The sequence below is a fragment of the Phyllobates terribilis genome, unplaced genomic scaffold (genome assembly GCF_046119375.1).
Source record: "Phyllobates terribilis strain yellow unplaced genomic scaffold, ASM4611937v1 Scaffold_1__5_contigs__length_1240528914, whole genome shotgun sequence".
Taxonomy (NCBI): domain Eukaryota; kingdom Metazoa; phylum Chordata; class Amphibia; order Anura; family Dendrobatidae; genus Phyllobates; species Phyllobates terribilis.
The window spans coordinates 26,909,885-26,981,973 of NW_027362761.1; positions in this window are offsets into that span (position 1 = coordinate 26,909,885).

Below are 72,089 nucleotides of genomic sequence, written 5' to 3' on the forward strand. Positions count from 1 at the left end.
TGAAAAAATATTGGGCTTCTAGCTGTGTGTGGGACTTGTTCTATTAATCCATCTATACAGACCTCCATCAGGTTGCAAACTGAATATATTTTTTTATGCATCTACCTCTGAAAAAATATTGGGCTTCTAGCTGTGTGTGGGACTTGTTGTATTAGTCCATCTATACTGACCTCCATCAGGTTGCAAACTGAATATATTTTTTTCTGCATCTACCTCTGAAAAAATATTGGGCTTCTAGCTGTGTGTGGGACTTGTTCTATTAATCCATCTATACAGACCTCCATCACGTTGCAAACTGAATATATTTTTTTCTGCATCTACCTCTGAAAAAATATTTGGCCTTCTAGCAGTGTGTGGGACTTTCTCTATTAGTCCATCTATACTGACCTCCATCAGGTTGCAAATTGAATATAATTTTTTTCTGCATCTAACCCAGCCAATAGTTTTGGCCTAATACCACAGTTTGGCCACTCAGCTCTGCTCGGTTCCCATCCATTGTTTTTTTGTGCAAACAACTCCAGAGTTGTTAATTAGTTAACCACCAAAATGAGTGGAAAAAGGCCTGCTGCTGGTGGAAAGGGGAATAGGTGTGTTGGGAAGGGGAAAAAAAGGTTGTGTCCGTGGGGTAGGTGTTAAAGCAACAGTAACATCTGCAGAAGAAAGACCATCTTCCAGCCAAACTAAAATGTCTACTTCTTTTAGCGGACAATGTGATAAGATCCCTTTCTTACGGCCACGCCAATCGCTACAAATTCCAGATGAGGCACAAAAACAGCAGGTGCTTCAAAGGATATCAAGTGCTCCTTTAAGTGGGCTCTCCTCCACATCAACTTCAACATCACAAATACTCCAGTCCTCAAAGGTGTCACCCCAATCGCACTTGCTTCCTCACAGCTCCCAAATCTCCAGCTGCCCGTCTGAGTATGAGGTAGAACAGATGGTTGAGTCTGCAGAGCTGTTTACTCATACTATAGCCTGGGAATCAGAGGTCGACTCCAGCGCTTCTGTGAATCCAGACGAGGAAATGATCTGCACTGATGCCCAGAATCTTTATGAGTCGGATCCAGGACCAGACGCAGAAGGTTCTGACCATAATGTAGACCCTCATTCCCAAACTGTAACTCCTGTTGGTGGAGACAATGAGGAAGACGATGATAAGACTCAAATACCTGATTGGAGCGACAACTTTAGTTTTTTGTCAGGGCAGGAACAGGTTGGCTCTGAGGACGACGGGTGTGATAACGCACAGGGTGATGATGATGAGGTTGGAGATCCCACTTACTGTCAACCCACAGTCAGCCAAGAGATGAGGTCAGCAGAGGAGGTGGAGGAAGATGCTAGTGACGACGAGGTCAGGTTGCGCCTTCCTGGACAGAGACGTAGTACTGGAAGCACGTCAACAACTGCATCCTCAAACACAACTCTGCCTCTCACCACAAGTCGTGGTGGCTCTTCAGGTCGCATGGGTGCTAAGCCTTGCATAGCCTGGGCATTTTTTCAGATCGATAAAGATGACCCAACTCGTGTTATCTGTAACATTTGTCAGCAAAAGCTAAGTAGAGGCCAAAAAATACATAGTTTGAGTACTTCATGCATGAACCGGCACATGGACATGAAGCATAAGTTGCAGTGGGAAGCTCAGTGTGCTACAATGCGGCCTAGCCGGCCGGGCCAACCACCGTCTGCCATATCTTGTGCATCCGCGGCCTCTTCATCCTCTGTGACTGGGGGGACAGCAGTCACACCTGTTTTGGGGCGCAGACCTGCCACCTCTTTACCCGCAACAGCCAGCGTGATTGGCAGGTCATCATTTTCTTTGGAGGTGGTAACACCAGCTGGTGTTGAGCGCTGTCCGACATCGAGAGCACCACCTTTGGATCAAGGCAACCTAACATGTCCGCCTGCATCTTCCTCACAGACCGGCAGTTTGCTGGGGACACCCTTATCAACCCCGTCTAAGCACAATAGCCAACCCTCGGTCCCTCAGATGTGGACAAGTAAAAGACCATTTCCTCCTAGCCATGAGAAAGCTAAGAGGTTGAATTTCACCATCTGCAAGTTCTTGGCTACAGAAATGCTGCCTTTCCGCCTGGTGGACACAGAGGATTTTCGAGACCTTATGTCCATCGCAGTGCCCCAGTACCAGATGCCCAGTCGGCACTACTTCTCAAAGAAAGGTGTGCCTGCGCTCCACCAGCATGTCGCACACAACATCACCGCTTCTTTGAGAAACTCTGTGTGTGACAGGGTGCATTTCACCACAGACACTTGGACGAGTAGGCATGGACAGGGGCGTTACATGTCGCTGACTGGGCACTGGGTAACTATGGTGACAGCAGGACAAGGGGCTGCTGTCCAAGTCTTGCCGTCCCCACGAGTTGTGCGTCAATCCTCTTTATGTCAAAGTTCCTCCACTGCTTCTGCCTCCTCAACCTCCTCTCGGTCTTCCACCTGCACCCAAAGCCTGTCTGGTCATGCCACAAGCTTTCTAACTGCGCAGAAGGGATCCTGCACACCTCCTTACTATGCTGGCAGTAGGGCTCAACGTCATCAGGCGGTTTTTACATTGAAATGTCTGGGAAATGTGAGTCACACAGCTGAGGAGTTGTGGTCAGCTCTGGAGAACCAATTTCATGAATGGTTGTCTCCACTGGACCTGAAACCAGGGAAGGCCATGTGCGACAATGCTGCAAACCTGGGTGCGGCCCTTCGCCGGGGCAATGTCACACACGTGCCTTGTATGGCTCACGTGTTGAACCTGGTTGTCCAGCAATTTTTAGCCCACTATCCCAGACTAGATGGCCTTCTGCAGAGGGCACGGTCGCTGTGTGCTCACTTTCGCCGTTCGCATCCCGCAGCTCAGCGACTTACATCTCTACAGAAGTCGTTGGGCCTGCCACTTCACCGGCTAAAATGCGATGTGCCTACCCGGTGGAATTCCACTCTGCACATGTTGCAGCGACTGTGGCAGCACCGACAAGCCCTGGTGCAATACGTTCTGACGTATAGCCTGGGCCAACGAGATCCAGAGGTGGGGCAAATCACGCTGGAGGAGTGGTCTCAGATCAGGGACCTATGCACCCTTCTGCACAGTTTTGAAATGGCGACGAAGATGTTTAGTGCTGACGATGCCATTATCAGCATGACTATTCCGGTGATTTACATGCTGGAGCACATGTTAAACAGAATTCGGAGTCAGGTGGTGGCACAAGAGGAGGTGGAGGAAGTAGAGGAGGAGGAGTTGTATGTGGAAGGGCTAACATCTGCAAGGTCCAGACGGTCGGCAGCACCAAGGCGGCAGGCATGTGAGGGTGGGGGAGATGGTTTTACCAGGGCGCATGGTAGCAGCCAAACTAGTGAGGAAGGTGCAGGAGCCCAGGAAGAAGTGGAGGACGAACTGATGGAAGACTCATCAGATGAGGGAGACCTTGATCACATTTCTGTTGTGCGAGGTTGGGGGGAGAGGACAGAGGAAGGAAGCATGATTGTTACCTCGCCACCAACACAACAATGACTTGGTGCTCCTGGATGCGCAACACACATGAGTGCCTTCTTGCTGCACTACCTGCAACATGACCCTCGAATTGTGAGAATTAGAAATAATCCTGACTACTGGGTTGCCACACTGTTAGATCCCCGGTACAAAAGTAAATTTGCAGAAATTATTCCTGCCATAGAAAGGGATGCACGCATGCAGGAGTATCAGCAGAGACTGTTGCAGAATCTTACATGTGCTTTTCCACAAAATACCAGTGGTGCACGTAGTGAATCTCACAGTTCCAACTTGCCAACCGTGGGACCGTCAAGTGTTCAGCACTCAAACCGTAACAGAACCACAGTATCTGCTGGTAACATCAATTTTGCGGAATCATTTCACCACTTTTTTAGCCCATCCTTTGCAAGGCCACAGGAGACAAGAAGTCTGACACATAGTCAACGCCTAGAGACGATGGTACAGGAGTATCTCCAAGTAAACATTGAAGCCACGACTGTGTCACTGGACCCTTGCTCTTTTTGGGCTTCCAATCTGGATAAATGGCCGGAGCTAGCCACTTACGCCTTGGAGATCTTGTCATGCCCCGCAGCCAGCGTTCTGTCTGAACGTGTGTTCAGCGCTGCTGGTGGTGTGCTGACAGATAAGCGCACGCGGCTCTCCACTGATAATGTAGACAGACTCACGTTCATAAAGATGAACAAATCATGGATCTGAAACGACTTTTCTACCCCTGTGTCATCCTGGGGAGAGTAAAAGCTTGATGATTGGTTAAAATCACCCTACCAACCGTTTTAAGCTTTCAAATTACTAATCATGTTTATCTGTATCTTGGCTGGAAAATAATTTGGGCTTTGTAGCAGTGTGCAGCACTGATTCTATTAGGCCATCTATAATAAGCTCCACCAGATTTAAAATTACGAATCATGTTTATCTGTATCTTGACTGGAAAATAATTTGGGCTTTGTAGCAGTGTGCAGCACTGATCCTATTAGGCCATCTATACTAAAGCTTCACCAGATTTAAAATTAATAATAATTTTTAGCTGCATCTAGCCCGGAAAATAATTTTGGGGCTCCGAGATGCGCAAGACACATAAGTGCCTTCTTGCTGCACTACCTGCAGCATGACCCTCATATTGTCAGAATTCGAAGTAATCATGACTACTGGGTTGCCACACTCTTAGATCCCCCAAACTTTTCGATCAACCTTTTCATTTTAATAAAGACCAAAAAAATGGTCATTTTTGAAATTATAAGCATTAGCAGGTTGTTAGAAACTGAAATCAAACAGTTTTCAACTCAAAACTTTATTCTAGGTGATGTTACATTTTCACATAGGACCCCTTGTTCGAAAGGAGCTTCTGAACTCTCTCGTCCATTGAATTTGTCAGTGTTATGTTCTGCTACCAAAGCTAAGGAAAGAGAGGAGATCTGTCCCTACTATAGGACTCAGCTGAATCCCTACGATGTAACAGGGAACCTGATCCTGCGATCAGACCTGCTAAAGTCCTAATCTAGTCTGTACGGAGACCTATAGATGTGGGGAGGGAATCCCTACAGGTACTAAGGACTGGGAGGAATATGGGACACCTCCTAACAGAAATAGTAGCAGACAGACGAACAAACAAAATAGATAGAACATAGAGGTCCGTAGACCAAGCAAACTAACAGAGTTAGATACAGAGCACAGGCTAGCTAGAAAGTAGATATACAATGAAGTCCAGCAAAGCCAGAAGGGCGGAGCAGGATTAAATAGGCCAACAAGGTCATGTGACCAGCAAAGGAAAAAAAAACCTAACAGCAAGGTTCTAACAGTACCCCCCCTTCTAAGAGGATCCTCCGGATCCCCTAGGACCAGGCTTATCAGGAAATCTCCTGTGAAACGCTCTGATAAGTCTGGACGCGGAAACATCATCTGACCTCACCCAAGAGTTATCCTCGGGTCCGAAACCTTTCCAGGCCACAAGATACTGCAAACTACCTCTATACCGTCTAGAGTCAAGGATGCGAGAAATTTCATATTCCCCGTCCTCCACCACCGGAGGAACAGAGGCAGAGGCGTCACCATCCGACACAACAGCTTTTTTTAACAGAGAGACATGGAAGACCGGATTAATTCTCCAGGAGGTAGGAACCTCCAACCTAACAGCAGATTGGTTGACAACCTGAAGCACCTTAAAGGGCCCTACAAACTTGGGACCCAATTTCTTAGAAGGAATCCTCAACCGCAGATTCCTAGAGGACAACCAAACCATGTCACCAACAGCGAACAAAACCTCCTGTCGTTTCCTATCAAAGTAGTCTTTAGATTTTCTGTTGGCCTCCTGAAGATTACCACGCACATCCGTCCAAACTCTTTCCAAATCACCGGAAAAATTCTCCTCCTCAGGCACGGCAGATCCCAACTTGGAGAACGACCCAAACGACGGATGTCTCCCAGAACAACAAAAAAAAGGCGAACAACCAGCAGAAGAAGATGTATGATTGTTCAGAGCAAATTCGGCAAGTGGCAGAAACTCAGACCACCCCTCTTGATTGTCTGCCACAAAACAACGCAAGAACTGCTCAACATCCTGGTTTTTCCTTTCTGTCTGGCCATTAGATTCAGGATGATATCCGGACGAAAACGACAAATGAATTCCCAACCTGTCACAAAAGGCACGCCAAAAACGAGCCACGAACTGAGGACCCCTATCAGAAACAATGTCAGTAGGAACGCCATGAAGTCTGACAATTTCCTTGACAAAGGCCTTAGCGAGAGTTTTAGCGCAGGGCAGTTTGACGAAGGGAACCAAGTGACACATCTTGCTAAAACGGTCCACGACCACCCAGATGACAGTAAAACCCTCAGAGGGGGGAAGGTCAGTTATAAAGTCCATAGCCAAATGTGTCCAAGGAGCACTGGGGACCTCCAAAGGACAAAGTAACCCCGCAGCAGGAGTATGTGAGGACTTAGATCTAGCACATATAGTACATTGGCGCACCCACTTAATGACTTCCTTCTGCCATCCAGGCCACCAAAAACTGCGACCCACCAGTCTCTTGGTCTCAGAGATTCCGGGATGACCTGCCAACCGAGATTCGTGACACTCAACAAACAAATCTCTCCTAAAGGTCCCAGGCACAAACAACCTCCCATGAGGAGTGTTAGATAGGGCATTCTCCTGAGCTTTAAGAATCTCATCTTCCAAAACGGAGTCTAAAGCAGCTATCACAACACCTTCTTGTAAAATGTTTTCCTCTTTCTCAGCACCGACTATGGGAGAAAAACTGCGAGACAAGGCATCCGCCTTAACATTCTTAGTACCAGGGATGTAAGTAACGGAGAAATTAAACCGCGAGAAAAACAGTGCCCACCTAGCCTGACGGGCATTCAGGCGCTTGGCAGCATCAAGATATATCAGATTTTTATGATCCGTAAGAACCTGAACGGGAAATTCCGCACCTTCCAAGAAGTGGCGCCAGTGTTCAAATGCGAGTTTAATAGCCAATAATTCCCGATTACCAATATCGTAATTCAGTTCAGTCTCCGAAAATTTTTTGAAAAAAAGGCACAGGGATGTAATCCATCCCCGTTATCCTGAGACAATACTGCGCCAACCCGCACAGAGGAAGCATCAACCTCAACCAAAAACGGCCTAGTAACATCAGGCTGCATAAGGATGGGAGCAGAGGTGAACCTCTCCTTGAGATACACAAAAGCTTCAATGGCCTCAGAAGACCACTGAACCGCATCAGCACCTTTCCTGGTGAGATCAGTCAGAGGTTTGACAATACTAGAAAAATTTTTTATGAATTTTCTGTAGTAATTGGCGAAACCCAAAAACCTCTGTATCGATTTCAAACCAATAGGCCTAGGCCATTCCTGCACAGCCTGAACCTTAACCGGATCCATCTCAAAACCTTTGCTGGAGATAATGTAGCCCAAAAAACTAATTCTCTGTACAGCGAACTCACATTTCTCCAGCTTAGCAAAAAGCAAATTGTCCATTAATAACTGTAATACCTCACGCACGCTCTGCCAATGAGACTCCAGATCTGGCGAATAAATCAAAATGTCATCCAAATACACAACCACATTTTTACCGATCAAAGGTCTAAGGATGTCATTAATCAGGTTCTGAAAAAATGCAGGAGCATTAGTAAGACCAAAAGGCATAACCAGATTCTCAAAATGACCCACAGGAGTGTTAAAAGCAGTCTTCCATTCATCACCCTCCTTCATGCGCAACAGATTGTATGCCCCCTTAAGGTCAATTTTAGAGAACCACTTGGCCCCCAATAACTGGTTAAACAGATCAGGAATCAATGGCAGTGGGTAAGGATTGCGTACCGTAATTTTGTTAATCTCACGAAAATCCAGACAAGGACGTAAACCGCCGTCCTTTTTTTTTACAAAAAAAAATCCAACCGCCACAGGAGACTTAGAGGGCCTAATGTGACCGGCGGCCAAGCTTGTCTGTATGTATTCCTCCAAAGCCTTCCTCTCAGGAATAGTAAGGTTAAATAAACGACTTTTAGGAAGAGTCGCTCCAGGGACAAATTCAATAGAACAATCATAGTCTCTATGGGGAGGCAAAACCTGCGATTCCTTCTCAGAAAAAACTCTCCAAAAATCCTGAATAGGAACAGGCAATTCTCCCCTATCCAAAGCTGCAATACGCCCGTTACAACACTTGTCATAACATTTATGGCTCCAGGATTTAATTTCATTGGTAGACCAATCCAGTACAGGATTGTGAAATTTTAACCAGGGCAATCCCAATATTACTGGAGAAGGCAAGTTATTCAACACTACCAAATCCAGTTTCTCATGGTGAACACCATTAATAGTGAGAGGAAATTCACTGACCTTGAGAGTAATATTCTTCAAAGGGGAGCCATCCACAGAAACCACAGCAATGGGGGATGATAAAGGTTCAGGTTTTAAATTGAGTTTTTCCACCAATCCCCCATCAATTACATTCAGTGTAGACCCGCAATCAACAAACACCCGAAATTCCATTAATTTTTCCTGAGCAATCGTGGAAGCAGCTAAAAATATACCCTTGGAATTTAAACAGGCAATACGGGCATGACTGACCATTTTTTTTTCTTTCTTCATACGAAGCTCACAGCCTTTAATCAAATGACCAGATTTTCCGCAATAGAAACACAAGCCTTCCGAAAAACGACGGTCTTTTTCTTGAGAGCGAGGTGCCACCGATCCAATCTCCATCGGTTCACCACTGTTAGTACACACATTATCATAACCAGAAACTGACATAGCAGAGGATTTGCTCTCATTAACCCTAGCACGCAGTCTTCTATCCACCCGTATAGCTAATTGCATAGCCTGTTGCAAATCCTCAGGTGTAGGATAAGCAATTAGCAGGTCTTTAACCCTTTCACTGAGCCCAGCAAGAAATAGACTTTTCAGAGCAGAATCGTTCCACCCTGTTTGAGTGGACCAACGACGAAAATGAGTACAATATTTTTCGACATTACCTGATCCTTGTTTTAAACGTCTCAACTCAGTCTCAGCTGATGCCACACGGTCAGGATCATCATATAATAATCCTAAAGCAGAAAAAAAACTATCCACTGATCTGAAGCATGTATCACTAGGTTGCAAAGAAAAGGCCCACTCCTGAGGCTCTTTGCGCAAAAGTGACATTATGAACCCTACGCGCTGGGATTCATCCCCAGAGGACTTGGGTCTCAAACGAAAATACAATAAGCAAGCATTTTTAAATGAAAAAAATTCTCGATGTTCACCAAAAAATAAATCCGGCAAACATACCTTAGGCTCCAAGAAATATGCTCCAGGACAGTTAGTCACGTGCTGACGGAGCTCGGCCACTTCCAGAGAGAGTCCCTGCAGGTGTTTAGCCAAATCCTGAACCGACACCATGATGGAACAAAAAAAAAAAAAATCTTTCCTTAGAGAATTTGCAGGCTGGACTTACTGTTATGTTCTGCTACCAAAGCTAAGGAAAGAGAGGAGATCTGTCCCTACTATAGGACTCAGCTGAATCCCTACGATGTAACAGGGAACCTGATCCTGCGATCAGACCTGCTAAAGTCCTAATCTAGTCTGTACGGAGACCTATAGATGTGGGGAGGGAATCCCTACAAGTACTAAGGACTGGGAGGAATATGGGACACCTCCTAACAGAAATAGTAGCAGACAGACGAACAAACAAAATAGATAGAACATAGAGGTCCGTAGACCAAGCAAACTAACAGAGTTAGATACAGAGCACAGGCTAGCTAGAAAGTAGATATACAATGAAGTCCAGCAAAGCCAGAAGGGCGGAGCAGGATTAAATAGGCCAACAAGGTCATGTGACCAGCAAAGGAAAAAAAAAACTAACAGCAAGGTTCTAACAGTCAGGTTTTGGATGGCTTCTGCTTCAATTGTTTTGCATGAGGACAGAATACCCTCCCAGAGCTGTTGCTTAGATGTGAACTGCCTCCCGCCATCATAGACACTCCTTTTAAAGATGCTCCAAAGGTTCTGAATGGGGTAGAGGTCAGGGGAGCATGGGGGTCACACCATAAGTTTGTCCCCTTTTATGCCCATATCAGCCACAGATGCAGATGTTTTATGTGCAGCATGAGATGGTGCATTATCATGCAGAAAAATGATCTTGCTGTGAAATACACGGTTCTTCTTCTTGAACCATGGCAGGAAGTGCTGTTTGAGAAAATCCACATACATTATGGAGTTCATCTTTAGCGCCTTCAGGGATCCTAAAGGGGCCGACAATCTCTCTCCCCATGATTCCAGCCCAAAACATTACTCCACCTCCTCCTTGTTGGCGCTGTAGCCGTGTTTGCGTGGGGTGTCCATCAACCAGCCATCCTCCACTCCATCCATCTGGACCATCGAGCGCTGCACGGCACTCATCCGTGAACAAAACAGTTTTGAAATCAGTCTTCATGTAATGTTTGGCCCACTGGAGCCGTTTCTGCTTGTGTGAAGTGGATAGAGGAGGTCGACAGGATGGCGTATGCACAGCTGCAAACCTCTGAAGGACCCTGCATCTTGTTGTTCGGGGGACGTTGGAGGCACAAGCAGCTTCAAAAACTTGTCTGCTGCTATGACAAGGCTTTTTTGCCGCTGCTCTTTCAACCTGACGTAATTGCCTGTAGGAAAGAGTCCTCAATTTGCCCTTATCAGCACGCACACGTGTGTACTGTGAATCAGCTACATACTTCTTGATTGCCAAGACACTTCATCCTGATCATCGCACAATGTTGATTGTAGTCATGCCTTGACCTAAACACTCCACAATTTGTTGCTTCTCAGCAGCCGACACATCCTTTTTCTTTCCCATTTTGGCAGAAAATGTAGGCTGCTTAATAATGTGAGACAGCCTTCTTAAGTAGTCTTGCCTTTCATTGGACACACCTGCCAAACTAATTAGCACAGGTGTCTGCAATTGCTTACAGTGATATAAAGAGCCCTGACACACATCACCATCAATGAGTTTAACTGACAAACAAACAAATTCTTCCCTTATCACTCCTAAACACTTTTTGCATAATAATTTGGAACACAGTGTACATGTGCTTTTCCACAAAACACCAGTGGTTCACGTAGTGAATCTTACAGTTCTAACTTGCCAACCGTGGTCTGTATGGAGTTGTTCAATAAAGGGCCCAAAATTAAGATAACATAGATGGGAGAGGTCTCTATGAATAGGAATTCCTAAGTATTTGATACCCTGTGAGGGCCAGGCAAAGGGAAAGTTGGACTGGATGGAATCCTATATGGATTTGGGGAGGGAGACATCGAGGGCCTCAGACTTCGCTGCATTGATTTTAAAATTTGACCATGTAACAAAGTGATCTATTTCAGCCATAACAGCATGGATGGATATATGTGATTGAGTGATATATACTAGGACATCATCAGCAAATAGAGAGCACTTGTACTCGGTGCCTCCCACCTCAATCCACCTAATATTGGGGTTATGGCGAATTGATGAGAGCAGGTGCTCCGTCACTAGGATGTATAAGAGAGGGGACAGAGAACATCCCTGCCTTGTCCCATTGGTGATTGTGAAAGGTGATGAAAATGTTCTGACGCGCCCCCTGGGCCTTGGGACACCCGGAGCCGGACCCTTTTTGGTGGATGCTGGTGGTTGTAGTCTCCGTGGCGGCAACCCGGTTCTGTGGCTCAGGGCGGTCAAACCAGTGGCGGAACTATTTATGTGGTTTTGATGTTTAAATGTCCGACTACGCCACCCGTGGATTGCGGTCAGAGTGAACCGCCGCTCCAGGGCAGACCGCTGAGGCTGGTGTTGTGGGTGCAGCAGAGCGTAGCATAACTCCCCACGGGAGGAGTATAGCCTCAGGGCAGTGTATGCGGAGGATGGGGGTGATGGTGCAGGGCAGCAGCAGTAATGACACGGAGTCAGTGATGCAGTCCAGGGCCTTTACTCACAGTTCTTATTATCCAGACCACGTCTGCAGGTAACGGCTGCCCACGTCGTACTGTGCTCACCAGGTGAGGGGCTCAGACAACTCCCAGATAACTTTGGAGTGCTTCACAGGACCCCCTTTGTGTGTCCTTTGTCTGGCCTTTCTTACCAACCCTTCTGTCCGGCTGCCTCGGGCCTCCTCTTGGTAAACTTGGCGCCAGTTTCCCTGACCCTATGTGGTGCCTTCCTAGCGGGTGTAGCGAGGGGCTGCGCCACATAAAATGTCACAGCCTCCTGTTTCTAGCTGAGGGTCGTTTCCTGCCTCCACTAGTTTCGGGGACCGGTCTCCCCCTTTGGCCTGACCCCTCCACGCAGGTGGATTCGGGCGTGCGGTGGCGACTCGCCCGTCCGCACCCCTGAGATCCCTTCGTTCCTCGTTCCTGGAGCCTTCTCCGCTCCTCTTCCTTCCTTCTCCCTCTTCCAGGCCTGGGCCTCTGTTACTAGGCCCGCCTCCGGAGCAGAGCTCATGTAGAGCCCCTGCTCCCTGCCACTTCTGCTCAGACTTCTCTGCACTGAACTAAGATGGTGCCCACCTTTTATACTCCCTTCTCAATGCACCCAGGAACTGCTTCCTCCCTGCTCCTGCACTACAGGGTTCCCCTTCCTCAGTGTTCCCTCCCCCCACTCCAGCCAGGGACAGGGACTGTCGTGCCCATCTCAGGGGCATATTGGTCGCCCTGCCCCATGGCAATGTGGTGTAATGCATGCAGGTGTCGGGTCCTGATCCACACTACATCCTTACCTGAGAGTGAGATATCACACCTCTGGGTGAGGTGCAATACCTCTGTAGCAACCGAGCCCTCAGGGTGCTACAGTTCCATTTATCTTCAGCCTAGGTGACGTATTGCGATACAGGGCCGTGATTTTGGCTATAAAAGGGTCCCCTAGACCCCTACCCCAAGCTTTTTAAGAGAATCATATATGGCGTGCCAGGAGACTCTATGGAATGCTTTTTCAGCATCCAACGAGAGTATCTAATTACAAATTTTTAACTGCATCTAGCCCAGGAAATACTTTGTGCCTAGTAGCAGGGTCTGCTAGTCAGCGGATTATCCCGGCTGTTAAGCAAGCTACACCACCTGTAGTTTGGACACTTCATTTTTTCAAAGGAAATGCTTCGGGACCACGGGATACTCAGTGAAGAGCATCAGGAGGCACCCCAAGGCATAGGGGCTCGGACTGGCAGTAGGATGCCTTGCGGTGGACATCCGAGCTCGATCCTTATAAAAGCTTTTTAACTGCAGCAGCTTTAGTGGACGCTACTGGAGCTGGAATTACGCGGCTGCTGGCATGAGACTTGCCCTCCAATAGATCCTTGTAAATGGATTTAAAGTGTATTTATTCAAATTAGAGAGACAATTTAAATTAAAAAGCTTAGAGCTGCCTCCACCACAGGGGGGCTCGCTCGACCCACCAGCGGACAGGCACCAGTATTGGGAGAGGGGGGCTGGCCGTCAGGGTTCACCGCGGCTCTGGCACAAACCCGGCGACACGGAGGTGGCACGAGCAGGAGCGGACTGAGCGTGTCGGCTTCTCACTTTTTGGATTTTAGAAGGGCATGACATGCCTATATCTGTGTCTCCCCCTCCTTTTACTCCTCCACCTCTTTTTTTTTCGCATGACTATATGTACTTGTCACTTTTCCATGTGTTAGTTGTGTCTTCTGAGCAGTTTGTCAGCTTTTGGACACCTTTGAAGGTGTTTTCTATGTGTTTCTATGTGTTTTTGTTTGCCTGCCATTGGTTTTAACGGTGTTCGAAGGTGTTCGACGAACAGTTCGACGAACAGTTCGGCGAACACACGGGTGTTCGACGAACCGAACCCGAACTCGAACACTACGGGGGTGGCTCAACACTACAAAACACACCAGCAATGTCCTTCCGGTATTTCACAATGCTGCAGTTTATTATTATCATAAACCGCAGTTCACACAGTCCATCTTAGTCCGCCACCGGCATGTTTACACACTTAACATCCGGGAGTCTCTCAAGTAGCAGACAGGCCCAAGTGGCCCAAGTAACAGCCTTCAGCAAGGCAATAAAATAGCAATGTCCATATTAGTGTCCATATAACCCAGGGTATTACCTTTGCCGGGTTTAGCTGTCTCAGTCCATTACTCCGCCACCACTGTGGCTTTGTGGCTTCCCAGGTAGGGGTCTCCAGCCGTCGTTCCCTCAAAGGCCACTGACATCCACACAGGATCCAGGCTCTGCCTTTCAGGACTCTTCCTGAAGCCTCTGCCTTCCAAGGCCACTAGCATCCACACAGGATCCAGTCTTTGCCTTTCAGGCTGCAAGGCTTCACTCGGCCTCACTAGGCCTCTCACAAACGGTGTCCCACACACACGGAGCACAGGCCTCACGCCTCACACCGAACACTCCTGTCTCCCATCAAGCAGGGTTTATATATGCATCCCGTGCACACACACACATACTGACAGGACCTTGCTGATGTCACAGTCATGTGATCAGACAGACATTCTGTCGTGCAGGACCTGTGCTATGTCACAGTCATGTGACCAGTCACCTGAGGGGGAAGGTACATGGTCAGGTAAAACACATCCTGGACCATTACCGTAATGCCAGCAAGTCGCTGCATTACAATAGTTTAGCATATAGTAAATTAGTTAGAGCTGGAGAGTGAACTATCTTAATTAACATGTAAAAGCTCCTTTTAGAACAAAAGACCCTGGCAGTACTAACGAGGATGTCTATTGAGCATAGACAAAGAGTTATAGATTGGACAGATAATTAAGGCAGGAATCCTTTTGTCCCCGAAAGAAAATGTAGAATATGGAAGTTTTTATCCATTCGATACTTATGGGACATAATTTTTCAACTTCGGGGCTAATAGGGGAAGAAGATGCATATTTTTTCCTAACTGTAAGCCCTGCCTATAGGCCACAAGTCAATAATGGGCAAATCGCTGACAGCAGCAATGTCATGTTTGGTCTCTGGGTAATGGTAAAATCCCAATAAAAAATATGGTGGGACTGCTAACTTCTTTGATTATCGGGAGGGGAGTTATCACATAAGTTGAGAATTCCATAAAATCCTGAAGGACTGAGAACAAAACACAACCCGGCCCACGTGAGGTCATAACTGGGGGGTGTGTGGGTGTAACTCAGGTGCTAATAAAAGATTAAGCTGAATTATGATGTGGGTTCCTGTAAAAAAGTTACACACATTGTGTATTCATGAAGCCTGTTTCCTAAATGTCCCCAAGCGAAACGCTCTCCTTCGGCTAAGTTGACTCAACTCTGTGAGTGGCGAATGGAATAGTAAGTTCTTTTGTTTATACCTTTTATTTCATGTAACTGTATATGCTGTATTGTTTTGTCTCCTTTGTTAAATATGTTATATATTTTTCATAAACACTCCCTCATTTTCGATTAAATATAAAATGTTATAATTCTGTTCCTTTTGCTCTGTAAACGACGCCTCAAAGTCATACGCTACCAGAAACCAGGCCTCCAGTCAGCCTTTCTAAAACACGACTGGTGGTGGCGAGGGAGTAGTACTGAGGTTATCGTGAAGATAGCAGTGACGGTACGGAGGTATATACATATATTCTGTACATTGGTATTGGAGATGTATATACCATATGCTCACTGTTAGTTTCCGGATAACTGACCTATTAGTGCAATCAGCCTGCGGCCTCCTCCATTAATCATCGGACAGTCATGTAATTGCCCAGATGATAGGGGACAGCAGAGAGCTGTTCGACCAAAGATCACAGCGAGTGGTTCTGCGTGACCTTCTCAGGGTCTGATCTTTGACACCGCATCTAAGTGGTTAAATAGAGGCAGTTCAAGTCAGGTTGTTAGAAGCAGGTGCCAGCTGTATAAAGCAGCTAGCACCTACTATATATGAATTGGGCTATGCTTCATAACTCTTTCCATAGAACCGCATTAGACATGTGACATACATGTAGATTGCATGTTGAGAAGGGGATATATTGTTCTTAAGCACAGCACCACTTGTACCCTAGTTAACGTGTGCAAGAAAGCGGGTTTATAATCACCCATGTGTGATGGTAATGACTATACAAAGTAGTCCAGTGCTATGTATATTTTGCTGTATTGTAAAGTTCCATAAGGAGACTCAGATACACATGATATATGCTGACTTCTTTACTAACTTTATTCAAGTTGGATAGTGTGGAAGTTTCCATTAGAAGTCAGGACAATAGTTTTAAATGTGGCCTTCATGATGATGATGTTGATTGGCCACATTGTGAGTTGATGGACTCACGAAAAGTCACCCTTTAGCACTCAGGAGAGGAAAAACCCCCAATGGAGGAAACCTCTAGGGAACCATGGTTAAAGGACTGCCCTTCCCTTGGGCTGTGGATTGGTGAGAGCAGAGTCCGAGCCCAGAATCTGCCTCTTCTTACAGAAGGTACCTCACTTGTGTCATGAGTACACTTGGCTGCTAAAAGTCTGGCAAATGTCATATTAAAGGGTGAGAGCAGAGACCGAGCCCGGAATCTGTCTCTTCATGCAGCAGGTAAGTCACATGTCCGTGAACACGTCTGACTGCGGAAAGTCCAGTAAGTGTCATATCCATGGGTGAGAGCAGAGACCGAGCCCGGAATCTGCCTCTTCATGCAGCAGGTAAGTCACTTATCCGTGAACACGTCTGACTGCGGAAAGTCCGGTAAGTGTCATAATCTTGGGTGAGAGCAGAGACCGAGCCCGGAATCTGTCTTTTTGCTTAATCACAAGTTGTTTGATCCTTACATGGCAGCCACCATGTAGTGGAGTCGTTGCCTCCTGCTGGATTCCTTATCCATTGTTGGAACTCAGCGAGCTTTCTTTCTCGATTTTTCTGCAGAAACAATAAAGGATTATGACTAAACATGGAGCAACAAAATATTACATATAAGAAACAAATAATATACATTTTTTTTAACTCAACATCCCCTTAGCAGAATCTAGTTAATATTACAACACTCGGGGCCTATTGCAGAATCCAGTCTTCTATAAATGACAGTTTGTATCCTATAGATCAGATCTCGGGGCTATTCTATAGAAAATATAGACTTTTATACAAAACTAATTCCTAGCTTTAAATTCCCATCTCATCCATTTATGGCATATCCACCCAATAGTTTGTAAGAAAAAAATCACCATTGAATAGAAAAAAAATAGGATGAAGTTGATAATGCACTTAATATTCACAGTAATCATCCAAATAATGAGACAGGGCAGCAATAGTTAAATCCTGTGGTCTGCTGGAATACAGCGATGTAACATTGCACATTGCACATCAACCATTTAGCAACAGACAGTATTTGCAGAACATCTATACTGCACCTTAAATACCCTGAAATCTCTCGCATTAGTGGCTGTAATATTTCCTCACCCAAGACTTCAGTCATTTAATGAATGAGCCTATTCCCACCACAATGGAGTACATGGAAGGTGGAAAAAAAGACTTGAGAATTTTAGGAAGTGAATGAAATACTGGAGTCATTGGGTTACCCACCAATAATTATTCCACATTTTTTTCAGACAATACTCTCAAAATAATTTCTTCGTGCCGGTCTTGATGAGGAGGCGCACTGAAATCAGACGCTCCTGATTCTTGAAGATGTATACGCCGATTCATGAATCAGGAGTGTCGGACTACTGGTGTGCACTTCTGGTGAGCGTGTTTCGTGGCTCAACAAACACCGCCGGTTAACATGAATTTGACAAGTGGTGGTTGCCACACCACCTATCCTGCCCAAGCTCCGGCACATTATCGGAACTGGGCAAAAATGGAGTGAGAATGCCAGAAGTCACAATATTTTAGCGCAGCCTGGAGTTTCGGCAAAATTTTGTGACGGTTCAAATTTTTTTACATCAGAATACTGGTGTAAAAGATTTGATAAATTGGGCCCCTAAGTCCTTTTGAAAGAAATGAAAGATGATCTTCTGCTAATATTTGAGCTGAGATATGAAAAACACTCACTTTTTTTCCAGCCTTGTTCGTTTCGGAAATATCTTATTTGACATCCAGGTTGTGAGGACTCGGAATCATATGAGTAAACATATCGATTATCCGATTCTTCAAAATAAACTGTTTTCCCTTTGTTTTTATTTTTCATTTGACTTCCTTTAAGAATAGATGGAGGTGTCTGTTTGTAATCATTTAAGTCCGGCTTAATCTCGGACTCTTTCATCTCCACTATACCGGCCTTATGCGGCATTATAATGTCTCTAGAAGTACAGAAGATGTAAAATTCTCCTGAAACATAAAGTATTGAAAATAGATTTAATAAAATGCCAGCTTCTATATGATTAAACTGATTAACATTTACAGATTATTATAACTTCTATATAGTACATTAGACTGAGAAAAGAGGGACCCAATCTTCAGAGCAATGTTCCAGCGTTTCAGAGAAAGCATAGTTTGAAGAGCCACCCGGGGACTAAAGTGAGAGTCCTTACTGGTCCGACGCTGCTCCCAGCCGGCTTCTCCTTGCGCCGCTGCACTTCATTGACAGGTCTACCCTAATTAAGATATGGGAGAGACCTGTCAGTCAACTACAGCGATATGGGGAAATGCCAGCGATATGGGAGAGACCTGTCAGTCAACTACAGCGATATGGGGAAATGCCAGCTGGGGGCAGCACCAAGGTTTGTCAAGTCTCTCCTTGTATTCACTGGCCTGCTCTGCAAAGTATGTTTTCTACAGACGTGCAGACTCTCAGACTATATATTAGTAGATTTATTATCTTGGACTTTACTGTTATATTATTTAAAAAAATAGTTTCATTACTCTTTAAATATATTTCTTATAATAGTTCTGAAACTTACCGTCAGAAGGGATGACCACATTCCCATCAAGGCTGCTGGTGGGGTGAGCCATGGTGATTTTGGTGTCTTTGTGGACGTCTCCCTTTTCAGCCACAGGTCCATGAGGAACATCCTCATTTGTAATAGTTGTTTTGATCTCCTGATCTGTAATGGAAAAAAATTATTGGAGATTATCAGTATATATGTTATTAAAACCTCTAGAATGGTACATTGAGCTATGATAATAGAGGGGCTGAGCCTCTTTGGCTACCAGTATATTAACGTTTCATTCACTGACAAGTTCCTATAGGAGACCATTTTTTTATTTATATGTTAGTTTGTTTTTCTGTTAAATATATTTCGTAAAAACCCTGAGAACTTACTGTTAGAGGAGGTCACCTCATCCTCATCTGGGCTGATATTGGTTATTACATCAGGGGGTCCTGAGAGGACGTCTATCTGTTCATTCCTGGATCCATGAGGAAAATCATCAATTGTGATTGCTATGTAGTCCTCATGTTTTTCTAGAACACAGAACATTGAAATCAACATTTCTAAAATAACAGCTTCCATTATGTTTCTACTCTGTCTAGGGATCATTTTCTAACAAGATAATTTTTTTCTATAATGTTGTTTTTCTATTAAATACAGTTCAAACATTGAAGAAGACAAATCGGAAGGTCCTCAGTGTAAGTTACAGACTTCACAATGCAGACTGCTTCCATGTAATATAAAAGCCGACAATAACTGCCAATATCAAAGAAGCACTCTGAGCTAAATTATTATTGCTAATCACTTCTGCACAAATCAGTAGTGTAGTGTATATGGTAAAACACTGATCGCTGTCTTCTCCGGTTTGCAGCACAGCTCCAGTCCTCTGCTGAATCATGTGACTGTAAATCGGACTGGCGATCACAATGTCTTTCTTATGTGTGGACTGGAAGTTGCTATCTCAATGTAAGCATATGGAACCTCGCTCTGAGTCTCATAGGCTTACATTGGGAAAATCGCTACCAAGCCACACATAAGACGCTGTGTGACTGACAAAGCTGAATAGCGGTCGTATGGTTCAGAAGACAACCAGAATTGCGCTGGAAACCAGAAAAGATGGCAAATGGTATTTTATCACTTGTGCCCTACACCACTGATATATCTAGAAGGGATTACACAATACATATTTAGCTGGATTACACAATACATATTTAGCTGGAGTGCTTCGTTAATGTCAGATTTGTCAAGCTATAGTTACCATTTAGTTTGGTGTTGCTCTCTTTAAAATCATCGGCACAATATTGGCTTTCATCATCTTTCATTGGCTTCTTTTTCAGATAGCTATAAAATTGCAAAAACAAAAGTCACATTGTAAATCACAAATTAAGGACAGGGTTAGCCTAGTATCTTTTACTAAAACCATGGCCTGTGTTCACTAGGTGTGTCAGTCTGCTGGATGAAGCAGCGTTGAGTGTGTGGGAGCTGAGTCAGCCAAAATGTGACCTATAGCTGAGAGAGAGACGAGCTGGGATCTCTCTCTGAATGAAGACTGCATGGGTCAGTTTGGAAAGCTGAGCAGTCTGTGTGCTGGAGTTGCAGAGAACCGTGTTGAAGCTACAGCCTTTTCAGTGTGAACTGTGACCAGAGTTGGGGTTGAAGGGGATATCAAGATTGGTGCGATCGTGCCTCTTCTGTGTATGAACTTTTCTCTGGGAGAAAGGATAATCTGTTTGGGTTTGGGTGAGCCTGCTCTAAAATATGTACCCTGCTAAATGAGCTGTTTATTTGCTATGATACCTTTATGCCCAGAAGAGGCTGTTTTTGGTTTTGAATCATTTGGAGTTTTATGAAACAATAAAACTGCACTGATTTGGACCAAACCACATTGACTGTGTTAACAATACCTAATGCCTACCTGAGACCCTAAAAAGTATAAATTATAACCATCAGTTACCCACAGGGCACAAACCTTTGGGTGACATGTGTGAGCCACAAGAAGTCTACATTAAAATATTCCCATTACTGGAGTAACCTGAAGATGTGACATTTCCTCTACAAACTCCTGTGTAGCCCATAAATCATCTTACTATACTTACCAATAGATGACACCAATGGCAACAATGATTATTACAAGGACAAAGAGAATGGCAGCAGCTATAACAATCTTAATAACTGTATCCTCAGAAGTTTTTGGAGGGACGGTGCCATGCACTAAAAAGAGAGAGAACATAAGTGATCACGTAACCAGAGCTGGAATGTGTTCAGAAGTAGAAACTAAATACATGGAATGGGCGCAATGAGGAACCAAATATGACTATTAAAAAAAAGGGGTATTTAGTCTGGAAAAATGATGCATGACGTCATATCACTATATAATGGACAATACAGAAATCTGTTCTTTTATATTCCTGGAATAGGGAACAAACACGATGGGAGATGACACCTTAAATTACAAGCAAGACAGGAACAATTCTCCAATCCATGAACCATGTGACCTCATATAAATCTCCTGTCACATAAGAAAAGTTATAGAACCCCTAATGACGCAGAGTCTGACTCTCATAACCTTGGCCTTATTAATGGATCCCAATGGTTTCTGGGGCCGGATGTGAAATGTTACATGTGAAGAACATATTTGAATTCTGATTTGCTTACCGCATGCTGCTGAGCAAGGACCATGGTGCAGGTCTCCTTTGTCACCTAGAAAGTAAAAATAGACATTAAAGAAGAACTCCACTGGCTAATGAGAAGTCACCATTATCCCCTGTATCTCTTGTGGGCACCTTCTGCTACATGTAGTAGTGAGTGTATCCAGTAAGGAGAAAACAGTATTAATGCTCTATGTCTCATCTATGTTAAAAATGAAAACGACAGTTACTTTTTATGCCGTAAAAATAAAATAACAAAAGAACATGGCGGAGCTGCATTTTTTCCCCAATTCAACACTGAATGGTAAAATGAATGGTGTCATTCAAAACTACAACTCGTCCCGCAAAAAAATAAACAAGCCATCATACAGCTATGCGAATACAAAATAAAAGTTATAGCTCTTGGAAGAAGTGTAGGAGAAAAAAAGTGCAAAAACGAAAATTGGCTGCGGAGGCAAGGAGTTAAGAGTCAGAGTATATCTGGTAATGCACTTACCTGCAGGGATCCTGATCTGCGCTCTTGACGGATGGTTGCGGATAAAGATGGGAGCACTTTCCGCAGATGCTAATAGCACGCTGAGAATTAGAAGTAGTCTAAACAGCATTTTAGCCTGGAGGAATATCGCTTAATGTGTAGTGCACAATCAGCCTCTCCAGACAAAGGATATCGCTGCAAAATTGCTGGTTATAACCAAGGATTCCGTGACATCACTATTGGAACCTAATTGTGACATCACGGGGGCAAAGCTACACATGAGTGATGTCACAATTGGGGCTCAACCACTAAACTTTCCCAATTTCTTTCAGATCGGCTAAATGTAGCAAGAATTTACGTGATGTTGGTAAACGGTCATCATATTCCTCCGACATCAACATTTCTATTTGGTTCAAAAGGCCCCAAGTGGGGCACCTGAAACTGTGGAAATTGCAAAGTGTGCAGATATATTGACTAAACAGATATCTTTTCAGATTCAGCAAGAGAATGCAATTTCATGATATTACATTTTATTGACTGCAGGACAAGCTTAGTTATTTATCTTACAACTTGCCCTTGTGGTCTGATTTATGTCAGAATGACAGCGCCAAGGGGGTTAAATAAACAATGGGGTTTTGGACGTTTACTATAAAATATTTATATCTTGTCCGTTATTATATACACGTCAGATATTTATATTTGGCTCTTTTGTCTTTTTTTCTCTTTTTACTTTCCCAGTTTTGCATTTAAATATTTTTTCTTGAGGTGAATACTTACAGTATCTCACAAAAGTGAGTACACCCCTCACATTTTTGTAAATATTTTATTATATATTTTCATGGGACAACACTGAGGACATGACACTTTGATACAATGTAAAGTAGTCAGTGTACAGCGTGTATAGCAGTGTAAATTTGGGTTGCCCTCTAAATAACTCAACACAGTCATTAATGTGTAAACCACTGGCAACAAAAGTGAGTACACTAAAAAAGTGAGTTTCACTAAGTGAAAATGGCCAAATTGTGCCCAATTAGTCATTTTTCCTCCCAGTTGTCATGTGACTCATTAGTGTTACAAGGTCTCAGGTGTGAATGGGGAGCAGCTGTGGTAAATTTGGTGTTATTGCTCTCACACTCTCTCATACTGGTCAATGGAAGCTCAACATGGAACCTCATGGTAAAGAACTCTCTGAGGATCTGAAAACAATAATTGTTGCTCTACATAAAGATGGGCTAGGCTATAAAAAGGTTGCCAACACCCTGAAACTGAGCTGCAGCATGGTAGCCAAGATCATACAATGGTTTAAAGGGGTTGTCCACTACTATTTAAAATATGAAAAAGAAAAAGGAGAGAAGGCGTGCAAATAAAGGTATTTAATCGAGTGATAATATATAATTTCACCGCTTATTTCTGGAACAAGACAGGTGGGCACAAAAGGAGTCAATGCGTAGCTCACAAATATACAATCAAATGTATACAACCATAGGTCCAAAAAATATATTCTGTATAATAATTCATTTACAGGACAAATAGCATGTTGTAACAAGATGGCAGTGCCGCATCCCTGTAAATAAAAAACATCTTTAAATGCAAAAAAGTTGTGAGTCAAAGCAAAACGGAGAAGCTTGAGTATAAGGACATTAATCACGCCATCCCGACAGGTAGACATCAGAAAAAATCTCACTGCCTCCAGGCCATCATCATGGCGGATGCACGTGTAGAGGGATTCTATGTCAGCAGTAACAATTAACACATGATATTCCACAAAGATGCCGTCGATCCTCGTCAGGACATCCGTTGAGTCACGCACATAGGAGGGAAGAGTCTCTACCAATGGTTTTAGATAAAAGTCAATGAATTGACATATTGGTTCACATAACCCCCCTATGCAGGACACGATCGGGCGCCCCGGAGGGACCGCACCATCCTTGTGGACTTTTGGTAACAAATAAAAGGTCGGGACCTTAGGAAACCTTACCATCAGTCCATCAACCACTTGTTTATTAATGATTCCCTGCTCACATGCACCCCCAAGGATGGACTGGAGTTGTTCAGAGAAAGAGGCAACAGGATTAGAATGGAGTCTCACATAGGTGTCACGATTAAGTAATTGGTGAGCTGCCTCCCGCTCATACATATCAACAGGAAGATCACAATGTTTCCCCCCTTGGCTGCTAGTTTACTGACAACATCAGCTTTGTGTTCCACTTCAAAGAGTGCCTTCCTCTGCTGATGTGTAAGATTGTCATATCTGCATTTGGTCCATACTTCCAAAAAGTCCTCTATCAGCAATTTGGTGAAAATATCAACCGCAGGACAGACCGACAGGGGGGAAACCTCATTGATCTGGTCCTGGTGCAAGGAGGAAACTCACCCTGCAGGTCTGGTGGAACCTCATTCGCCAGATTCTCAAGGTTCTCAAGAGCCTCCATTTCATTTGCTTCAAAGGTGACAGGGGAAGAGAGCTTCTGAGTATGTAATTTTTTAAAAAACAATTTGCGGGAGAACAGGTAAAGGTCCTTCATGGCTGTGAAAAAATGGAAAGGGTTAGTCGGAGAAAAAGAAAGACCCTTAGTCAGCACTTCAATATGTACCGGAGAAAGTGTATGAGTAGACAAATTAATCGCCTGTAAAGCCCTATCGTCTTTATTGTGAGGATTCTTAGAGGGAGCTCTAGGCATCTGCATCTTGGATTTAAAGTGAGTGACCACACCGATGCTAGACATATCGGAATCAGACTCCTCTGTACCTCTCGGAATAAAGCCTACAACAGCGCCTCTAAAAGGAGGACATGAGGGTGTCTTTTTTTAATCTGATGTCAGGACGTAATTTCGGACGGCCTCTCTTATCATTGTTCTTCCACTTATATACACGATTCGAGTGGAAGTCGGTCTGGTCACACTGAAATTTTTGTGTTTTATATGCCTGAATCTCCTTCTTCATTTTAGCTAATTCATTATCAATGTCCTCCTTAAATTTAGTCAGGGCTTCACTAGATGATAGATCCTTGATTTTCTCCGACAAATCCTCCATTTCACTTTCCATAATGTTCAGGGACTTAGTATTGAGTTTGCTGAGGAATTTCAAAAACCCTAACGAGCTCTCACTGGCCACCTCCTCCCACCGCCCTCTAAAGAACTCATTGTCAATAGGAAAGGAAGGAAAATTTGAATCCTAAGTCCTATTGGTATAAGATTTTTTTCGACATACTTGTTCAGGAAGGCCCGATTCCACCAAATCTTTGTCCTGTATTTGAAGAGTTCCCTATATTTCTTAGTATGCCCCTGAAGTCATCACCCCCAGATCCACTGGTGCATCACCCTCCTCGTCCAGAGCTCGACTCAGCAGCGAAAGCCAGGCATTGACCCGGGCACGAAAATCCATATTGCACATTGGAAACGCTGTGGAAACCGCAGAAAACAATGTTAGGTATGAAACTTCCATATTATCCATAAAATGTGTCTGAGAGACTATAGTCAACAGACACATGAAAACTCCAATCATGAATAACAAAAAGAAAAAGGAGAGAAGGCGTGCAAATAAACGTATTTAATCAAGTGATAATATATAATTTCACAGCTTATTTCTGGAACAAGACAGGTGGTTACAAAAAGGGTCAATGCGTAGCTCACACAAATATACAATCAAATGTATACAACCATAGGTCCAAAAAATATATTCTGTATAATAATTCATTTACAGGACAAATAGCATGTTGTAACAAGACATGCTTAATAGTAGAAAAGATTGTATCAATACACATTAATTGTATATTACTATAATTACAAATAACCATATTTCTCTACAAACCACAAAGATTGTAAATAATCATGACACAAAAGGTGTAACCACGAAAACTGAAGCATTATGTTGCAAATAGAAAATATGGTTAGAAGATACCATGACCAAATTAGGTACAGTGTAGTGCCATGCACGGACCCCACAGTGGAAGAATCCCCCGTTTACAAACCCCAACGTACGTTTCCTCTTTTAGTTATAGCTTCATCAGGGGGGAATATGATGATTGGGCATTAACCCATTTAATATCAAATTTATGTATAAATTTGATACTAAGAAAGTGGAGTTTTTGGACATGTTAATAGAGGTGGGTCCAGATCGCTTGATTACAACTGATGTGTATCATAAACCCACCTCTGTCAATGCCCTTCTACATGTATCATCATGTATCATCTGCCCATGACAGGTCTACGATTCGCGCCATCCCCACCGGTCAGTTCTTGCGTATGAGACGCATCTGCTCTTCAGATTCACAATTTGAGGAGCAGGCGGCTGATTTTGGCATTGCGTTCAGAGAGAGAGGCTACAGCAACCGGAGTGAGAGAGAGAGGCTACAGCAACTGGAGTATCAAGAAAGGGTACCTTAGGGCGAAGCATACCCCCCGCAATGAATTGCTTCGTACTAAGGTGACCAGGGGCATGACTACTAACCAATCTAAGGTTAGATTTATTACCACTTATAACCATGAATGGGAGAACATGCGGTCCATTTTAAAGCGTCATTGGCCTGTCCTCCAGACCGACCCTCATCTGACGGACTCTCTGTCGGATTATCCATTAATGACAGCCCGTAGGTCTAGAAACTTAAGCAACATACTTGTTCGAAGTCATTATGTGCCCCAAACATCATCTTTGTTCGGATCTACTAGATCTTTGAGGGGATGTTTCCAGTGTGGACATTGTCTGTCCTGCAGTAATGTTCTTCTCACTGCTTCCTTCACGTCGGCGGACGGTACTAAAGTATATGACATTAAGGAATATGTGAATTGTAGCACCTGTAATGTAGTGTATTATGCTACTTGCGGTTGCCAACTCATATCCGTTGGTTTGACATCAAGAGAGTTACGCAGACGTGTGAGGGAGCATGTGAGGATCCTTCTATATTGAAAGCATTGCCCTGCCACTTTAGGACCCATCATGATTGCGACCCTACTTCCCTTAAAGTTAGGGGGATCGAGGTCGTTCATGGTGGGATCCGCGGGGGTAATATTAGAAGGGTCCCTGCCCAACGTGAAACACGCTGGATTGTAACCCTGGGGAAAATGATCCCCAGGGGTTTGAACGAATCCCTTAGTTTCGTCCCTTTCTTGTGAGCATTGCCCCCTGTGTCTTCTATGTGTTGCACCTGCATTATATTTTAAAAATTAATTTTATATTTTAATTTAAAACAAAAATAAAATTCTCACACTCTTTCAAACAGCTTTTTGTTTTTTTGATGATGCCTCTCTCCTTGTCCTCGGTTCGATCTGCATGTGAATGGACACCATCTCCTGGACGGAATTGGCACGGTTGATCTTTATCATGGTTGGATCATTGGATCTGTGGCCGGACCTAAATATATTGATCTAACTGTTCTTGAATTTCTGTAGGGTTGATGTATATGGAATTCTTGTATTATTAAGTTCCGTATTTCCACTGTTTCCTATTTGTGGCCACTTTTCATGTCCATTCTGGTCCGTGAGGGTTAATATCCACTCCTGTTCTATTGATCTGCCGTCACTTGCGCTCCCTCTATTCCCCCTCCCTCCTCCGGGAGGCATGATGTCTCAAACCGTGAGAGCACATGCCCGGGTGTCATGGTGACGCATCCCTACTCCTGGACATGCGCTCACTTCCTGCCACGGTGACGCCATTGCACTTCCGGTTTGGAGGTGAAGGACAGAAAGCGACGTAGCGCTGCAGAGTGCTCGGCCTAGGGCATTTCAAAACGTCATATGGTATATAAAGAGGCTGCTGCTTGGGGCTCATCATATTCCCCCGATGAAGCTATAACTAAAAGAGGAAACGTACGTTGGGGTTTGTAAACAGGGGATTCTTCCACGGTGGGGTCCATGCATGGTACTACACTGTGCCTAATTTGGGCATGGTATCTTCTAACCATATTTTCTGTTTGCAACATAAGTAACCACGAAGATTGAAGCATTATCATTGGTCCTTTTGTGTCATGATTATTTACAATCTTTGTGGTTTGTAGAGAAATATGGTTATTTGTAATTATATTAATATACAATTGATGTGGATTGATACAATCTTTTCTACTATTAAGCATGTCTTGTTACAACATGCTATTTGTCCTATAAATTAATTATTATACAGAATATATTTTTTGGACCTATGGTTGTATACATTTGATTGTATATTTGTGCGAGATACACATTGACCCCTTTTGTAAACACTGTCTTGTTCCAGAAATAAGCTGTGAAATTATATATTATCACTCGATTAAATACGTTTATTTTCACGCCTTCTCTCCTTTTTCTTTTTGTTATTCATGGTAATTATAAAGAAGTTGCTTTTCATCATAAAAATGCTGTGGCATATTTTAAATAGTAGTGTACAACCCCTTTAACAAGACAGATTCCACTCAGAAGAGGCCTCACTATGGTCGACCAAAGAAGCTGAGTGCACGTACTCAGCATCATAACCAGATGTTGTCTTTTCAAAATAGACATATGATTGCTGCCAGTATTGCAGCAGAGGTTAAAGGGGTGGTGGGTCAGCCTTTCAATGCAAATCATACGCTGCACACTGCATCAATTGGTCTGCAGGGCTGTTTTCCCAGATGGAAGCCTCTTCTAAAGATGGTGCACAAGAAAACCTACAAACACTTTGCTGAATTCAAGCAGACTAAGGACATGGAATACTGGAACCATGTGATGTGGTCTGATGAGACTAAGATAAACTTAATTGGTTCAGATGGTGTCAAGTGTGTGTGGTAGCAACCAGGTGAGGAGTACAAAGACAAGTGTATCTGGCCTAGAGTCAAGCATGGTGGTGTAAGTGTCAAGGTTTGAGGCTGCAACAGTGCAGTTCTTTTCATGAATGCCAACATATACTGTGACATACTGAAGCAAAGCATGGTCCCCTCCCTTCGGAAACTGGGCCACAGTTCCATCATTCCAACATGATAACGACCCCAAACACACTTCCAAAACAACCACTGCCTTGCCAAAGAAACTGAGAGTAAAGGTGCTGGACTGGCCAAGCATGTCTCCAGACATAAACCCTATTGGGCAACTGTGGGGCAACCTCAAATAGAAGGTGGAGGGCAAGGTCTCTAACATCCATCAACTCTGTGATGTCGTCATGGAGGAGTGGAAGAGGATTCCAGTGGCAACCTGTGAAGCTCTAGTGAACTCCATGCCCAAGATAGTTAAGGCAGTGCATGAAAAGAATGGTGGCCACACAAAATATTGACACTATGGGCACAATTTGGCCATTTTCACTCAGGGGTGTATTCATTTTGTTGCCAGTGGTTTAGACATTAATGCCTGTGTGTTGAGTTAGTTAGAGGACACACCAAATTTACACTGTTATACGACCTGTACACTGATTACTTTACATTATATCAAAGTGTCATATGTACAGAGTTGTCCCATGAAATGATATAATAAAATATTTACAAAAATGTGAGTTTTTTAGTTGTCTAGATTGTGTGTTATCAATAATAATAAAATAATTTTCTTTTTAGATTTTTTCTAGGACATAGAATACAATACAAAAATATGTTTTTATATGTATGTATAAGTGTGCATGTATATGATAATTTTACAAAAAGAAAAAAAGGAAAGGAAAAAGAAAAAGAAATCAATAAAAAATAAAAATAAACATTTTTTTACACATACTCACATTTATTATTATATTTTTATATACTTTTATACAACAAAAAATTGTTCCCTTTAGGGAAAATAATCTTTTTCCTTCAACATTCACTCACACATTTTTTAATTTCATTATTTTGCTTTCAACTTTATTTGTATTTTTATTTATGTTCACACATTTGCACATACATACATACACACATAGAAACTTTTTTCCTTCATTCCTCATTTAATAGGTTTTTTCACTATCATTAGATCACTTACATTCATATTTTTTTTTTCACAATATCCCCATTTTCTCTACACATTTTTAACACATTTGTTTGAAGTTATTCTGCTAATTCCCATTCCAATTAAAGATGGCTGTGCCCCTTTGTGCATAGTGATCTAAAGCCATATTATCACTAATTACCTTCACTAACTCTTTTTCCCATTTTAAAGATGGCTGCGGAGATCATTGTGCACCACCCTGCGCATGCACTGAGCTTGGCTCCTGACTGGCTAGCTGGTCCACATCATGAACGGCGACATTGTTGCATTTCATTGATACACATCTTGCTGCCGGGGTGCAACAGATGCCATGCCCATGCACACGCGGCAGCACCCAGTAAGGCGACGTTTCCCCTGATTACCTATTTGCGGCAGCTGTAACCACACTATATTAACCAGCCAATACCCCTCCACAACACTCCCTTTCGAAGTAGAAGCGAAACGCGCTTTGGATTGTTGTGAAGGGTCTGTGGCGTGCTCACTTGGTCTTTATTATGCATATACTCTTATATCATGTCTATATTTAATAATAATAATAAAAATAATAAGGATAATAATAATTTTATTTATATTATATTCCATAGCACTTCAAAATTAAGTGGAGACATATAAACATATAGACAATAAATTCAGACGGTTAAACAGTTACAGGAGGAGTGAGGTCCCTGCTCGCAAAGTTACAATCTACAAGGAAATTGATGGGGACACAATAGGTGAAAAGTGCTTGTTATTTCAGATCCAGCCTGTGAAGACACAAGGGTCTCCAGTGGGCATAATACTACTTTGACAACACAGAGTGAGGGTAAAACAGATATGTATAAGCAAAAACAACTTCACAGACAAAAAAACAGTCCTAAGACCTGATTCGCTAGTTAGTCAGTAATTTTGCAGCAAAAAAAGTGAAGTTAAAGCATAACCTTTACTACAATGGTTAAAATACAATAACCACCCAAAACACACAAGATAAAACAAAACAACAAAATGTCCTTGTCCCTGTGTAGTACACACAGTGACCATAGTCAGCTAGTTCAGAAGGCTGGGCAAGATTCAATAATAATCTAGATATTGCACAATAACTTAACAATAGAGCTAATATTCAGCTCTTTCAAGTGAATAATAAAGTGCAATGCAATGTAAACCAATCTTTTTAAAAAAGAGAGAAAATTGAAAAAGTCTCACCCGTCCTGTAGCATGGGTCATCCTGTCTGTGGTTCCTCAAACCTCTCAGGATAGGATATATATCATGTTTTGGGTGGTTATTGTATTTTAACCGTTGTAGTAAAGGTTATGTTTTAACTTCGCTTTCTTTGCTGCAAAATTAATAACCACCAGACCATGAACATACAGAACAGTCCCAGCAAATACACAGAATGGTGCAAATTACAGCGTCTCACTCTTCCGCTGACTCGCCGGGATTAGAGCAGCTGCGAATTTGGGGCTTCCAGGGCTAACTACCTCCACCAGTGACATACCACTTTTGGCGGAGTGAGGCAGTGAGGGGAATTATATGCGAGGGACAGTATGTAGCCCCCAAAATGCGCATAGAAGCATATTGAACCCACTGGAGTGCATTGCAATCACTGGCACAGCTGTGATTGCAGTGCAGAATAAAAGTAAGTTTGGACTTGGTCAAGCTATTTGACCAAGGCAGATTTAGTAAAACCTGACATGGGCTTTTATTCTTGGAGTGGACTACAGGATGGCAGTGGGGCGATCCACTCCCTCCAGCCAAGGTCTTGCATGTGGTTCATGTCCACAGTTTTCATTTAAAAACCTGCAGCAAAGGTTTGGGTGCGTCAGTGGTTTGTTTGCAAGCTGCAGAGCAGGATGCTCGGTGCACAGCAAGCTTGTGTGAAGGCATTACACACGACAACCAGTTTATACGGATTGTTTCGAGCACCCGGCTGCGATCCGTAGGACACCATTTGCATTTAAGTTGTGAGTTTTTGCAAATAAAGACATTTAAGTTGAACTTTCCTTTTGGTCACTGCCTCATTACCGCACAGTGTGAACACCGCCGCACTACAATATGGTGGAGAACGCGGGCAGTGTGAACTGAGGTCTAACCCAAAAAGCTGCATGTCCGTGAAGAAGCCTGCAAAGCTACAGCTCTGGCCGGCTGATACCATGGAGAAGCTACTAAAGCAATTTGTACTAGAGATGAGCGGTGTTCGACTCAAACTATTCGCCAATTTCAAATTCGAGCTGTTTTGGCCGGTGTTTGAGTCGTTCGACGAACCCGAACAATTTGCAAAAAATTCGGCTGTTCGAGGTTATGTTCGATAACTGTTCGTGCACCAAAAGCGTAACTGGATTTTTTTCACAGTAATACTGTTAATCAATGTTAATAGACAGTTTCAGTGTAGAGTGGGCAGGGGGGGGGGCAGGGGATGGAACTCTGCCGAAATAATGCCGATCTCCATTTTTTTTTCTTTCCCGTATTTACAGTGGGGTGGTGCAGTCTGTCAGCTTATCAGCAGCGCACACACACAGAGAAGTGCTTTTTTTCACACAAGCAAGGGCATGTGTCATTGGCTGTGTATGTCACATGTCCTTGCCCTATAAGACCCAGCCATTTTCCCCGTCACCACCATTTTCTCACTGCTGCAGCTGAGTGTTAGACGGCACCACTGCTGCTGTGGGCGCTATACAGTATAACTGTGTGAATTGCGAGCGAATTTGCAGTTAAATAGAGAGATAGGTTTAGGGAGTAGGGACTAGTTGTAATTGCAGCCCTTTTGAGGGCTAGGTTACAGCAGTTCCCAGCACTTTTTGCAAGGCAGGTCTGTGCCAGTGCTGTGCAAGTGTTTTTTACAGCATTTGGCTAAATGTAGCTAAGCCAATCCTTTTGGGCCTGTAGCAGTGTCTGTTAGTCATTGTAGTAGCCCATCTGTGTTGCAAGCTACACCACCTGTGTATCTAATACCAATTTTTTACTGCATCTAAGCCAGCCAATCCTTTTGGGCCTGTAGCAGTATCTGGTAGTCAGCGGAGTAGCCCATCTGAAGCAAGCTACACTACCTGTGTATCTAATAACAATTTTTTACTGCATCTAGCCCAGTAAATCCTTTTGGGTCTGTAGCAGTGTATGCTAGTCAGTGGAGTAGCCCATCTGAAGCAAGCTACACCACCTGTGTATCTAATAACAATTTTTTACTGCATCTAGCCCAGTAAATCCTTTTGGGCCTGTAGCAGTGTCTGTTAGTCAGTGGAGTAGCCCATCTGAACCAAGCTACACCACCTTTGTATCTAATAAAAAATTTTTTACTGCATCTAGCCCAGTAAATCCTTTTGGGCATAGTAGCAGTGTCTCGTAGTCAGCGGAGTAGCCCATCTGTGAAGCAAGCTACACCACCTGTGTATCTAATAAAATTGTTTTACTGCATCTAACCCAGCCAATCCTTTTGGGCTAGTACCACAGTTTGGCCACTCAGCTCTGCTCGGTTTCCATCCATCGTTTTTTGTGCAAACAACTACAGAGTTGCCAATTAGTTAACCACCAAAAAGAGTGGCAAAAGGCCTGCTGCTGGTGGAAAGGGGAATAGGAATGTTGGAAAGGGAAAAAAAGGTTGTGTCCGTGGGGTAGGTGGTAAAGCAACAGTAACATCTGCAGAAAAAAGACCATCTTCCAGCCAAACTAAGATGTCTACTTCATTTCGTGGACAATGTGATACGATCCCTTTCTTACAGACACACCCATCGCTACAAATTCCAGATGAGGCACAAAAACAGCAGGTGCTTCAATGGATATCAAGTGCTCCTTCAAGTTGGCTCTCCTCCACTTCAACTTCAACATCACAAATACTCCAGTCCTCAGAGGTGTCACCGCAATCGCACTTGCTTCCTCAGAGCTCCCAAGTCTCCAGCTGCCCGTCTGAGTATGGGGTAACACAGATGGTTGAGTCTGCAGAGCTGTTTATTCATACTTTAGCCTGGGAATCAGAGGTCTGCTCCAGAGCTTCTGTGAATCCAGATGAGGAAATGATCTGCACTGATGCCCAGAATGTTTATGAGTCGGATCCAGGCCCAGATGAAGAAGGTTCTTAGCCTAATGTAGACCCTTGTTCCCAAACTGTAACTCCTGTTGGTGGAGACAATGAGGAAGACGATGATGTGACTCAGATACCTGATTGGAGCGACAACTTGACTTTTCGGTCAGGGCAGGAAGAGGTTGGCTCTGAGGACGACGGGTGTGAGAACACACAGGGTGATGATGACGAGGTTGGAGATCCCACTTACTGTCAACCCACAGTCAGCCAGTCGATGAGGTCAGCAGAGGAGGTGGAGGTGGATGCTATTGACGATGAGGTTAGGTTGCGCCTTCCTGGACAGAGACGGAGTACTGGAAGCACATCAACAACTGCATCCTCAACCACAACTCCGCCTCTGACCACAAGTCGTGGTGGCTCTTCAGGTCGCATGAGCTCTAAGCCTTGCATAGCCTGGGCATTTTTTGAGATCGATAAAGATGACACAACTCATGTTATCTGTAACATTTGTCACCAAAACCTAAGTAGAGGCCAAAAAATCCATAGTTTGAGTACTTCATGCATGAACCGTCACATGGATATGAAGCATAAGTTGCAGTGGGAAGCTCACTGTGCTACAATGCGGCCTAGCGGGCCAGGCAAACCACCGTCTGCCCCATCTTGTGCATCCGCGGCCTCTTCATCCTCTGTGACTGGGGGGACAGCAGTCACACATGTTTTTGGACGCAGACATGCCACCTCTTTACCTGCAACAGCCAGTGTGATTGGCAGGTCGTCAGTTCATTTGGAAGTGGAAACACCTGCTGGTATTGAGCGCTCTCCGACATCGAGAGCACCACCTTTGGATCAAGGCAGCATAACATGTCCGCCTGCATCTTCCTCACAGACAGGCAGTTTGATGGGGACACCCTACTCAACCAAGTATAAGCACAACAGCCAGCCCTTGGTCCCTCAGATGTGGACAAGTAAAAGACCATTTCCTCCTAGCCATGACAAAGCTAAGAGGTTGAATTTCACCATCTGCAAGCTGTTGGCTACAGAAATGCTGCCTTTCCGCCTGGTGGACACAGAGGATTTTCGAGACCTTATGTCCGTCGCAGTGCCCCAGTACCACATGCCCAATCGCCACTACTTCTAAAAGAAAGGTGTGCCTGCGCTACACCAGCATGTCGCACACAACATCACCGCTTCCTTGAGAAACTCTGTGTGACAGGGTGCATTTCACCACAGACACTTGGACGAGTAGGCATGGACAGGGGCGTTACATGTCGCTGACTGGGCACTGGGTAACTATGGTGACAGCAGGACAAGGGGCTGCTGTCCAAGTCTTGCTGTCCCCACGAGTTGTGCGTCAATCCTCTTTATCTAGAAGTTCCTCCACTGCTTCTGCCTCCTCAACCTCCACTCGGTCCTCCACCTGCACCCAAAGCCTGTCTGGTAATGCCACCCGTGTTCTAACTGCGCAGAAGGAATCCTGCACACGTCCTTACTATGCTGGCAGCAGGGCTCAATGGCATCAGGCGGTGTTTACTTTGAAATATCTGGGAAATGTGAGTCACACAGCTGAGGAGTTGTGGTCAGCTCTGGAGACCGAGTTTCAGGAACGGTTGTCTCCACTGAGCCTGCAGCTAGGGAAGGCTGTATGCGACAATGCTGCAAACCTGGGTGCGGCCCTTCGCCGGGGCAATGTCACACACGTGCCTTGTATGGCTCACGTGTTGAACCTGGTTGTCCAGCAATTTTTAGCCCACTATCCCGTAATAGATGGCCTTCTGCAGAGGACACGGTCGCTGTGTGCTCACTTCCGCCGTTCGCATCCCGCAGCTCAACAACTTACATCTCTACAGAAGTCGTTGGGCCTGCCAGTTCACCGGCTGATATGCGATGTGCCGACACGGTGGAATTCAACTCTGCACGTGTTGCAGCGACTGTGGCAGCACCGACGAGCCCTGGTGCAATACGTTCTGACGTATAGCCTGGACCAACGGGATCCAGAGGTGGGGCAAATCACGCTGCAGGAGTGGTCTCAGATCAGGGACCTATGCACCCTTCTGCACAGTTTTGAAATGGCGACGAAGATGTTTAGTGCTGACGATGCCATTATCAGCATGACTATTCCGGCGATTTACATGCTGGAGCATACTTTAAACAGAATTCAGAGTCAGGTAGTGGGGCAAGAGGAGGGGGAGGAAGTACAGGAGGAGTCGTATGCGGAAGGGATAACATCTCCAAGGTCCAGACGGTCGGCAGCACCAAGGCGGCAGGCATGGGAGGGTGGGGGAGAGGGATAAACGAGGGCGCATGGTAGCAGCCAAACTGTTGAGGAAGGTGCAGGAGCCGAGGAAGAAGTGGAGGACGAACTGGCGATGGGCATGGAAGACTCATCAGATGAGGGAGACCTTGATCACATTTCTGTTGTGCGAGGTTGGGGGGAGAGGGCAGAGGAAGGAAGCATGATTCTTACCTCTCCACCAACGCAACAAGGACTTGGTCCTCCTGGATGCGCAAGACACATGAGTGCCTTCTTGCTGCACTTCCTGCAACATGACCCTCGGATTGTCAGAATTTGAAGTAATCCCGACTACTGGGTTGCCACACTCTTAGATCCCCGGTACAAAAGTAAATTTGGCGAAATAATTCCTGCCATAGAAATGGATTCACGCATGCAGGAGTATCAGCAGAGGCTGTTACACAAAACACCAGTGGTACATGTAGTGAATCTCACAGTTCTAACTTGCCAACCGTGGGACTGTCGAGTCTTCATCACTCAAACCGTAACAATAACACCGTATTATTATTATTATAGCGCCATTTATTCCATGGCACTTTACATGTGAAGAAGGGGTATACATACAAGAACAATTACAATAATCTTGAACACAATGTGACGGCGACTGGTACAGGAGGAGCGAGGACCCTGCCCATGAGGGCTCACAGTCTACAAGGGATTGGTGAGGATACAGTAGGTGAGGGTAGAGCTGGTCGTGCAGCGGTATTGGTGGAGTGGTGGTTACTGCAGGTTGTAGGTTTGTCGGAAGAGGTGGGTCTTCAGGCTCTTTTTGAAGGTTTCCACGGTCGACGAGAGTCTGATGTGTTGGGGTAGAGAGTTCCAGAGTAGGGGGGGAAGCACGGGAAAAATCTTGTATGCTATTGTGGGAGGAGGAGATTAGAGGGGAGTAGAGAAGGAGATCTTGTGAGGATCGGAGGTTGCATGCGGGTATGTAGCGGGAGACTAGGTCAGAGATATATGGAGGAGACAGGTTGTGAATGGCTTTGTATGTCATGGTTAGGGTTTTGAACTGGAGTCTCTGGGCAATAGGGAGCCAGTGAAGAGATTGACAGAGAGGGGAGGCCGGGGAATAGCAGGGGGACAGGTGGATTAGTCGGGCAGCAGAGTTTAGGATGGATTGGAGGGGTGCGAGAGTGTTGGAAGGGAGGCCACAGAGCAGGAGGTTGCAGTAGTCAAGGCGGGAGATGATGAGGGCAGGCACTAGTGTTTTTGCAGATTCATGGTTGAGGAATGTGCGGATCTGGGAGATATTTTTGAGTTGGATCCGGCAGGAAGTGGAAAGGGCTTGGATATGTGGTTTGAAGGAGAGTTCAGAGTCCAGGGTTACCCCAAGGCAGCGAGCCTGAGGGACTGGGGAGAGTGGGCAGCCATTGACTATGATGGATAGGTCAGTTGGGGGGGTTGAATGAGATGGCGGAAAGATGATGAATTCTGTTTTGTCCATGTTAAGTTTTAGAAATCTAGCAGAGAAGAAGGATGAAATAGCAGACAGACATTGTGGGATTTTGGTTAGTAATGAGGTGATATCGGGTCCAGAGAGGTAGATCTGTGTGTCATCAGCATAGAGGTAATAATGAAAGCCATGAGACTCTATGAGCTGTCCCAGGCCTAAGGTGTAGATGGAGAAGAGCAGGGGTCCTAGAACTGAACCTTGGGGGACACCGACAGATAGAGGGCGAGATGAGGAGGTGGCCTGTGAGTGAGAGACACTGAATGTCCTGTCTGTTAGGTATGAGGAGATCCAGGATAGAGCCAAGTCTGTGATGCCGAGAGATGAGAGAGTTTGTAGTAAGAGGGAATGGTCCACTGTGTCGAAGGCAGATGACAGGTCTAGGAGGAGGAGGACAGAGTAGTGTCGCTTAGATTTGGCGGTTAGTAGGTCGTTGGTGACTTTTGTCAGTGCAGTTTCAGTAGAATGGTGCGGTCGGAAACCAGATTGTAGGCAGTCGAAGAGGGAGCAGGAGGAGAGGTGGGAGGACAGCTCAGAATGGACGTGTTGTTCCAGTAGTTTTGAGGCATAGGGGAGAAGTGATATGGGGCAATAGCTAGACAGAGAGGATGTGTCAAGGGAGGGCTTTTTGAGGATTGGTGTGATTGAGGCATGTTTGAAGCATGAGGGGAAGACACCAGTTTTTAGTGACTGGTTGGAGAGGTGGGCTAGGGGTGGGATGAAGATAGTGGTAAGGTTAGGGATGAGGTGGGACGGGATTGGGTCAAGTTTACAGGTGATGAGTGTAGCGCCGGCGTCCCTGCCCTCTGCTAGGCAGGGACGCTGTTCCCCTCACCTCTCTGCTCCGTGCCCGGCGTCCTCCTCCCGCTCTGCTGGCAGCGCGCGCTCCTTCCCGGCCACTGTGCTTAGGGCGCGCGCGCTCTCCCTCCCTCTTAAAGGGGCCGCGCGCGCCGTCCTAAGGAGTCCCCGGCCAATGGCCGGAGGACTTCACCATATATAAGGCACCTCCTCCAAAATGGAGGTGCCCGAGCAATGTTGTTGCACTGTTCACTACTCTGCTTCAGCCCTCAGGTCCCGTTGCCAGTTACCTGCCAGATACCTGCCAGATTCCTGCCAGCTTGCTGTCTTATTCCTGCCTGATATTCTGCTACCTGCCTGCTAGCCTGAGGTCCGACGGTCTGCCTTACAACTCCTGTCAGTCTGTCAAAGGACCAGCTTGCCCGCTCACCTGGGAGCGCACATCAGCTACCTGCCTGCTTGCCTGAGGTCCGACGGTCTGCCTTCCAACTCGTGTCAGTCTGTCTATGGACCAGCTTGCCTGCTCACCTGGGAGCGCACATCTGCTACCTGCCTGCTAGCCTACCTGGAGGCTCTGCCGTCACGTGCTGTGACCACCCGCCTGTCCAGAGACTTCTGCCCGCTCACCTGGGAGCGCTCATCTGCCGCCTGTCTGTTGGTCTTCCTGGAGGCTCCGCCGTCACATGCTGTGACCACCCATTTATCCAGAGACTCTCGCCTGCTCACCTGGGAGCTCACGTCTACCATCAGCCACCACAGGTCGTACCAACCCTTTACCCAGAGACTGCCCCGGTCACTTGCCGTGACCATCTGCCCGTTCATCCAGAGACTGCCCCGGTCACTTGCCGTGACCTCCTGCCCGTTCTTCCAGAGACTGTCCCGGTCACCTGCTGTGACTGCCTGCCTGGTCGCCACCCGCTCCCTTACAAGGACCGCCGCCTTGTATAGTAGCTCAGAGGTTCCGCCTCCCAGACCCGTTACAGTTTGCTCGGGCCATGGAACCCGGTGGCACCCAAGCTCCCTCGCTCTCGGACCTGTGTCATGAACTGTCCCGTCAGAGGTCCCAACAGGAGTCCATCCTGGGTCACCTGCGGAATGTCAATTCTCGCCTGGACACTCTGACTGCTCCGCCAGCAACCTCCGCCAGTGCCATGACTCGCAATCCGGCAGCTCCGCTGCCCACTAATACCATGGTATCCTACCCCGGACCCCGGCTTTCTGCACCTCCTCGCTTCGGAGGCGACTCCGCCCAGGCTCGGGGCTTCATAAATCAGTGCACCCTGCACTTTGAACTCCTGTCCCACCAGTTTAACTCCGACCGGGCCAAAATTGCCTTCATCATGTCCCATCTCACCGGGGAGGCCCTGGCCTGGCTAAATCCTCTATGGGAGAGAGGAGACCCCCTGGTGTCCGACTTGCCTGCCTTTCTCACGGCTTTCCGGAAAGTCTTCGACGAACCCGGACGGAAGACCTCATCCGCATCATCACTGCTACGCCTCCGTCAGGGAAGTCTCACTGTGGGCCAATATGCCATACGGTTCCGTACCCTTGCCTCGGAGCTGGCCTGGGATAACGACGCTCTGGTATCCGTCTTCTGGGAGGGTCTGTCCGGCCGTATTAAAGATGAACTTGCCGGTCGGGACATTCCTACCACTCTCGATGACCTAATAACTCTTGCCACCCGGATTGACCTACGGTTCCAGGAGCGTGCCAAAGAGGTCACCCGTGAGAGGAGGTTTCCACGTCTAGCTCCTACTTTTCAGAAACCCGTCACTCCCTCCGTCTCTCCCCAGGTACACTCTCCTGAGCCTATGCAGGTCGACCAGACCAAGATGGTCAAAACCTGTCAGGACTTACGCCGTGCCGAGTGGAGCTGCTTCTACTGTGGCAGTAAGGAGCACCGGATCCGTGCCTGCCCGGAGAGGTCGGGAAACGCCTGTGTCTAGGTTCGCTCAGAGAGGTCGACCTAGACAAGAATAAATCCTCTCCATCTCTGCTGCTGTTAGTCTCAATCGTCTGCGGGGAGAACCGTTATTTCGAACTAGCCCAACTTGACTCTGGAGCAGCCGGGAATCTTATTTCACAGTCCGTGGTAGAGAAATACCGCATCCCCACCAAACCTCTGGCTGTACCCTTGTCTGTTGCTGCCGTGGATGGGGGTCTCTTACCACGCCCCATCCAACTCATCACTGAATCCATTACTCTGCAGGTGGGAATGCTGCATTCTGAGAGTATCTCCTTTCATGTTCTGCCTGGACTCTCTCACGCCCTCTTGCTAGGTCTACCTTGGCTCCAGAGACATGCACCCGTGCTTGACTGGCAGACCGGAGAAGTCCTTCGCTGGGGACAGGACTGCCATAAGACCTGTCTGGTTCCCGTCCATCCCGTCCGTCCTTCTCCTACCCCAGCTAATCTACCTGGACTTCCGATTCCTTATTGATCTTATGCTGATGTCTTTAATAAAAAGGTGGCAGAGACACTACCCCCTCATAGACCATACGACTGCCCTATCGACCTGTTACCCGGTACTACTCCCCCCCGTGGGCGTATTTATCCATTATCCGCTGCTGAGACCCGGTCGATGTCCGAATATATTGAGGAGAATCTGGCCAGGGGATTCATCCAGAAATCTACCTCCCCGGCGGGAGCAGGCTTCTTTTTCGTCAAAAAGAAGGACGGCTCTCTCCGTCCCTGTATAGACTATAGAGGCCTTAACCAGATCACGGTGAAGAATAAGTACCCCCTTCCGCTCATTCCGGAGTTATTTGATCGTCTGAGGGGGGCTAGAATCATCACCAAACTGGACCTCCGTGGGGCGTACAACCTGGTTCGTATCCGTCAGGGGGATGAATGGAAGACGGCATTCAACACCCGGGACGGCCACTATGAATATCTGGTAATGCCCTTTGGTCTCTGTAACGCTCCTGCCGTCTTTCAAGAGTTGGTCAATGACATCTTCCGGGACCTTCTCTACTCCTGCGTAGTGGTGTACCTGGACGACATCTTGGTCTTCTCTCCGGATCTCCAGACTCACCGGAGGGACGTTCGTCAGGTCCTGCTCAGGCTCAGGCAGAATCACCTCTTCGCTAAATACGAGAAGTGCCTCTTTGAGCAGACCTCGCTTCCGTTTTTGGGCTACATTATTTCTCAGACCGGCCTACGAATGGATCCAGAGAAACTGTCTGCCATCGAGAAATGGCCTCGACCGGAGGGGTTGAAGGCCATTCAGCGGTTCCTGGGCTTCGCCAACTACTACCGCCTCTTCATACCACACTTCTCTTCCCGGACTGCCCCAATTTCCGCGCTCACCCGTAAGGGTACTAATCCCAAAGAGTGGCCGCCCGAAGCAGAGGAGGCCTTTCTTTCCTTAAAACAGGCCTTCTCTTCCGCCCCGGTGCTGCATCGCCCGGACGGCAACAGGCAGTTCTTCCTGGAAGTTGACGCCTCCTCCTCTGGAGCCGGAGCGGTTCTTACTCAAAAATCATCTTCCGGGAGGATGGTAACTTGCGGCTTCTTCTCTAAACTCTTCTCCTCCTCAGAGCGCAATTATTCCATAGGAGACCGAGAGTTATTGGCCATCAAACTGGCATTGGAGGAGTGGCGTTACCTGCTCGAGGGGGCTCTTCACCCGGTAATAATTTACACTGATCACAAGAACTTGGCTTACCTCCAGCATGCCCAGAGACTTAACCCGCGCCAAGCCCGGTGGTCCTTGTTTTTTGCTCGCTTTGATTTTGTTCTTCATTTTCGCCCGGCTGACAAAAACGTCAAGGCGGACGCCTTGTCTCGATCCTTTCTGGTGTCTGATCTCGAGGAAGATCCGAAACACATCATCGATCCCGCCAGAGTAATGCAGGTGGCTCCCGTGAGTCTAAATAGTCTCCCTCCCGGAAAGACGTTCGTATCAGTACCTGATCGGGAGAAGATCCTTCAGTGGGGTCACTCGTCTAAACTGGCTGGCCACGCCGGTCAGAAAAAGACCCTCCAGCTTATTACCCGGCACTACTGGTGGCCTACCCTGCACAAGGACGTAATAGACTTTGTTTCTGCCTGTGTGTCCTGCGCCCGCAACAAGGTTCCGAGACATCTGCCAGCCGGTCGCCTCCTTCCGCTTTCTGTACCTGCTGCCCCCTGGCAGCATATAGCAATGGACTTTATAACTGACCTCCCAGTCTCTGCCGGTTGTACGGTCATTTGGGTGGTCGCTGACCGCTTCTCCAAGATGGCTCATTTCGTTCCCCTGCCAGGCCTCCCGTCTGCACCCGAGCTAGCTAAAGACTTTATTCGTCACATCTTTCGTCTTCATGGCCTGCCCCTCCACATCGTGTCGGATCGTGGGGTACAGTTCACCTCACGCTTCTGGAGAGCCACTTGTAAACTGCTAGACGTCACCCTGGACTACTCTTCCGCTTACCACCCACAGTCCAATGGTCAAGTGGAGTGGATCAATCAGAACCTGACCAGTTACCTCCGGCACTTCGTTAATGCCCATCATTCAGACTGGGTGGATCTCCTACCATGGGCCGAGTTCTCTTATAACAATCACGAGAGCGAATCCTCCTCCAAATCCCTGTTTTTTGTAGTCTTCAGTCAGCATCCTCGGATTCCTTTTCCTGTCTCCACCTCTGTGGACAACCCGGCTGCGGAATCTCTCGTTAGCAAATTTTCCTCCATTTGGGAGAGTACCCGATCCGCACTCCTTCAGTCGTCCGAACGGATGAAAAGACACGCTGACAAAAAACGCCTGGATCCTCCACAATTTCGTCCTGGAGATAAAGTCTGGCTCTCATCTAAATATGTCCGACTCAAGATACCTTCTTACAAGTTAGGGCCTCGGTTCATCGGTCCTCTGGAGGTCATCAGTCAGATCAACCCGGTGGCCTATAAATTGAAACTCCCAGCCAACTTACGGATCCCTAACTCCTTCCATGTATCTCTCCTCAAACCTGTGGTACTTAACTCTTTTTCCAAGTCTACAGGTACGCCTCCTGCTCCGGTTTCTGCTGAGGACGAGTTTGAGGTAGAGAACATTCTTGCCACCAAAAGGGTAAGAGGAAAGACCTTTTTTCTAGTAGATTGGAAGGGGTTTGGTCCTGAGGAGAGAACGTGGGAGCCCCGGGAGAACATCCATGCCCCTCTTATCCTTGCTAAATTTCTGTCTGGCCTAAAAAAGGGGGGGCCTAAAGGGGGGGGTACTGTAGCGCCGGCGTCCCTGCCCTCTGCTAGGCAGGGACGCTGTTCCCCTCACCTCTCTGCTCCGTGCCCGGCGTCCTCCTCCCGCTCTGCTGGCAGCGCGCGCTCCTTCCCGGCCACTGTGCTTAGGGCGCGCGCGCTCTCCCTCCCTCTTAAAGGGGCCGCGCGCGCTGTCCTAAGGAGTCCCCGGCCAATGGCCGGAGGACTTCACCGTATATAAGGCACTTCCTCCAAAATGGAGGTGCCCGAGCAATGTTGTTGCACTGTTCACTACTCTGCTTCAGCCCTCAGGTCCCGTTGCCAGTTACCTGCCAGATACCTGCCAGATTCCTGCCAGCTTGCTGTCTTATTCCTGCCTGATATTCTGCTACCTGCCTGCTAGCCTGAGGTCCGACGGTCTGCCTTACAACTCCTGTCAGTCTGTCTAAGGACCAGCTTGCCCGCTCACCTGGGAGCGCACATCAGCTACCTGCCTGCTTGCCTGAGGTCCGACGGTCTGCCTTCCAACTCCTGTCAGTCTGTCTATGGACCAGCTTGCCCGCTCACCTGGGAGCGCACATCTGCTACCTGCCTGCTAGCCTACCTGGAGGCTCTGCCGTCACGTGCTGTGACCACCCGCCTGTCCAGAGACTTCTGCCCGCTCACCTGGGAGCGCTCATCTGCCGCCTGTCTGTTGGTCTTCCTGGAGGCTCCGCCGTCACATGCTGTGACCACCCATTTATCCAGAGACTCTCGCCTGCTCACCTGGGAGCTCACGTCTACCATCAGCCGCCACAGGTCGTACCAACCCTTTACCCAGAGACTGCCCCGGTCACTTGCCGTGACCATCTGCCCGTTCATCCAGAGACTGCCCCGGTCAATTGCCGTGACCTCCTGCCCGTTCTTCCAGAGACTGTCCCGGTCACCTGCTGTGACTGCCTGCCTGGTCGCCACCCGCTCCCTTACAAGGACCGCCCCCTTGTATAGTAGCTCAGAGGTTCCGCCTCCCAGACCCGTTACAATGAGGTGTGATTTGGAGAGTAAAGAGGAAAGTATCTGCTGGTAACAGCAATTTTGTGGAATCGTTTCACCAATTTTTTAGACCATCCTTTGCAAGGCCACAGGAGACAAGAAGTCTGACACATAGTCAACGCCTAGAGAGGATGGTACAGGAGTATCTCCAAGTGAACATCGAAGCCATGACTGTGTCACTGGACCCTTGCTCATTTTGGGCTTCCAATCTGGAAAAAAGGCCTGAGCTTGCCACTCACGCCTTGGAGATCTTGTCGTGCCCCGCAGCCAGCGTTCTCTCTGAACGTGTGTTCAGCGCTGCTGGTGGTGTGCTGACAGATAAGTGCACGCGGCTGTCCACTGACAATGTAGACAGACTCACGTTCATAAAGATGAACAAATCATGGATCCGCAAGGACTTTTCTACCCCTGTGTCATCCTGCGGAGACTAAAAGCTTGAGGATTTTGGAAAATCACCTCACCAACCATTTTAAGCAATTGATGCCACTTAAGTGGTGTCTGTGCCACAATTTTTGGAAGAAATGGAGACTCTTTTTGGAGTCCCCTTGCTGTGTTTTACATGACGTTGGCATCGTCAATTCCAGGTGGGTCGGGTCGCTCCCCCCCCCCTTTTAACCGTAAGAAACTACATACACTATGGCTTGGGGTAACACAGATGGTTGTCTGAAGAGCTGTTTACTCATACTATAGCCTGGGAATCAGAGGTCTGCGCCAAAGCTTCAGTGTCTGCTAGTCAGTGTAGTAGCCCAGCTGTGAAGCAAGCTACACCGCCTGTGTATCTAATAACAATTTTTTACTGGATCTAACCCAGCCAATCATTTTGGTCTAGTAGCAGTGTCTGGTAGTCAGCGGAGTAGTCCATCTGAAGCAAGCTACACCGCCTTTGTATCTAATAACAATTTTTAACTGCATCTAGCCCAGGCAATACTTTGGGCCTAGTAGCAGTGTCTGCTAGTCAGTGGAGTAGCCCAGCTGTTTTGCAAGCTACACCGCCTGTAGATCTAATTACAAATTTTTAACTGCATCCAGCCCAGGCAATACTTTGGGTCTAGTAGCAGTGTCTGCTAGTTAGTGGAGTAGCCCAGCTGTTAAGCAAGCTACACCACCTGTGGTTTGGACACTTCATTTTTTTAAAGGAAACGCTTCGGGCCCCTGGGACACTCAGTGAAGAGCATCGGGGAGGCGCCCCAAGGCAAGGGGGCTGGGACTGGTGGTAGCACGCCTTGCGGCGGACCGCCAAGCTCGATCCTTATAAAAGCTTTTTAACTGTAGCAGCTTTAGTGGACGCTATTGGAGCTGGAACTCTATTTTATTAGAAAAGTAGAAACATTACAAATAACAAAACATAAACAAACTCATACAGAGCAAAAAAAACCCCAGCAAAACCTAACAGGTACCCTACCTGTCCCACCACTCTCTCACACTACATACAACAAAAACTATTACAACAAGCTATTTACAACTTCCTACCACATCCAGTTCCACTGCCCAACAATACCAAACATAACACCCTATAACACCACTAACAAATCCTCAAATAATATACAGAATTTTTTATCCCCCCTCCCCCCACCACCACCTAACCTAAACCTCTACCTAAACCCACCACCCCTGATCCAACACCGGCCACCAAGTTCAAGGACAGTTTTCCGAGCTTGGGTCAGACTCCAATGTTTTTCCCCGGATGGGCCCGGGCCAGGCCAGACCAGTCCTTAGAACACCAAAACCCCACAACCCCCTCCAACCCAGAAAGAAACCCCCACCCCACCTAACTAAACCCCTTTACTAAAATAACCACATATTTTATATACAGATAACCATACCTCATATTATATATTATATACAAACTTCACATTACAAAACCCATTTGCTCAAGTTTGGTGCTTGAAAACCCTCTCCACTACTTATCAAGCCAAAACAAAACAAAAATCTAATTGTGAAAGAAACCAGACCCCCACCAGGAGAAAAGAGTTGGAGTACTACAAGACTAAGGCACCCCAAAGGAGAACCCTCTCCAAAGCCGAGAGGCCCTCCGTGCACCCAGTCGTTCGTACTCCAAGGAGCGTACCTTCACCAGGTCACCTAAGATGTTACTGCAATCTTCTTCCAAAGGGAGGACTTTGCTACCCGTCGATACTAAGGCACGTGCATTCCATGTGAAATACCGAACTACTATGCTAACTAAGAATAAAGTGGTTCTGTCCCATCCACCAAGGTCTCTGAACTCCCCATAGGCCCACTCAGAGTAGGAGAGGTAAGCCAGCCGAGGCCAACCCATGGAAGCACCCACCCTGTTGTAAACCTCTATATTGAAGGGACACCGAAGCAGGAAGTGCTCCATGCTTTCCAACATGTCTGCACTAGTGTTGAGCGAGCACTAAAATGCTCGGGTGCTCGAAGCTCGGGCCGAGCTCACCGTGATACTCGGGTGCTCGACCCGAGCAACGAGCCCAATGTTAGTCTATGGGAGACCCGAGCATTTTTGTGGCGGCACGCCCGGCAGTCTCTTAAAAGCCTAACAAGTGCCCAAAACAATAGTGACAGTGTTCAAATGACATGGAGACAGCATGGGGATCGCCCCAGGAAGCATTTCTGACCCCCAGGTCACTGCTGTCAACAACGTGGTCAGAGGTATTAAGCCACTTTTAAGGGCTCACAATAAAACGTTCACAAACTGAAACTCCTTTCCTGTGAAATATGTTAAGGAAGTTCCTTTTCAGGGTAAAGACTTGTGTATAAGGTAAAATAAATAACCCCCCCAAAAAATACTCCTCCACACCTTGGGCTATGTTCACAATTAGCATTTTTTATGCGTTTTTGCACTTTTGTATTGCTTTCAACCGTGACAAATGCATTCACCGGGAAATGTCATTTTAACATTTTACAACCTTATCTGGCCATGTACTGTGTGACACATGCATACAGTGCTGAAAAGACATGGGAACAGCATGGGGAAGACCCCTGGAAGCATCTCTGACACCCAGGTCACTGCCTAAAAGTGTGCCCATCAGAAGTCATCCTTGCCGCATCAGAAGATGCAGACTTGCAACTATCCCCGTGAAAGTTCTTGTCCCAGGGCAGTGTTCAATTGTACCTCCCCCATTCCTTGCAATGCAAGCGCAAATATGCAGCCAACCACCCATCCACCCCCAGGCTGCAATACCATACTGCTTGCTTGCACTTGAAATTGGGCCTTTTAGGCATGTGGAGGCGGAATCTGGCCACCACGTCATGACTGCGTTGGCGGCCTGGAATCCACACTCGGTCCCCAGCCGCCAGGGGGCAGCCGGGTGTCCATACTCGGTCCCCAGCCGCCCCGCGGCCGGGTGTCCACACACGGTCTCCAGCCGCCTGGGGGCAGCCGGGTGTCCATAAACGGTCCCCAGCCGCCCGTATTTCTCCTTGGAACATCCCCCCACACACTTTTCTTAGCCCGGCCTGCTTTAGGGCAGCATTGGACGAGCCTACCAGAGAACCAGACTCCTCCGGTGGGCCCTGGCTTCTCCATCAGGGGAGTTGAGAGTGCCAAGGTGAGGAGCATGATGATGATGATACAAATTAGCATCTGCTTTGTTTTAATGCAAGCGTAAGTGTGCAGCCTGCCACCCACCCACCCCCAGGCCGCAATGCCATACTGCTAGCTTGCACTTGAAATGGGGCCTTTAATTTTGGAGGAGGCCAAAGCTGGCCACTACCTCATGGCTGCTTCAGCAGCGAGGTATCCATACTCAGTCCCCAGCCGCCCCTATTTGTCCCGGTGTGCCTTATACATAAGATTAAGCGCGCATACCAAAACATTACCTGTGCCCTACCCAGTGCATTTAGTGGGAAGGACAGCCTATTCCGCTGTAGTGTGTGCATGCCAAACCCCTGTTCATGGTACATGTGAAGATGCCTCCCACCCTGCACCTGTCGTTGCAGACTTGCAACTATCCCCGTTCAAGTCCTTGTCCCAGGGCAGTGTTCAATTGTACCTCTCCCATTCCTTGCAATGTAAGCGCAAATATGCAGCCAACCACCCACCCACCCCCAGGCTGCAATTACATACTGCTTGCTTGCACTTGAAATTGGGCCTTTTAGGCATGTGGAGGCGGAATCTGGCCACCACGTCATGGCTGCGTTGGCGGCCTGGAATCCATACTCAGTCCCCAGCCGCCCGGCGGCCGGGTGTCCATACTCGGTCCCCAGCCGCCACGCGGCCGGGTGTCCATACTCGGTCCCCAGCCGACCCCATTTTCTCCTTGGAACATCCCCCCACACACTTTTCTTAGCCCGGCCTGCTTTAGGGCAGCATTGGACGAGCCCACCAGAGAACCAGACTCCTCCGGTGGGCCCTGGCTTCTCCATCAGGGGAGTTGAGAGTTCCAAGGTGAGAACCATGATGATGATAGAAGTTAGCATCTGATTTGTTTTCATGGAATGCAAGCGCATTTATGTAGTAGCGGCTAGGCCTGAAGTGGTCAGCGTTTTGGCGCATATCCCACCTCCTCCGAGGATTGCTGGATGTTTTCCTGCTACTATCCCAGTTCTATGACTCCTGTTAAAACAAAGCTTCAGGTGATGAATGATGGATGAGGTAGTGGCAAAGGAGAAAGAGCAGGAGGAACAGGGACCATTCACATCAATATCAGGCCAGTCAACCACATATGTCTTGTAGGATATGTTTCTGTAACAAAATGAGCGGTTGGGCTACAAAGTTATAGGGCATAAAGTGAGTGCAATGCCTACCAAAAATTTTGAGGCACTCCAATGCCCCTTAGAAATGACATGGAGGTCAGAGGGCCTTAACTAAACCGTTTTTTCCATTTATAGCAACTGGGTCTCCTGTATACTGTTGGCTGTTGGCCTAAGCAGTGAATGGAAGGCTTTCCAAAAATTATGAGGAACTGCAATGCCCCTTGAAACAGATGTGGATTACAGCGTACTAAAAACCTTCTACCCATTATTGGGGAGTGGGTCTCCCTTAGTTTTAGCCTTTTCATTGAAAAGCAAAAGCTGACTAAAATTAGGAGGAAATGCAATGCCCGTTGGAAGAGTCGTGGAGGTTAGAGGTAATTAAAAACAACATTTCAATGCCCCTTGGAAGAGCTGTGGAGTTCAGAGTGGCTTAAGAAGACACTTTTAATTCCCTTTGAAGAGAGGTGGAGGTCACAGTAGCTTAACAAGACGGTTTGAATGCCCCTTGGAAGAGACGTGGAGGTCACAGTAGCTTAACAAGACGCTTTTAATGCCCTTCAGAAGAGACGTTGAGGTCCCAGTAGCTTAACAAGACGGTTTTAATGCCCCTCGGAAAAGTGGTGGAGGTCCCAGTAGCTTAACAAGACGCTTTTAATGCCCCTCCGAAGAGACGTGGAGGTCCCAGTAGCTTAACAAGACGGTTTTAATGCCTCTCGGAAAAGTGGTGGAGGTCCCAGTAGCTTAGCAAGACGCTTTTAATGCCCCTCGGAAAAGTTGTGGAGGTCCCAGTAGCTTAACAAGATGGTTTTAATGCCGCTCGGAAAAGTGGTGGAGGTCACAGTAGCTTAACAAGACACTTTTAATGCCCCTTACAAGAGCCATACAGTACAGCATCTTAAAAACATTATTCCCATTATTGGGGAGTGGGTCTCCCATAGTATTTGCTTATGCCTTCCAAGCAAAAGCTGCCAAAAATTAGGACGGAGGAACTTGCAATGTCCCTTACAAGAGCCATACAGTACAGCATCTTAAAAATATTATTCCCATTATTGGGGAGTGGGTCTCCCATAGTATTTGCTTATGCCTTCCAAGCAAAAGCTGGCAAAAATTAGGAAGGAGGAACTTTCAATGCTGGCAACACGGACCACGGTCACCCTGGTGGTATAGTGGTGGTGGAGGCTGAGGATAAGGAGAAGAACATAAAACAGCCGAAGTGAGGAAGCGTATACCCATGTGTGGGTGTGAAGCGGTGCATGTGAATACACCCCCCGAAATAACACAGTGGATTTGACTTTATGTTACTCTGCTGTCATTTGGTGGTGATTAGAAGTCTGGCCCAATCCAGCCCTTGTTCATTTTGATAAGGGTCAGCTTGTCAGCATTGTCAGTTGACAGGCGAGTGCGCTTATCAGTCATAATTCCCCCAGCGGCACTAAAAACACACTCCGATAACACGTTAGCGGCAGGGCAGGCCACGACCTCCAAGGCGTACAGAGCGAGTTCATTCCAAGTGTCCAGCTTGGATACCCAATAATTAAAAGGCACAGAGGAATCACGGAGGACGCTGGTACGGTCGGCAAGGTACTCCCTCACCATCTTTTGAAACTTTCCACTCCTTGTGAGAGTACCCCGCGCCTCAGGGCCTGTAAGCTGGGCGGGTCTCAGAAAACTGTCCCAGAACGTTGACAGTGTTCCCCTGCCTCTGCTAGATTGGAGTTGCCTCTCTCTCACTTGTACGCCTTGGTTGGTCAACGAACTGTGACCTCTGCCGCTAGCGTGCTCAGATGGGAACTTTTTTAACAGTTCTGCAGCAAGGGCCTTCTGGTATTGCCCCATTTTTGTAGACCTCTCCACCTCAGGAATAAGAGTGAAAGTTCTCCTTTTAGCGGGGGTCTAAAAGTGTCACCAACCAGTAATGACTGTTACCCAACATTTTGACAACGCGAGGGTTATGGTTAAGGCAGCGTAACAAAGTCAGCCATGCGTGCCAGACTGGTAACGGGCAAGACTTCCGTGTCCTCACCAAGATGACGACTGACCATGCTCTCCTCCTCCTCTTCCTCCGCCCCCCTGTCCTCAGGCCACCCACGCTGAACCGACGGTATGACAGTTGTACAGGTACTACCGTCTACAGTGCATGATACAAGCTCCTGTTCTTCCTCCTCCTCTCCCTCATTGTCCCCCAATGCACGTTGGGATGAGATGAGGCTGAGCTGTGTGTAATCGACCGCTACGGCTTCTTGATCCATCTCATCATACTCTGGCTGCAATGCCTCCTCTTTAATTCTCTGCAGAGAGCGTTGCAAAAGACAGACAAGTGGAATGCTGACGCTAATGATGGCATCATCGCCACTCACCATCTGGGTGGACTCCTCAAAGTTTGTCAAGATGGTACAGATGTCAGACATCCAGGTACACTCCTGAGGTCTTATGTGTGGAGTCTGACCTGAACATCGACGGCCTTGTTGTGCAGTGCTTCCAGCTTGTAACTGATGTGGTGATATCTGAGATGGAGGCTGAACATGAGGAGGAGGAGGAGGATGATGCGCAGGAGCTGCACACTGTGGGGGGCAACTCTGACTGACATAGGGCCCGCAATCCTTCGTGTGGGGAGGATGTGTTCCGTCCCAAGGTCCGACTGGGTCCCGGCTTCCACTATGTTTACCCAGTGTGCCGTGAGGGAGATGTACCGTCCCTGGCCACAAGCACTTGTCCACGTGTCAGTTGTCAGGTGGACTCTCCCAGTAACTACGTTGAGGGCACGGCAGATGTTTTGGGACACGTGCTTGTGTAGTGTGGGGATGGCACACCGGGCAAAATAGTGTCGGCTGGAGACCGAGTACCGAGGGACGGCCACCGCCATAAGGTTGCGGATGGATTCCGTCTCCACCAGCCTAAAAGGCAGCATTTCCAACGCAAGCAGTTGTGAAATGTGCGAATTTAGGACTGTGGCCTGTGGGGCGTTAGCTGCGAATTTCCGCTTTCGTTCAAAGGTCTGGGATATGGACAATTGAACGCTGCAGTGGGACATGGACGTTGATGCTGTTTCTTGAGAAACTGCCATAACAAGTGAAGACTGAGAGGAGGGGGCATCTTTGCATGCAGTATGGACAGGGGATTGCCTTGTACACACAACAGGGGTTCTATTGCACGCACAACAGTGGAAGAAGTAGTGGTGACACGCTCTGACACTGGTCGTGGACCCTGGGGTTCGGCCCACAAAGTCGGGTGCTTTGCTGCCATGTGCCTGATCATGATGGTGGTGGTCAGGCTGGTAGTTTTGTCACCCCTGCTGATGCTGGCATGGCAGGTGGTACACATGGCCTTTTTTGGGTTATCAGCAGAGTCTTTAAAAAAATTCCAGACACTGGAAGACCTACCGGTTGTACTGCCAGCGTCCCTCGTGTTGGTGTTACGGAGAACTGTTGCCTGCCTTCTGTGTGCGGCCACCACACTGCTTCTTCCTGCCTGTTGGGGTACTCTGCCTCCCTCACCCTGTGTGCTGCTGGCCTTGCTCTGCATGTCCTCCTGCCACGTTGGGTCAGTTACTAGATCATCCACCACCTCCTCCTCTTCCACTTGCGCACCACGATCCTCCTCCTCAATTCCTGGCAATTGTGTCTCGTCATCTTCCACCTCTTGTGACAAATTGCCAGCGTCGACTTCCTGTGGCCGTGGCTGGTCAAATATTTGGGCATCGCTACATGGGATCTCCTCTTCCACCACTTCAAGCGGAGCAGGCGAGGGGCACTAATCTGGAAATGGACCAGTGAACAGCTCTTCAGAGTGTCCAAGTGTGGGATCAGTTGCTGTCTGACGACACTCGGCATGGTGGGAGGAAGGAGCATCAGGGTGAGGAGAAGTATGTGGTCAAGACTCACGGCTACAAAGAGTCGACCGTGTGGAAGACAGGCCGGAGGTGGTGGTGCCCAAGTAACTGGAAGTATTATCTGCTATCCAATTAATAACATGTTCACACTGATCAGTTCACAATACTGGTGTTGTTCTGTGCTTCCCTAGTAATTCGGTCAAGAAGTGGGAGCGAGAAGATGTGGCTGTTGGTTGTGGCACATTTTCACCTTGGCCACGGCCCCATCCTCTGCACGCACCATCACCAGAACGTCCACTTCCACGTCCCTTGCCACGCGCCTTGCCCATTGTAAAGTAAGTTAAATAGCTTACACTCGCACCATCAATGGAAAAAGGGTAAAACAAAGTAGATTAGAACCGTGGAAGAGGAAAACCACAGTTCTATTTCTCTGGCCTACACCAGACTCTTTTAAACAATCTGAACAATCAGGGAGAAAATATTACTGTTTTTCTTTACGGAAAAAATACCAAAAGCTGAATAATAGAGATTTCTAACCGTGGAACAGCAAAACCACAGTTATAATTTACTGGTGCATACCAGACTTTTTTAAATATACATATTTGCGGCTGAACAGTGAGCGACACACTCAAACTGTTTTTTTTTTACATACAAATTGCCCAAAAGTGGATAATACAGAGGTTTGAACCGTGGAACTGCAAAACCACACTTGTATTTCTCGGGCCTACACCAGACTATTTTCAACAGATATATTTGTGTCTGAACAATCAGGAGACACTATTTATTTTTTACGGTAAAAAATGGCAAAAGCAGGATAATAGAGATTTTTTACCGTGGAACAGCAAAACCACAGTTATAATTTACTGGTGTATAGTATACCAGACTTTTTTAAATATATACAGTGGTGGCCAAAAGTATTGGCACCCCTGCAATTCTGTCAGATAATACTCAGTTTCTTCCTGAAAATGATTGCAATCACAAATTCTTTGGTATTATTATCTTCATTTAATTTGCTTGCAAAGAAAAAACACAAAAGAGAATGAAGCAAAAATCAAATCATTGATCATTTCACACAAAACTCTAAAAATGGGCCAGACAAAAGTATTGGCACCCTCAGCCTAATACTTGGTTGCACAACCTTTAGCCAAAATAACTGCGAACAACTGCTTCCGGTAACCATCAATGAGTTTCTTACAATGCTCTGCTGGAATTGTAGACCATTCTTCTTTGGCAAACTGCTCCAGGTCCCTGATATTTGAAGGGTGCCTTCTCCAAACTGTCATTTTGAGATCTCTCCACAGGTGTTCTATGGGATTCAGGTCTGGACTCATTGCTAGCCACCTGAGAAGTCTCCAGTGCTTTCTCTCAAACCATTTTATAGTGCTTTTGAAAGTGTGTTTTGGGTCATTGTCCTGCTCGAAGACCCATGACCTCTGAGGGAGACCCAGCTTTCTCACACTGGGCCCTACATTATGCTGCAAAATTTGTTGGTAGTCTTCAGACTTCATAATGCCATGCACAAGGTCAAGCAGTCCAGTGCCAGAGGCAGCAAAGCAACCCCAAAACATCAGGGAACCTCCGCCATGTTTGACTGTAGGGATCGTGTTCTTTTCTTTGAATGCCTCTTTTTTTTCCCTATACACTCTATGTTGATGCTTCTTCCCAAAAAGCTCTACTTTTGTCTCATCTGACCAGAGAACATTCTTCCAAAACGTTTTAGGCTTTCTCAGGTAAGTTTTGGTAAACTCCAGCCTGGCTTTTTTATGTCTCGGGGTAAGAAGTGGGGTCTTCCTGGGTATCCTACCATACAGTCCCTTTTCATTCAGACGCCGACGGATAGTATGGGTTGACACTGTTGTACCCTCGGACTGCAGGGCAGCTTGAACTTGTTTGGATGTTAGTCGAAGTTCTTTATCCACCATCCGCACAATCTTGCGTTGAAATCTCTCGTTGATTTTTCTTTTCCGTCCACATCTAGGGAGGTTAGCCACAGTGCCATGGGCTTTAAACTTCTTGATGACACTGCGCACGGAAGACACAGGAACATTCAGGTCTTTGGAGATGGACTTGTAGCCTTGAGATTGCTCATGCTTCCTCACAATTTGGTTTCTCAAGTCCTCAGACAGTTCTTTGGTCTTCTTTCTTTTCTCCATGCTCAATATAGTACACACAAGGACACAGGACAGAGGTTGAGTCAACTTTAATCCATGTTAACTGGCTGCAAGTGTGATTTAGTTATTGCCAACACCTGTTAGGTGCCACAGGTAAGTTACAGGTGCTGTTAATTACACGAATTAGAGAAGCATCACATGATTTTTCAAACAGTGCCAATACTTTTGTCCACCCCCTTTTTTAGGTTTGGTGTGGAATTATATCCAATTTGGCTTTAGGACAATTCTTTTTGTGTTTTTTCATTGAAGACAAATTAAATGAAGATAATAATACCAAAGAATTTGTGATTGCAATAATTTTCAGGAAGAAACTGAGTATTATCTGACAGAATTGCAGGGGTGCCAATACTTTTGGCCACCACTGTATACAGTTAGGTCCATATATATTTGGACAGAGACAACAGTTTTCTAATTTTGGTTCTAGACATTACCATGATGAATTTTAAACAAAACAATTCAGATGCAGTTGAAGTTCAGACTTTCAGCTTTCATTTGAGAGTATCCACATTAAAATTGGATGAAGGGTTTAGGAGTTTCAGCTCCTTAACATGTGCCACCCTGTTTTTAAAGGGACCAAAAGTAATTGGACAATTGACTCCAAGGCTATTTCATGGACAGGTGTGGGCAATCCCTTCGTTATGTCATTCTCAATTAAGCAGATAAAAGGCCTGGAGTTGATTTGAGGTGTGGTGCTTGCATTTGGAAGGTTTTGGTGTGAAGTAAACATGCGGTCAAAGGAGCTCTCCATGCATGTGAAACAAGTCATCCTTAAGCTGCAAAAACAGAAAAAAAAACATCCTAGAAATTGCTACAATAGTAGGAGTGGCAAAATCTACAGTTTGGTACATCCTGAGAAAGAAAGAAAGCACTGGTGAACTCATCAATGCAAAAAGACCTGGGCGCCCACGGAAGACAACAGTGGTGGATGATGGCAGAATAATCTCCATGGTGAAGAGAAACCCCTTCACAACAGCCAACCAAGTGAACAACACTCTCCAGGAGGTAGGCATATCAATATCCAAATCTACCATAAAGAGAAGACTGCATGAAAGTAAATACAGAGGGTTCACTGCACGTTGCAAGCCACTCATAAGCATCAAGAATATAAAGGCTAGACTCGACTTTTCTAAAAAACATCTAAAAAAGCCAGCACAGTTCTGGAAGAACATTCTCAGATGAAACCAAGATCAACCTCTACCAGAATGATGGAAAGAGAAAAGTATGGCGAAGGCGTGGTACAGCTCATGATCCAAAGCATCCATATCATCTGTAAAACACGGCGGAGGCAGTGTGATGGCTTGGGCATGCATGGCTGCCAGTGGCACTGGGTCACTAGTGTTTATTTATGATGTGACACAGGACAGAAGCAGCCGAATGAATTCTGATGTCTTCAGAGCCATACTGTGTGCTCAGATCCAGCCAAATGCAGCCAAACTGATTGGTCGTCATTTCATACTACAGATGGACAATGTAACATACCTGGCGGCGTCCTTGCATAGTGGTCCATCTCCCACTGTGCAAGAGCGTGCACTTGATTTCCAGTCCAGAATGCCACTTTGGCTTCTTTCCATACTGTCTGCTTTGCTCTGCTCTGGCTGCTTAGGGCGACGCCAGCTGAACTTCCTGTTTCTTGTAGCTGCTGCAGACACACCCCTAATGCGTCCTCAGCCTATTGCGGTCTGTCACCTGGTATTTAAACCAGCTCCTCCTTGGAATCCATGCCTGAGCATCTTGTTCTGTCAGTTGGCTTCTTGTCACTGATGTGCCAGGTCCTGTCTATGTTTTCTGCCTTGCGGTATCAGTTCCCGTGTCTGAACTGTGTCCTGTCTGTGTACTCTAGCCAGCTGTCTGTCTGCCTTCCTGGAGGCCGTATTTTCAGGCCTGTCTGAACACGCTCCTAGCCTGTTCGTCTCGCCCTCTGGGGGCCGCATACCCAGACTCGCTCCTGTATTTGTTGCAGTACAGTTCCTGTCTGAACTGTCTCCTAGCTTCCTACCTGTTTTGTCTTTATGTCCGTTTGTTTCCATTTTCTGCAGTGTCTGAACCAGCACTTGGCTTTACCTAGGCTTGTTCCTGCATTTTGTTGCAGTAACTGTTCTTGTCTGAACTGTCTGTACTGTACTGTCTTACTTACCGCTTCGGCGGTTCCTGCCCGCTCAGCCTTGTCCACCGCACTAGCGGTTTCGCTCTGCTCGGCCCTGTCCACCGCGTCTGCGGTTTCGCTCTGCTCGGCCCTGTCCACCGCGTCTGCGGGTTCGCTCTGCTCGGCCTTGTCTACCGCGTCTGCGGTTTCGCTCTGCTCGGCCTTGTCTACCGCGTCTGCGGTTTCGCTCTGCTCGGCCTTGTCTACCGCGTCTGCGGTTTCGCTCTGCTCGGCCTTGTCTACCGCGTCTGCGGTTTCGCTCTGCTCGGCCTTGTCTACCGCGTCTGCGGTTTCGCTCTGCTCGGCCTTGTCTACCGCGTCTGCGGTTTCGCTCTGCTCGGCCTTGTCTACCGCGTCTGCGGTTTCGCTCTGCTCGGCCTTGTCTACCGCGTCTGCGGTTTCGCTCTGCTCGGCCTTGTCTACCGCGTCTGCGGTTTCGCTCTGCTCGGCCTTGTCTACCGCGTCTGCGGTTTCGCTCTGCTCGGCCTTGTCTACCGCGTCTGCGGTTTCGCTCTGCTCGGCCTTGTCTACCGCGTCTGTGGTTTCGCTCTGCTCGGCCTTGTCTACCGCGTCTGCGGTTTCGCTCTGCTCGGCCTTGTCTACCGCGTCTGCGGTTTCGCTCTGCTCGGCCTTGTCTACCGCGTCTGCGGTTTCGCTCTGCTCGGCCTTGTCTACCGCGTCTGCGGTTTCGCTCTGCTCGGCCTTGTCTACCGCGTCTGCGGTTTCGCTCTGCTCGGCCTTGTCTACCACGTCTGCGGTTTCGCTCTGCTCGGCCTTGTCCACCGCGTCTGCGGTTTCGCTCTGCTCGGCCTTGTCCACCGCGTCTGCGGTTTTGCTCTGCTCGGCCTTGTCCACCGCGTCTGCGGTTTTGCTCTGCTCGGCCTTGTCCACCGCACCTGCTGTTTCGCTTTGCTCTGCTTGATTACCGCTTCTGCGGCTCTGAACCCATCTCCCAGTCTGTACTGGACCCTACCCAGCCTGCACTCTAGCCTGCCTGTTCCTGTAGTCCCCGGTGTGGGTCAACAGCCGTGTCCGGGGTCTGACCTGGAGTGGCACCTGGTCCCTCTGCTCGGTTCCTCCCTGGTGCACTGGCGTCGTATGCCGTCTTGCGACCTTGGTCGGATCGGGCAGATACTTAGTTACGCCCCTCAAGGCACTCTCCGGTTCATGACACAGTGGAATCACTAATCACGCACACGCCAGTCAGTCCGGGCGTGTGCATTACAGACAATGACCCAAAACATAAAGCCAAAGCAACCAAGGAGTTTATTAAAGCAAAGAAGTGGAATATTCTTGAATGGCCAAGTCAGTCACCTGATCTCAACCCAATTGAGCATGCATTTCACTTGTTAAAGACTAAACTTCAAACAGAAAGGCCCACAAACAAACAGCAACTGAAAACCACTGCAGTGAAGGCCTGGCAGAGCATCAAAAAGGAGGAAACACAGCGTCTGGTGATGTCCATGAGTTCAAGACTTCAGGCAGTCATTGCCAACAAGTACTAGAAATGAACATTTTATTTACAATTATTTAATCTGTCCAATTACTTTTGATCCCTTTAAAAACAGGGTGGCACATGTTAAGGAGCTGAAATGCCTAAACCCTTCATCCAATTTTAATGTGGATACCCTCAAATGAAAGCTGAAAGTCTGAACTTCAACTGCATCTGAATTGTTTTGCTTAAAATTCATTGTGGTAATGTCTAGAACCAAAATTAGAAAACTAATGTCTCTGTCCAAATATATATGGACATAACTGTATATTTGCGGCTGTACAGTGAGCGACACACTCAAACTGTTTTTTTTAGATACAAATGGCCCAAAAGTGGATAATACAGAGGTATGAACCGTGGAACTGCAAAACCACACTTGGATTTCTCTGGCCTACACCAGACTATTTCCAACAGATATATCTGTGTCTGAAAAATCAGAGACACACTTTTTTTTTTTTTGGGGGGGGGGGGGCGACACCAAAAGGTTAATAAGACGGGTATTTGTACAGTGTGAAGGAGGAAAAAAAAAAAAGAGGATTTAGATGAAAAAAAAAGGATTTTTCCTGGCCCCCGAGACCTGGAGCTAAGTCCAGCAACAGGAGCACACAGGACTGTAATGCAGCGTTTGCTGGTATAACCACTGCGTCTCCTATACAGCCTGCCTGCCTGCCTGATATCTGGGATCGATATTAGTCCTGAGAGGGACTGTTTGTTTGATCTGAAGCCTTTACAGACCCTACACTAACTATTTCGCAGGATATATCTCTTCCTAAATCAGTAGCGCTGTCCCTACACTGATCCGGAGCGACTGTGTCCAAAATGGCAGCCCCCCGTTTTAAATACTCGAGGTGACGCTGTGCGGCCAGCCAATCACTGTAATGCCCACAAACAACATGGCTGCGGCATTACAGTGACTGGCTGGCAATCCCTGCATGTTCATTGGCTCTGTAAAGAGCGCCAAACATGCAGGGCGGAGACCCGAGCTCACGCCCGAGTAACCCGGAAATGCTCGGTGCTCGCCGAACATTCCGAGTAGCATGATGCTCGGGCGAGTACCGAGCAGTGTCGAGCATGCTCGCTCAACACTAGTCTGTACAATCCTCCCGAGGACAATTCCTGTCCTTCAGGTTGTCCCTCACATATAGCTTACCATGGAAACAGCGCCAAGTCAAGTAAAAAAACTTCAAGGGGATGCTACTTGAATTTAAAAGCCTTAACCCTACCTCCAGATCCCCACTTGGGCAGTCCCTGAGGGCCAGAGGTTTTTGGAAGTGTGTTGACAAGACCCTCTCATCAAGAAGTTTCCTTGACAGAGTTCTTATCTCCCACACCCCCAATCCCTACCGACGTATTGTCTTCAAAACCAGGGTAACATAAGCCGGGAGATACCCATGAGGTATGCGGAGATCCTTCACGCGCCCCCGTCTTCCATTCCTGGAAGAAGGGCCGAAACCACCCCCTGCAGGAGAATACCCACGGAGGAGCCCTCTCTTTCCAGAGGTTAGAAATGTTTGTTTTCAAAAAGGTGTTCACTAGAAACACCACAGGGTTGACCATATTCAACCCCCTAGTCTCCTCGTACGATAAGTAACCTCTCGCTTGACTATGTTCAACCTATTCCCCCATAACAGTTGGAAGAACAGGCTATAAACCCTTGTCCAGAAAGGCTCTGGCAAGATGCAGACAGTACCCAGATAAATTAACAAAGGAAGCAGGAAGGCCTTACACAAGTTCACCCTTTCCCTCAGGGTCAGAGAACAACCCTTCCATTGGTCCACTTTCCGAGAGGCATAAGCGAGCCTACCATCCCAGTTTTTGGAGGCATAATCACCCTGGCCAAAGTCCACTCCCAAGACTCTGGCATACTCTTGGGGCTCCGGAAGGGTGTCCGGGAGACCAAACCTGGGTCTCCCCCTCCCAACCAGAGACTCTCACACTTATCCTGATTGACCTTGGACCCGGATGCTTCAGAGTAGCACTCCACCTCTGACATCACCACCCCAACCTCCTCCTCCGAGGAGACAAAGACAGTGACATCATCAGCGTAGGCCACTACCTTCAGAGTGACCTCCCGTGCCCCCGAGACACCCATCTCTATCCCCACCAACGATCCACGATCCACCCTTCTAACAAAAGAATCAATCGCGAACAAGTACAGTAAAGGACTAAGAGGACAACGTGGGCGAACACCGGAACCCACCTCAAAAGGCTGCCCAACCCAACCATTCACCAGCGGAAAGCTCTCTGTCCCTCTGTAAAGGGTTTTTAGCCAATCCACAAAACCGCCTGGCAGACCGTACCTCAGAAGAGTAGACCAAAGGTACCCATGATCAACTCGATCATAAGCCTTAGCCTGATCCAGGGACAGCATAAACCCCTTCCAAAGGCCTGCCCTGCCGCGCTCCACCGCTTCTCGGACACCAGGAACCGCACTAAAAGTGCTACGGCCCGGAATACAGCAGTGCTGGGCCTCCGAAAGGAGACGTGGAGCAAATTTCACGAACCTATTTAAAAGCACCTTAGCCAGGACCTTCCAGTCCACATTGAGAAGTGCTATGGGACGCCAGTTCTCAATATGTGACGGCTCCTTACCCTTTGAAAGAAGGATCAAAGCAGACCTCCTCATTGATCTCAGTAAAGCGCCCGAGGACAGACACTCATTAAACACCCGAGTCAACAAGGGGACCAAGGAGTCCTTAAAGGTCTTATAAAACTCAGATGTTAAGCCATCCGGACCTGGCGATTTTTTGAGCCAAAGCCCATCAATCGCCAGTCTCACTTCCTCTTCTTAGATCACATCTTCCAAAACACCAAGCGAGGGGTCTACCCCTGACTCAGGAATGGTCTCAGCCAGAAAAGCCGACACCCTGTCACGATCCAGTTCCTTCCTACCCAAGAGATGTGAGTAATAAGATCTGACGACTTCCAAGATCCCTGATACCCTCCTTCAGACCTACCACAACCTTACTATTCACTGACATCTTACAGTTTCTGTAGGGATCAGGCGAGCAGTATTTCCCGAAATACCTCTCAAAAACTAAAGATGTGTGCCTATCATACTGACATCTCTTCAGTAAGGATTTCACTCTGGAGATCTCCTCACGGTCACCCCCAGCCAAGACAAGACACTCGAGTTTCCTCCTCAGGCTCTGATACAGGCGCTCCCTGTTCAAGCTTCTGAGGTTCTAGAGCCGGCGGAAGAATCTTGCTACCCGGTGTTTAAATATCTCCCACCACTCCGACTTAGTGCTACAAAGGCCTAACAAAGGTACCTGGCTCTGAAAACAATCCTCAAAGGACCGTCTTACAGCTGAATCCTGAAGGAGTGATGAACTGAGCTTCCACACGCCTCTTCCCATCCGAGGGGTCTCTGTGACGTTCAAAGAAAACAAAATCAAACAGTGATCGGAGAATTCTACCTCCACCAACGATAATGGTGAGGAAACAGCCTCCTCCTTTAAATAAAACCTATCTATTCTAGATCTAGTCTGACTTCCTCTAAAGTATGTGAACCCCACATGGCCTGGGTTATTCCTGATGTGGACATCCACCAGGCGAGCCTCATTAACTATACTATTTAACGCGACGCTGTTGTAAGCCAGCCGGTCTCTGGAACCTCTTCTGTCCTGGGGCCTCGAGACATTGTTGAAGTCCCCTCCAAAGACCACCTGCCGGCTAGAAAACAAAAAGGGTTTAATTCTCATAAAAAGACTTTTACGATCCCATTTGGACTGTGGACCATAGATGTTTATGAGCCGAAGCTCTTCTACCTTCATGAGCACATCCAAGATCAAGCACCTCCCCATTTCCAACTCAATAACCCGTCGGCATTCTACATCTGCGGTTTTAAAAAGAACCGCCACCCCGCTATACGGCTCAGCCGCAAGAGACCAGTAGGAAGGCCCATGCGACCATTCCCTTCTTTCTTTACGCAAAGACGTCAGATCTGATAACCTGGTCTCCTGCAAAAATAAAATGTCGGTGTCAAGTCGACCGAGAAAATCAAAGGCTGTAAACCTAGCCGCATCTGACTTTATGCTGGCAACATTAATGGTTGCCAGCGTCAACGGGGTGAGTGCCGCCATCATGGGTGATTGGGTTCGACAGCAACCTTTTTCCCACGCCCTTGCGACACAGAAACCTCTTCAGTAGAAGCAACTCGCTTCAAACATACAGACACATCCATCCCCTCCTTTCACACCCCTTTGTCTGAAGAGCTCGACGCAGCCTCCTCCCCCGAGGGCTTACTTTCCACCCCCAGTGAAGAAGGCCCGGCGCCCTCTAAAGTCCCTGCCACCACACCTGCCGCACCCGGCACCAGGTCCTCCTCCTCCCCATCTGAAGAGGAAGGAGAGATGTCACATAAGACGTGATACCAGTTGGTGAGATCCACCAGGGGCGGGGCGGTTGAGCCCTCCTCCAGCAACTAGGTCTGGGTCTCAGCTGGTGTCCCCAGGGGGTCCCATTCCAAGGACGAGCCCCGAGGCCCCCTTGCCGATTTGATTTGATTTTAGCCTTCTTTTTCCCGTTACGCTTTTTATGTTTTGCATCTAGCCATTCTTTCGCGTCTTCATTGAGATCTTCACTACATGAGGAACGCGAGGCCTCGGCATCTTCCTCTCTATTGAGTCTCTCCACTTCCTCGTCCAGCTCACTGCTCGAGACCTCAGCCACAGATCTACTTACACCAGGGTTATGGGCAGGGTCATCACCCCTCCACTCCCCCCCCCTGGTGCCCCTCCTGCCGTCTCTCTTGCCGCCTCACCCTAGAGGGACCCGGCTGTCTGCTCTTCACTGGTCTCTCGCTCCTCCAACCTCCGCTAGTCCCTTCACCAGCAGGATTGGACCCCTTGCCACGGGTCAAACCCACCGGATTCAGGACCACATTGGCAAAGGAGCGTGGACAGCGGCTGAACGGGTGACCAAGATCCCCACACAGGTTACACCTAATGTCACCACAAGTTGCAGCAAGGTGACCAAGACCCCCACATAAAGCGCACTTCACCACCTTGCACACTGTGCTAAAATGTGAGGAACTACCGCACTTGTGGCAGACCTTCGGCTGCCCCTGGTAAAAGATCATGATCCTATCCCTCCCTAAAAATGTTGAGGAAGGGATGTGCGTAACGGTATTACCCGAAACCTTTAACTTAATCATAAAGGTCCAGGCCCCAGATCAAATGCCGAAACGATCCAGATTTTTTTCGGGGATCTTGACTACATCCCCGAACCTGCTTATTCAGGTCATGATGTCCACACAAGAAAGTGACTCGTTACCTGTTAATACAGTCACTTTCTTAACCGCTTTCTGACAGGAGATCGCTTGCACTGAGAACCCCCGCCATTCAGGGCGACTATGAGTCAGCTCGTACTGAGACCAGGAAAGCTCCATGTCCTCTGGTCTCGCGAAACTGACATCAAAGTACGTGGTGCCGAAAGGTTGGATTAAGGCATAGGTGTTCGCCACCTTGAAACCCATCTTCAGGAGGAGCTCCGCCACCTTGTCCCTACGGGGACACGCATCATCGCTCACCCACCGAAAACGGACCACATTTTTACGGGCACCACCCTGCTCTGGTGTCGGCAGAGACCACACCGTCCCTGCACCTTTTTCTTGTAAGGCTGATAATCCATGCCTCTTTGTCCAAAAAGACAGGTCAACCACCCCATTCCCCACAATAAAGCTTTCCTCACCCCTTTTCAGGGCCTCCAAAAGAAGCCGTTGCAAGTCACCATTGCCGAGCTCCCCAGACAAAGACTCAGACACACCACCCAACCAAAACAGCCCCAGCATAGCTACGCCGTTGGGGCCTGACCCCTACTGCTAGGGGGCAGTGGAACTCTCACCAACCACACCACTTTTTGCACCCCCCACACTCACTTCCACCTCACCACTCACCCCATTCATCCGCCCATCAGCCATTACCACCTCCATCTCTCCTACATCCGCAACCTCCACACACCCACCCCCCCACACACCTCCCTCCATACTTACATCAACAGGATCAGGTAGGGCCCCAGCATGCTCACTATTTACAGTATTTACACTGTTTACAACATTATTTGTAACTATCTCCTTATCTGCTGCCACCACAGTCACTTTATTTACCTCAACGGGCCCTCCGTTACCCTGGGTGACAGAAATACCAACCACCCCTTCGGCCCCAGGGGCCATGACCATCTCGCCCACTTTGGCATGCTGTGCCCCTGTCGCAGCAGCATGCTTCTCTGCCCCTCCCCCCGTACCCCCAGTGACGACCGGCTTAGATACAAGGGGAAGAGCAGGAAACTCTGCCATACTCTCAATGTCTGGTATTTTTTACCAAAACCGCTGCAACACCACCCCTGCTGTAAACCGCAGAGACGGCAGCTTCACCACTCACGCCCTCCTTCCTGCTCTCCCCGCCTGACCCACAGCCTGCACTCACTGACAGAGCCGGCTGCTGCCCAGCGGGGTTTACACGGGAAATAGCAGGCACATCAGGCATGCTTATATATTTAAAACTCACCATTTCCCGTGCAGCACCGGAGTTTTTTCCCCTTCCATTTCTCCTCTTGGGTCTTCCTTTCACCTCTTCCGCTGGCATATCATCACCAAGAGAAAACCCTGTCAGATCCATAGGGGATTCCTGCTGCTTGATAGCCTTTAACAGGCCCTCAGATCCACTTGACTCGTAATCTTCCTCACTAACGTCAAGTTCACCCCCGGCGTCCGACATGGAAACAGGCTCCTGCCTCGGTCTCAGTGAACAATCATCTGCCGAGGCCGTACTCACTGACCTCTCCACAACAACCTCTGTAGTTTTGACGCCATCTTGGCTCACCTCCATGCTGCAGGTAGAGTCCAGCCCTTGCTCCTCCCCACCTGGCTGGACACCACTGACTGAACCTCCTGGGGGCAGGACCTGATCGCTGCTAGGTGGAACACACCCAAGATTGATGCTGCTCAGTTCATTGCATGCAGCAATGCTGCCGGCTGATTTGGGAGGAGCAATAGAGCCTGGTGAAACAGTTGAGTGCTGTGGAACAACAGAGCCCAGCACACCAGAATCATGCACAGCAACAGAAACCACTTTTTTTTCCCTTTTTTGCAAAGTGGCAGAGTCCTGCACCGCAGCAGAAACATGCTGTGTGGCAGAGCTTTGCAGAGCACACAGACCGCTCGGAGCGTCAGAGCCCTGCACAACGACCAATCCGGGCCACACAGCCGAACCACATATGACAGCAGGACCGTGCCGGGTGCTACTGCCAGGGGGGACCTCACTGACAGTCATGCCATGGGGTGATCTCTCCCGAGACCTTGTACAGCTAGGTGAGGCAGCACCAGACTGAGCGCCAAGCGCTGCATTCCCATTACCACTGTCCTGACTTGGTTTCCCCATGCTGGCAAAACGCCGATCATTCTGGAGCTTCTCCATAAAAGGTCCTGCGTTTTTCAGGATTTCCTCCTGGAGGGCTATTAAGGCCTCCCTTTTCTCCCTCAGGGCTTGCACCCTGACAGCTACACCCTGGGTATTCCTCCCACTTGCAGAGCTGCGACCACCCAACTTTGCTTTTTCCATTTTGATTTCCTCTTGCAAACGAGTTATGTCCCTACCCGTCTCTCCATAGATTTTAAACATGTAGGAGATGCGGGCAGTGAAAGTTTCCACAGTGTCCCGAGATTCCATGATTCCCCAATTCCTTTTTAAGGCCACACGACCAAACCCCCCAACCGTCACACTGGTAGTCATTTTAGGGGCAGATGCACGCCCCTTACCTGGCTGTGGTTGGGATCCTTGCTGCGGCTGCGATCCTTCCTTGAGAGCTGGACCTGGGGAATCCATGCTCTTAAGTCTAGCCGACCTCCTAACACCTTCCTCAGCCGATGAAGATGGCTCCCTGCCCCCCGCAGGTGCAGATCGGGGGGCAGGAGCAGGGGCCACCATGAGCCCCTCCTGGGAATCCCTGCCTCTCCCTGGGGAGTAGAGAGGCAGGACGCGGGCCTCTTTCCTGGTTCTTTGGAGAGCACACTCCAAACACACACAGCTCCTGCACACGATAAGCTCCTCCTCTTCCTGTTTCTGCAACTGCTGGCAGCAGACTTGCCCTCCAATAGATCCTTGTAAAAGGATTTAAAGTGTACTCATTCAAATTACAGAGCTTGGACCTGCCTCCACCGCGGGGGGTCTCGACCCACCAGCGGACAGGCACCAGTATTGGGAGAGGGGGGCTGGCCGTCAGGGTCCACCACGGCTCTGGCACAAACCCGGCGACACGGAGGTCGCACAAGCAGGAACGGCCTGGCCGTGTCGGCTTCGCACTCCAGCGTAGTCCCTCTGCCCGCTCGCGCCCGTAACCTCAAAGGAATGCGCAAGTGGCTTTTCTTCCCAGGGCTGTTCCCCGCCCAACAGGAACGTAGGGAAGTTCAGGTCCGCCTTCCACCGTACTCCCTTACCTCACTCGCCCTCTTTCCTTCTTCCGTTCTCCATCTAACCCCTCGGCTCTGTGGTGTCCGCTCTCCCTCCAGCTCTCTCCTTCTCACAGGTGGACTACCGCATGTATTCACACTGTGGCGAATCTTTTGGGCCCAGGCATAAGAAGTTGTCGAGGTAATGGATAATATGTGCCCCCTTAAAAACGTCCATGACGACCCATTTGAGGAAGCAACTAAATACCTTGTGGCGCCCCTGCAGTGCATGAGTGCCACAGATCCTAGAGGGGTGCATGAATGGATTCCTCCACAAGACGCCCTCACAGCATACACACACCTCCACCTTCCACCTCAGACCACCAGAGGGAGCCCATTAGGGATATAAATAGGGAAGGTGGAGCTAGGCAGAGTGGTTCCTCTGGAGAGTTCAGCAAGTACGGGTCTGAATACAGAGTCGAGCTCAGTCCAGAGAATGGGGTTCCTGCAGCTGAGAAGCCTGAGAGAGGTCAGCCTGCAGTGGAGCTCAGTCCTATCACAAAGTCAGCCGGTGCAGGACAGAGATAAAGTTAGGCCTAGCTTCAGGCAGGTCAGAAACTTACTACACAAAGGCCAGAAACAGGAGGCCCTACACCCGCTCACTGGGGAGGATCCTGATATGCACCCTTCACCCTACAGTGCTCCGGATTGTGCCTTGGATAACATCAGTAAAAGGTACTGAAGTGACTATCGTGTCTGTCCCTGTTCTTGCTCTGACCCGGCTGGGTCCCATCTGTCCTGCATCCTTACATCCCTTCTCCTATGCTGCCCTGAGGCCTAGCTCCACCTGTGGGGAGCTATATCACCCAAGCTGCCTTAACACCGGCCTCAGTGGGCTGCCGCAGCACTGGTGGTCCTCACCAGACACCACAGGTAGCGTCACAAACTTTTATATAATTATCCACCCTTCTAAAAGAGAGGCCCAGGGTATGGCCCCGGAAGCCGACTACAGCGACATCCCCAAGACCAGACAACAAGGCCCGGGCGCCGAGTCATCCCCATTCCCTGGGCGAGACAGCCTCAAATAGTGAGCAGGATCTGGAGCACCCCATGGGCAAACAGCGATCTATATAGTATGCTCCTTCCCAGAAGCAGCCCAATAGGCGGACACTATTCGGAGGCACAGGTAGTAAGTAACCGGAACGCCCCCTCAATGTCTGTTTTGGCCATTAGGGTGCCCCTTCCCAACTTCTTGACCCGCCTGATTGCCTTGTCAAAGGATGTACAATATATACTACTGTACTTGGTTCCGTGTCGATGTTGTCGTTTACTGACCTGCCCATTGGATATGACAAATGGTGGATTAGTCCGAATGTATTGAGTTCCGTTTTTGGCACGACTCCCAACCGGGATACCACTATGTCTTGTAAGGAAAGTGTTCTGAATGGAACCGCCATTATACCTAAAGATATTTCTTTTTTTTAATTTTCTTGTCACGACGTCTGGGTGTTGGTAGGCTGATTTTAGATTTTTACTCCAGCCTTTCTTGATTTTAGAAGGGCATTACATGCCTATATCTGTGTCTCCTCCTCCTTTTACTCCTCCACCTCTTTTCTCTTCGCATGACTATATGTACTTGTCACTTTTCCATGTGTTAGTTGTGTCTTCTGAGCAGTTTGTCAGCTTTTGCACACCTTTGAAGGTGTTTTCTATGTGTTTTCTATGTGTTTCTATGTGTTTTTGTTTGCCTGCCATTGGTTTTAACGGTGTTCGACGGTGTTTGACGAATCGTTCGACGAACAGTTCGACGAACATACCGGTGTTCGACGAACCGAATCCGAACACTATGGGGGTGGCTCAACACTAATTGGTACTCACCCAGCAGCAGTAGCAGCAGCAGCTGTAACAACAGCACAATCAGCAGCAGCAGCTACTGTATCAACAGCAGCAGAAAATGAACGAACTGATTTTGCAGCAGATTGCGGCCCTGCAAGAGAAGCCCACAGCTTCGATTCATTCTGAGGCCCAGGACAAAGTCAGGTCAGCACTGAGGAAGATAAGTCCTGAGGACGACATGGAAGCTTTCATTACCGTGTTTGAACGCACAGCGGAGTGAGAGAGCTTGCCAATTGCTCAGTGGGCTGAGGTTGTTGCCCCATTCCTGATGGGAGATGCCCAGAAGGCGTACTTTGACCTCATCCGGAAGGATGCCTTGAACTAAGGGAAGTGAAAGGTGAGATCCTTGCCCGACTGGGGGTTAACACATATCTGTGGGCACAACGCATGTACCAGTGGTCCTTTGCGGAGTCCCGACCCGCTAGGTCTCAGGCATATGACTTGTTACAGTTGGTAAAAAAGTGGCTCCAGCCTGAGACCTTGAGCCCAGCCCAAATGGGAGAGAGGGTGGTGGTGGACCGGCTGGTGCAAACTCTGCCAGCAGCCATACAGCGTTGGGTGGGGCAAGGGGACCCGGGTAACCTAGACCAGGTGGATAGCCTGATCAAGCGGTATACAGCCACCCAGTACTCTACCCCACTGCGGGTAACCCGTCGGCCCCTTCAAGCCCAGGAGCCTGGAAGGGGGTCATGTCCCTCTGCTGGGGACAGTCAGAACCAAGCCCACACTGACACACTGAGGGGGGAACCCTGGAGTGAGGGTGGCAGGAGTCCAGCTTCCCCTAAATCGGCCTCCAGGACTAGTGGTGCCACAGCTATTAGATGCTGGCGATGCCAAGTGCCAGGACATGTGGCTGCCAACTGCCCCCTGACTGTTGAACCCATGGACTGCAGGTACATCTGCAGGTCATCTATGTATGCTAGGACTGTCTACACCGTATACGTAGGTCCAACCGGCGAGCCCCATCTGTGCCAGGTGCACGTCAATGGACATCGAGCCTCTTGGACTCCGGGAGACTAGTGACTGTTATTTACTGCAACTAAGAACTAAGGAATAGGAGGGAAAAGCTTTTCCTGCACTGAGACTCAGCTTAAACCCTATGCTGGGGTGGGTGCCCTATTCCTTGTGAATAGCCCCACCGACACTCCTGCACTGAACTCAAAAGAAGACCTGAAGGAAGGGGAAAGGGGTTCCTAAAAGATCTAAGGACTGGGAGCAAAAACAGGAGACTTCCTAACAGAAAAGTTAGTTGCAGAAACGAAGATTAAAGGGAACGAAACTGGTGGAACAAAAAGTCCCAGGATATCAATTGTCCTAAGCACAAAGAACTAACAAGGCCTGCTTATCAGGCGTGTCCGCCTTCTTAAGTAACGACACATGAAACACAGAATTAATCCTCCAGAACGAAGGAATGCACAACCTCACCGCTGCCGAGTTGACAATCTGAACCACTTTGAAAGGACCCACAAATTTAAGCCCCAGTTTTTTAGAAGGAATTTTCAAACGAAGATTCCTAGAGGACAACCAAACCATATCACGAACAGCAAACAAGGACTCCTTTCTATTTTTGTCAAAATACCGTTTTGATCTCCTGTTAGCCTCTTTAAGGTTCAGGCGTACACTGGTCCAAACCCTCTCCAAATCACCGGAAAAATTGTCCTCCTCCGGTACAGGAGCCCCAACTTTGGAAAATGGACCAAAAGATGGATACCTGCCAGTACAACAAAAAAAAGGAGAACAACCAGCCAAGTAAGAAGTATGATTATTAAGGGCAAACTCCGCAAGTGGTAGAATTTCTGACCACATTTCCTGATTGTCTGCCACAAAACATCTCAAAAACTGCTCGAAATCCTGGTTCTTCCTTTCAGTCTGTCCATTGGACTCTGGATGATACCCCGCCGAGAATGACAAATGAATTTTCAATCTGTCACAAAAAGCACGCCAAAAGTGAGCCACAAACTGTGGTCCTCTATCGAAAACAATCTCCGTGGGAACACCATGGAGCCTGACGATCTCCTTCACAAAAGCCTTAGCAAGAGTCTTGGTGCAAGGTAACTTGTTGAACGGAACCAGATGACACATTTTAGTAAACCGGTCCACAAACAACCCAGATGACAGAAAAACCCTCCGATAAAGGCAGATCGGTGATAAAATCCATGGCAAGGTGCGTCCATGGTGAACTAGGAACTTCCAAGGGGCACAGCAACCCCGCAGCCAGAGTGTGAGAGGCCTTCGACCTAGCGCACACAGAACACTGACGCACCCACTTGATGACTTCCCTTAGTCACCCTGGCCACCAGAAACTCCAACCGATAGACTTCCTAGTTTCCGAAATCCCTGGGTGACCTGCCAACTGAGACTCATGACATTTAACAAATAACGCTCTCCTCAAGGCTCTAGGCACAAACAATTTACCACATGGAGTGTTAGTTGGTGCCGCACTCTGAGCTCCTAGGATGCTATTCTCCAACTCAGAATACAATGCAGCCACCACCACCCCTCTCTGCAAAATACAATCCACCCTCTCAGCATTCACCACTGGAGAGAAACTACGAGACAAAGCGTCAGCCTTAACATTCTTTGTCCCCGGGACTAAGGTTACGGAAAAATTGAACCGGGCAAAAAACAGTGCCCACCTAGCCTGACAGGCATTCAAATGTTTAGCTGCGTCTAGATAAGCCAAATTCTTATGATCAGTGAAAACCTGTATAGGATGTCGAGCCCCCTCCAAAATATGTCGCCAATGCTTGAACGTGAGTTTAATAGCCAACAACTCATGATTCCTAACATCATAGTTGAGCTCTGTCTCAGAAAATTTTTTTGAAAAGAAAGCACAGGGATGCACCCCATCCTCACCCTCCTGGGACAGAACTGCCCCTACGCCTATAAATGAGGCATCCACCTCAACCAAAAATGGCTTGGTCTCATTCGTCTGGTTAAGAACAGGAGCAGAGCTGAACCTCTCCTTGAGATACTCAAAAGCTTCAATAGCCTCAGTGGACCATTGG